The following is a 68,846-nucleotide window of genomic DNA, read 5'->3' on the forward strand; positions in this document are numbered from 1 at the left end:
CCATCCCCCATGGCAGCAACCTCTGACCACACGTGAAGGTGGCTAGAGCAGCCTCGCTTCCCTAAGCAGATTTGGAAAATGTGGGCTCCACGGGGCACAAATGTTCCTACGTGTCCCCCAGTCCAGGCAACGCGAGGACACGGCGCGTGTGCACGGGACAAGCCCTCGGCAGCAGCGCATGTCCCCCAGGTGGGTTAACCACCGCCCAGCCTCCTGGCTCAGCAGCGCCGGTTGGGCCAAGTGTAAATGGGAGACGTGTATTTAGGTCCTTTATTACACGTGCCAGTGTGCACACACCCAGATTTCCTTTCACAGAAAAGGTCAGGAAGCCCGGCCCGGGCGGCATCAGACTTGCCGTGTGCATGTGTGCGTGCACACACGGACCCACACACGTGCACATGCATGTGCACACAGACCCACACATGCGCACACGGTCCCGTGCGTGCATGCACGCGTGTACACATAGGTGTGGACCCATGCACATATGTGTGCGTGCACGGACACACTTGCACATACACGTGTGTACATGTGGACCCACCTGCGCATGTGCCCCCACACACGTGTGCACACACACACACACACACAGGCTCAAGTTCTGCCCTCTGTCTCCAAAATGAGCCCGAGCTGGCCACGCCGGTGTGGCCTTCGGCGCACGAGCACGGGAGATGGGTGATGTCACAGGCACAGGGCCTCGCTTCCAGTCACCCAGTGGCAGCGGGCTTCCAGTCACCCGCTGAGTGCTCGGGACTACCAGACGGGCACACGCCAGTCCATCTGATCAAGGGGACAGCAGGTGTCAGATCCTGTGCAGGGCAGAGGCGGGAGGGGCCCGGGTAAAACGAGCCGCACCCTAACACCCGTCAGGCTCAGGGCCTGTTACCACCCCTCTCGCACCACACCTGCTCCCAGCGCCCGCTCAGGTCTCTGGACGGGAGGCAGGGGCCCACCTGGGGTCGGGAGGCGGCCGGGACGCAGCGCCAGCCCGGCCTTCCTCCGGGGACACAGGCCGCCAGGCTGCTGACGCGCACCCCCTCCGCCAACGACTCCGCTCCATCCAGGTGGCGGCTGGCCGCGGGAAGGCCACCTGGCAGCCGGGCCTGGACCTGGGGAGGGGAGCGTGCCCCGGCCCCGGGAGGCCGCCCCGCCTCTGTCCTCCCAGCCTGTGGAGGCTGGCGCGGTTCTCCTGCCCCGGTGCTCCAACCCCAAGCTGGCCGCTGAGGCTGGGGCCGGGGCCACGCACCTGCCGTCACGTGCTGCCTGCTCACGGCCTCTCAACGCACCGATGGCACAGCCCCGAGGGCAGGGTGCTGTCCCTCAGAAGCACGCTTTTCCAGGACCCGCCACGGCATGACCTGTAAACCTCCGCCCCATCGGGAAGGCCGCGCAAAGCCCGGAAGTCTCTCCAGCCCCAGACGTGGAGCTTGGGTCCGGGCCGAGGGGGCGGCTGGGTCAAGTCCCCACCCTGCCCTATCTCACCCGCCGCCTTCTGAGCCCTAACGGGTGACCCGCGCTGCGGGAGCCCCGGCTGCCCCTGGGGACGGCGGGTCAGTGACCCGCGTGACCTCTGCTGGAAAGGGACAGGACGCTCAGCTCGTTCTTGGGAGGCAGGGCCAGGAACATTCAGAATCTGCATCCTGGCTTCTCGGGACGGCCCAGCCGCCTCTGGGGCTCCGTAGGCCCCGCAGGGACCGGGCGTCCACGTGCTGCTGCGACTCCAGACTTGGAGCCCTGCGGTGAACGCATCGTGTGAGGGGTGGGCAGGGGTCACCCACCGGCCAGGTCTGTCGTGGGGTGACAGCTGGGCCCACACCTCACAGAGAGGCCTCCGGGATCGTGAGCAGCAGGGGCGGCGGAACGGTCTAGAGGAAGCTGGGGCCGGTGCCGTGACAGGTGACCGTGACCTTGGGTCAAAGGCTCCCAGAAGGCTGTGCACCTGGTCTGGCTGTCCACTGGGGGGGGGGGGGGGGCTCCGTGCAGAGGGAACTGGAAGGGTCTCTCCCACACGCGGGAACAGCCAACATCTTCCTTCCAGAGTGGATGGGTGGGGGCCGCCCCCCGAGCCACCTGCAGACGGGGTGGCCATGCCTTGACTTCTGCCTCCTGACACTAAGACAGAAGGAGTCTGGACCCATCATAGCGGGCACGAGAAGCAGGTCCTCCTACTCCCTCCAGGCTTCTCCTTACGGCTGGCGGGTGAACCCATAGGAGGAGGGTCTCGGTCAACAGGGCGGTGGCGGGGCCTCCAGCGCACAAAAGGGCGGGGGCCAGGGACTGTGGACCAAGCCCTGCCACGTGGATGCATCCGTGCCGTGTAGACAGAGCCCACGTGGACAGGCCGTGCTGTGTAGATGGAGCCCTGGGCGGACAAGCCGTGCCGTGTGGATGAACCCCCGTGGACGAGCCGTGCCGTGTGGATGAGCCCCCCGTGGACGAGCCGTGCCATGTGGATGAGCCCCCGTGGACGAGCCGTGCCGTGTGGATGAGCCCCCCGTGGACGGGCCGTGCTGTGTAGACAGAGCCCCGGGTGGACAAGCCGTGCCATGTGGATGAGCCCCACGTGCAGAGCCACACCTCTGGGTGTCTACACCACAAACTCTTCTGGGAGCTGGTCCTCCCTGCACAGGACCAGGGAGAGGCATTTCGAGGACCTCACTCCGCGGGGTCCCAGTGGTGCATGGTCCAGGCCGTGGCAGTGCGGATCTGCCTCTGGGATCTGCAGGGGACAGTGTGAGTGCGTCTGCCTTCCCGCCCTGCCTCCTCGTCCTTGTCCACCCCTCCAATTCTGTCCTGCCTGCCCTGTCCTCCCTGCACCCTGCTGGCCCACTGTCAGCACAGCCTGGACAGGAGGGGACTCCCAATCCCTTGTGCCCGCTGCGGGCGCGAGCCCCTTGGGCAGGGGTGGGGCACAGGCAGTGGCCCCTCTGTCCTCAGCCAGGGCAGCTCAGGGAGGGAGTGGCTCCTTCTGCGTGGGCCCTCCCTCTCCTCTCCTGTCCTGAGGAGGCTCCTACAGGAAGGGCTTGGGTCCCCCTCTGGGGACCTGACATGGAGCCCACACCCGTCCCGAGGGGACTGGGGGCTACGTGACAATTGGGGTGGGAACAGCCCTGAGCTGTTTTCTTGCTTTGAACTCATCAGACCTGGTTACTATTTGATAGATCTTAGGAAGATCCAGAAGCATCCACAGAAGTCAAGAACAGCCTCCCCCATTTCACGTGTGAGGAAGCTTGTCCAGTGCCCAGGCTCTGAGGCAGCTGCCCCGGGTCCCGTCCAGGTCAGGGCCCAGCTAGGGGCCACCACGCTGAACTACCACAGCCATGCAGGGAGGAAGCTGGGGCCGGTGCCGTGACAAGTGACCGAGACCTTGCGTCAAAGCAGCAGACGGCCACGCGGGACCCCTGCATCCAGGCCAATCATCGCCTTTTGTGGGCACGTCCCGTCCATCATCTCTGGGCCCAGCCAGCCACCTGCCCAGGGCACTGTGGCGTCTGCCCCATCCCTGGGTCTAGTCCGTCCCTCCCTGGGAGTCACGTCACAGCCTGCTATTCTCTCTGTCCAGGGCACCACCCCCAGGTCAGCTCTGAGCCAGGAGGGGAGCCCCCAGACTACCCCGGAACCACTGCCCTCTGCCCCTCCTCCTACCCCTGGGGGCCTGGAGCGGCCCCTCAAGCCCTCACCACCCAGGGAGGGTGGACTCCGCCATCCAGCGAGCACCCAGCCAGGAAGGTGGGGTCCCTGGGGAGCCAGCGCCCCCTCCCACCGCCTTGTTCCCCCAGAAGCCTCCCCTCCCCGCCCCCACTGCCTCACTGAGGTCCGGGGCTCTCTAACTGGAGGCCTGCGGTGGGCCTGGGCGGGCCAGGAAAACAGGTGCAGGAGCCCAACATGGACCCACCTGGGGACATACCTGGTGCAGGGCCTCCGAGCTGCGGCCCCACGTCCTGATCGGCCCGACCTGCGCGGCCACCAAGGGCTCCTTGCAAGAGGCTGTGGGAAGGGCGGGGGATGTGAACCGGGCCAGAGACAAGCTCTTACCTCTGTGGAAGGATGACTCCTCCCCTGGGGGGCCCTGGCCCTGACTCCTCCCCTGGGGGGCCCTCACTCTGACTCCTCCCCTGGGGGGGCCCTGACTCTGACTCCTCCCCTGGGGGGTCCTCGCTCTGACTCCTCCCCTGGGGGGTCCTCGCTCTGACTCCTCCCCTGGGGGGGCCCTCACTCTGACTCCTCCCCTGGGGGGGCCCTGACTCTCACTCCTCCCCTGGGGGGGACCTCACTCTGACTCTTCCCCTGGGGGGACCCTCACTCTGACTCCTTCCCTGGGGGGGCCCTGACTCTGACTCCTCCCCTGGGGGGGTCCTCACTCTGACTCTTCCCCTGGGGGGACCCTGCACTCTGACTCCTCCGCTGGGGGGACCCTCACTCTGACTCCTCCCCTGGGGGGGGGTCCTCACTCTGACTCCTCCTCTGGGGGGGCCCTGACTCTGACTCCTCCCCTGGGGGGGCCCTGACTCTGACTCCTCCTCTGGGGGGACCCTGACTCTGACTCCTCCCCTGGGGGGGCCCTGACTCTGACTCCTCCCCTGGGGGGGCCCTGACTCTGACTCCTCCCCTGGGGGGGCCCTGACTCTGACTCCTCCCCTGGGGGGGTCCTCACTCTGACTCTTCCCCTGGAGGACCCTCACTCTGACTCCTCCCCTGGGGGGGGTCCTCACTCTGACTCCTCCCCTGGGGGGCCCTGACTCTGACTCCTCCCCTGGGGGGTCCTCGCTCTGACTCCTCCCCTGGGGGGCCCTCACTCTGACTCTTCCCCTGGGGGGCCCTCCCCTGGGGGGCCCTGACTCTCACTCCTCCCCTGGGGGGGTCCTCACTCTGACTCCTCCCCTGTGGGGTCCTCACTCTCACTCCTCCCTTGGGGGGGGGCCTTCACTCTGACTCCTCCCTTGGGGGGACCCTCACTCTGACTCCTCCTCTGGGGGCCCTCGCTCTGACTTTAGACCCGGAGCTTTCCTGCACCCCGTCATCCAGTGGCCTTGATCTGCAGCGTAGGGAAGAGGTTTTCTGCAGTCACACACCTGGTCACGCGTGTTCCCTACTGAGGTGTCTGAACCCCCTGGAATGTGGGAGGCTGTCCGTGGGCCTCCTCGCTCAGGGGGTCCTTGGCTGAGGGATGGGGAAACCGGGGAAGGGTCCCAGCCCTCCCCACCCACGGGCTTGCCCCGCCCCATCCTTCCTCAGTGGCATTTGTCCAGGCACAACAGGCCCTTACGGGGCAAACCGCGGATCAGCAGTGTTGTTCACACTGGACTGCAGACCGCAAGCCTGGACACAAACACAGACAGCAAACCAGACGCTAGGTGTCCACAGGTGACTCCAGGGGACCCTGGGTGGTCGTGGGTGGCTGGGACCTGCAGCTGGTCCCCACAATTGCCCATCACGTCCACCGCCCAGAGTGCTGCAGACGGTCAGGGGACAGTGGAGCCAGTGGGACCTTCCCTGGGTGACAAGGCAGGGCCCCACACCCCTGGACGCCGCAGAGGCATCCCTGGGGACCCCGGGTCCTAGATCTCCTGGAAACCTCTTGTCTTGTGAAGCTAGAGAGGAACGTGGCTGAAACACTCCCTGATGGCCGGACGACGGACGACGGGCACCAGTCAGGTCGGGCTCCCTGAAAGTCCTGAGGGCCCCTCGTGACCCGCTGCAGAGACGGCCGAAGGACCCCCACCCCAGAGCACACCCGCAGGGAGGACCCCATCACGCGGTCTCTGACCCCAGGCCCTAAGGCCGCCTCGTGGTGCTGGGGGGTCAGGCCACACTGGGGAACTGAGGGGCCACATGGGAGTCATGGGCCCGTGCACCCGGCCCCGCTGGGGGGTCAGTGCCTGTCACCCCAGCCCCACAACACTGGCCCTGCTGGGGGCTGGCCGGGCACACACTCACCGTCTCCCCGGTCCTGGGCCTCCCCCTCGCGCCCGCCTCCGCGGCCACCGTCTGTGCCATGGCTCCTCTGGCTGGTGCTGGGGCTGCAGGGTGGCGCCTCCCCACGCACGGCCTTGGTGCCCCAGGGCTCGTCCACCGACACCCCCCAGGGCTCTGCGGGCCCAGCGTCTGCCTCGATGCCTCGCAAGCGGGGGCTACTGCCGCTGTCAGCCAAGCCAAGGGACGGGTGCTCCGGGAGCTGCCGGCCACCACCCCCGCTGCGGGGGGAGCCCGGGGAGCCCTTGTCACCCGGGTCTCGGTCCAGGTCCAGCGTGTCGCTGACGTAGGACTCCCGGTAGTGCTGCTTCTCTGTGTGGGGACAGGAGGCACAGCGGGGAAGAGCGGGCTCGGAGGGGACACAGGTGCAGTCTCACATGCCTGGAGCCACAGGGTCCCAGCGGTGGCCCCGGGATCCTGCCCACGCCCCCGGCTGGCGCTGAGGCCCAGGGGACGCAGTGTGAGGGGAGGGAGGTGCCACCCAGGGATCAGGGCCCTGTGTACCCGTGGCATTTGTCACCCACAGCCAGTAAGCTCCAGATACGTGCCTTTGTAATGGTTCCCCGGGGCTGTCCCACCGTCCCCAGTGTCAGGGACCCCAAGCAGCCCCCGCACGCGAGCGGACATGCTCACAAGCGCACGGGCACGCGCGCACGCTCATGTGTGCATGGCCAGGGAGCCCAGGAGTCCCCCAGCCCCTCAGCCTTCCTGCCACACCTAGAGAATTCCTTCCCAGAATTCAAACTGTCCCCAGGCCCCGTCCTCAGAATCGGCCTCCTCCCCGCTTCCAGAGGACACAGGAGCCAAGAGGCCGCGCCCCCCAGTGGGAAAAATGAAAGGTGCCCAGAAGCAGCCCGGGCGGCCCCCCGGTGCCCGGCCGCGGCCGGGGCACACCTTCCGCCTCCTCCAGCTGCTGCAGCCTCCGCAGGGTGGGTCGCAGCGTGAGCCGCAGCAGGTGGGTGGCGCTGAACAGCCGCAGCAGGTGGCCGGAGCGCGAGGCGCAGCCCGTGTAATACACCAGCTTCCGCGCCGACGGCGGCCCGTCCGGCTGGATCTCCAGCCTTTTCCCCTGAACGAGGAAGAGGCAAGATGTAATCTTACAAGAAAACCACGTGACAGCAAGCGTGTTAAACACGGGCCGTGACCCCAGATAGGAAGCCGCCCTCGATAGGAAGCACAGCACCCCGCGCTCAGGCACGAGAGGGCGGCCCCGGAACATCGCGGACGGCTGGACACTCCCCTCAGCCCCCCGACGGCCGCGTGCGGGGCAGCAGTCCCAGGACGGGACGCCAGGCCTCAGTCTCGCCGTCCGGAGGAAAGGTCCACGGCAAGTCTGCGTCCAGGGCCCTCCCCGTCCTGCGCCTCAGCCCCGAGGGCCGGGCGGGGCCCAGGGAGGCCTCCCGAGGCCAGGACCAAGGAACGGGGGCATCTGGAGGCTGCAGCGGTGAGTTTCCGTGACCTGATCCTCATCCCCCTTGTTTGCTCCACATCAGAACACCAGGCCACCGGCGGCAAACGTGCCCTGCGGCCAGGTCAACAGGGTCAAGCCCCAGACGCTCCTGGGTGCCGGGTCTCAGGCTGTGCCTGCTCCCCATGGAGGATGAAGCCCTCTCACCTCGATCCCACCAGACACGCACCAGAAACACCAGCTTCCCGATGTGGGACCAGGGGAAGTCATAGAGCAGCTTGGGAGCGTGGTCCGCCTCCTGCAAAGCCGCAGAGAGGTGCTCAGGACAGCCGGCCAGAGGATAGACCCAGTGCAAAGGTTCAAGGGGAAGGGTGCGGGGGGGAGGGCGGTGGACGAGGAGGGGTGAGGAGGTCGGGGGGGAGGGGAGGGGAGGGGAGGAAGAACAGGAGGGGAGAGGACAGACTGGGAGGGGAGGGGAGGAGGGGAGGAGGAGGAGGGAGGGGGAGGGTGGTGGACGGGGAGGGGTGAGGAGGTTGGGGGAGCGGAGGGGAGGGGAAGGGAGGGGAGGCGGGGAGAAGGAGGAGGGAGGGGGGAGCAGGTGGCCACTCCAGGGGCTCTTCCCCGGCACCTGATAGACTTGCATTCCCTTGAGGGTCAGTCCCAGGACGATGGTAGGCCTGTCCTCCTTCTTATCCTGAAAGGACGCCAACTTCAGCGAGGCGACAGCCTGTGCCCGGGGTGGGGGTGGGCCTGCCAGGGATGAGCAGGGTCCCGCTTCCCCTCTGATGCCGGAAGCCTGTCAGCCACCTCCCTGCCTCCCTCACCCCCTCAGACTTTCATGTCCCCAGATATCTGAGCTCCTTAAGCCCCGCTCACGGGCCCGGGCCCGGGCCGGCCAGCCGAGGGGACGCCGTCCGCCCGCCCTGTGCTGGGGTCGGCGTCCTGGCTGCCCCGGGCTCTGCTCCTCCGGGCCCCTCGGGCAGAGGATCTCCGAGGCGGCCCGGACTCCCAGTTCCGCCGGGGCTTGACCCTGTTGACCTTGTACAGCCTGAAGAAGTGGACGGGCACGTCCTCGAGCCGGCAGGCCTCCCTGATGAAGCGCAGCACTGCCTCCTTGGGGTCGAGGCCCCGCTGCTCACGGTGCACGGCGGGCGCGTGCCTGAGGATGTAGGCGCTGCCCCTCTTGGCAATGATCTGGGGAAGAGGCCGCGGGCCCGTGAGGCCCTTCCCGCTCTCCCTCCGCCCCTGCGGCCCCTCACCCGGCCCTCCCCTCTCGGGGACTCCGCACGGGGCCCGGGGGGGGCAGAGAAAGGGCTCCGCCGGGCTCCCCCGGGCTCCGCAGCCTTACCCACTGCGGAAAGTAGGCTTCCGGCTCGAAGTACCTCCCCACGTGGACCAGCTCCCGGTGGTTGCCCAGGTCGGCCTGCAGCCCGTAGGCGGCCAGCAGGAAGTAGGCCTCCTCGCGGTGGGTGCACTCGGACCTCAGCACACGCTCCTTCAGGTGGCAGTAGTACAGGTGCCTGGCCGTCTTGTCCCTGGAAGGCGTGGGTGGCCTTGGTAAGAGGCCAGATCTGGCCCTGCCGGATGGTCCTGACACAGCCTGTGTCCTCCTGCTGCCCCCGGCCCTTCCAGAACCTTCCACACAGCCACCCAACCCCCACTCTCCAGAACCCTCCACACAACCACCCCACCCCCACTCTCCAGAACCTTCCACACAACCACCCAACCCCCACTCTCCAGAACCCTCCACACAACCACCCAACCCCCACTCTCCAGAACCCTCCACACAACCACCCAACCCCCACTCTCCAGAACCCTCCACACAACCACCCAACCCCCACTCTCTAGACCCCTCCATACAACCACCCAACCCCCACTCCCTAGAACCCTCCACACAACCTCCCAACCCCCACTCTCTAGACCCCTCCATACAACCACCCAACCCCCACTCTCTAGAACCCTCCACACAACCACCCAATCCCCACTCTCTAAAACCCCCCACACAACCACCCAACCCCCACTCGCTAGAACCTTCCATACAACCACCCAACCCCACTCTCCAGAACCCTCCACACAACCACCCAACCCCCACTCTCCAGAACCCTCCACACAACCACCCAACCCCCACTCTCCAGAACCCTCCACACAACCACCCAACCCCCAGTCTCTAGAACCCCCCACCCAACCCCCACTCTCCAGAACCTTCCCCACAACCACCCACCCCCACTCCTGCCCTCCTGCAGGCTGCAGGTGCAGGGACTACCGTGTCCCCAGCACACTGACCGCACGCGCCTCCCGCGCCTGGGCTCACCCGGTGGGCTTTCACGGGCCCAGAGAATTCCTCTGACATCACGGAGTTACCTTATGACCCTGCCGTCCTCCACGTAGTACTGCACCCTGAGGAAGCTCACGAAGGGCGCGCGGGGCCTCCCACCCTGCAGGGGAAGCGCAGCGAGAAGACGCGGGCCGGACGGAAAGCGCCCAGGAGCCGGCAGCGGGACGGTGTCCACGGCCAGCGCCCCACAGGTGTCACACCGGCTCCCGCGAACGCCCAGGTGGCGACGGCCGGGCACTTTCCTGATTTCTGTGATGCCGTGACTTCTCAGAAGGAGACCCCCGGGCGTGCTGTCTGCAGCGCTCAAGGGCGCCCCGCGCCCCCCCCCCCCCTCCGCCAGCGGCAGCTCTGGGGCACCTCGGGCAGCCCCGCGGGTGGGCCGGCGTGTCCCTGCACCAGACACGCGCATGGCCGCCCTCGGTCCCGGGGACGGTCACTTACTTTGTGCACTTGCCGCTTCCAGTCCTTGGGGAAGTACTTGCTGATCTTCTGCTCCAAATCCATGAACATGAACTCGTTGTCTAAGAGGACAGGCAGGGCCTTAGCGCCACAGGGACCCTCAAGGGGTCAGCTTGTCCCGCACCAGCAGGGAGGAAGCCTAGGGCTGCCTCAGGCCGTCAGGGGCGCAGGAGAGGGGGCACTTTGGGGCTGTCCCCCGCTAACAAGAGCACAGTGGTCTCGATGCAGACGGCCTGAACTCAGGCAGAGGGCTGGCCGTGACGGAATGGACACCTTCTTTCTCCCCCCACCCCCTGTTCATCCGCACATCTTGGGGAAACGGTGCTCTATACGGATAACCCTGAAGCCCCCAATTAGAGATGAGGCCCCCCCCCTACCCCGAGCCACGAGAGCTGCCTGCAGGTGGTACCATCCACTTCCTCCCTCGGGCACACAGGTGACCAGGCACCCCCACCTGAGGCCACGCCCTTCGGAGCCCTGCGGGCGGCACTGTCTCCGGCTCTCCTGCTCTCCCCCAGACCCTCCACAGAGCCCGGGGGTCTGCAGAAACCAGGAGCTGGGAGGTCGCGGAGGCAACCCCAGGGCAGAAGACCAGGCTGGGTGGCTCCCCACCTCCTTCTGCCAGCACACCCCACTCTTGGCTTTCATCCATTAGAGCTCCAGGAAGGGTTTCTTCTGGACCCAGCGCTCTGCTCCTGGACAAGTGCTTCCAGAACCCCGGACACAATCGGCTCCCGGACAGCAGAATCCGAGGAACAGACCTAGCCCGGGGTTCTGTGCACTGTTTTCTCCAGAAAGAACAAGAGTAGACCAGGATTCTGCTCGCCCCTCTCTCCCAGAGAAGGCCAAGTGCGTGTGTGCACGTGTGTGAGTGTATGTGCGTGTGCATACAGTGTGCAGAGTGTGCGTGTGTGTGAGTATATGTGTGTGGGCACATGCGTGAGTATGTGTGTGTGCATGTGCACGGACTTGTGCACGTGTGTGAATGTGAGTGTGTACACGTGTACATGGAGTGTGTGCACATGTGCGAGTATATGTACGTGTGCGTGCGTACATGTGTATGTGAAACATGTACACATGCGTGGGTATGTGTATGGAGTGTGTGCACGTGTGTATGTGTGTGCATATGTATGCAAATGTGTGGAGTGTGCATGTGAGTATATGTGTGTGAGTGCACTGAGTATGTGAGCATGCACGGTGTGTATTTAAGTGTGTATGAGTGTGTGTGTTTGTATATGTGTGTGCATGCCTTGTATACTTGTGAGTGTGCGAGCCTGAGTGTGTACACATGTGAGTGTGCTCAGAGCCGCGTGCACTCGCCCAGATGACCTGGGTGCACATGAGAACACTCGTGTCCCCGTGGCCCTGAGGACCCCCCCGCTCCCCAGCCTTCCCAGAAGAGGCTGGTGCCCCGGGCGGCGGGTCCCCTGGGTGGGGTCGGGCAAGGCTGACTTACCTCTGACCACGCTGAGGCCAAAGAAGTGGGCTTCTTTGATGCTGGTCACATCGCACACCCGCTGGAAGAGCTCACGACAGGTGGCCCGCACCTGCAAGACGCGGGTGGAGGCTCAGGGCCCCTGAAAGGGGTGGGCGTCCAGTGGGAGCGTGAGGACCACCGCGGCTTGCCACCCAGGGCCCTCGGGGACCGCCCGAGCTGAAGACTAGGTCCCCCCCGCGCCCAGCAGGGCAGAAGCCTGCTCTCCGGGTCCGGGCCGGTGCGGGGGGCTGTCCAAGGACGGGTGTGGGATTCTCCGCGCGCCCCGGGCCATCCTCGGCCTTTCTCCTCCCCGCGACCAACCTCACCCGGGCCACTCCTGAAAGCGGGCCTGGGGTGTGGGCACCCCGGAAACGGGCGCGCCCGTCGCGCCTGGGGACTGGCTTCTTGGGACCCAGAGGGGCTAAGGGGGTTTCCAGGGTCCCTGGCCCCGCCCGGTGAGCCCCGAGGTCTCGGTCTCGGTCTCCGTCTCCGCAGGCCGGACTGTGAGGTCTGAGCCTTGTGTCTTCAGGGCCCCGGCGCCCTGCCTCCCGCAGCGGCCTTCCCGCCTCTGCCTCCCCAGAGGGCCCCGGGGCGGAGGCCCCACCTGCCTCAGGGAGCACCGCCCCGCCCCCCAGCTCCCACTCTCGGGGTGGGGAGCCGCCTCGATTCCTGCCTACACGGAGCCTCCTTCTGTCTACGCAGGTAAGGGCCGCCTCTCCGGCAACATCCGTCGTCCAAGTTGGGCTATCCAAATGACACTTCGTTTCACCTGGAAACGGAGCCGTCTTGACATCAGACATCCAGCAAGTTCGCCTTTCCGACTTCTTTCCACTCTGTTGATTGGACCCCGGACCCCGGAAAGGGCCGGTTCTGGAGCAGCTGACGGTGCTGCCCGGGGCCTGGACCCCCCTCGCGTCTCGGCTTCCGGCCGCTCCTCCGTCCCCCGCGCTTCCCCGGCTGGAGGGAGGCGCCACACGCTCTACGTGCCCTCGTGGCCAAGCCGCGTCTCTGGTGTCCTCTGGGTGGAAAATCCTGGTTCGAGGCGGGCAGCCCAGGCTCACGGCCCTCGGAGGGAGAGGACACGTCCTCGTACGGACGGTGCGGGCCGGAGCTGGGCGGGCCTGTGTGCGCGGCACGGCACCCGCGGGCTCGCGCAGCCTCTGTGGTTTCTGGAAGTGTCTCTACGCCGTCTCAAGTCAGATGACGAGTCTCCACTTTTTCGCGGCGAGCTGCCGTGCCGCTGGTTTCGTCCTCATCCACTTCGTGTGGCAGCAGATGTGGACTGAGCTCTGCCGTGGCGGCAACGCGGCCGTAACCTTCTAACACCTGGATGTTCAGACAGGTGGGGGCCACACACGGGGCCGCCCCCACGGCTCACGCGGTGGGCACACCCTGAAAGTAAGCTGGCGGGGTGTGGGTGCCAAGCTGCGCGGACGGCCTCGGTCACCCCGTCACCGGCTGAGACTTGAGACCTCAGCCGGCGGGTTTCACTCTTCGCTCGCTCCTCCTCCTGCTAAAACCCTACAGCGAAGCCGAGGAAACAGGTGAAAGCCGCGGTCCGGGTTCCGTGTGTCGGGGCCACAGCCCAGGCCCGCCCCACCCGCCTCTCCCCACCCAAGTCCTCCTACTGCCCCTCCTGGGGCCTGAGGCGTCTCGAAGGAGGCAGGGACCCCCGGAAGACCTTCTGATCAGCTCCAGCTTCTCCCCACCAGACGGGTAAACCGAGGCTTGGAGAGATTCTGTCGTTAACGCCAACTGGCATTGACTTAAACACGGAAGCGTGTCCCTGAGCAGGTAATTCCCGGGGGACTTGAACTACGCCATCGCCAGCCAGCCAGCCGTCCTGCCTGTAAGAGCATTCCACCCCCCCACCCCCGACCCCGACCAGTCCTCGGAGGTACAGCCCCTCTCCGCCAGCCAGTCCCACCTGGTGCCACATTTTCATGGACACACTTCCCCTCAAAATGCAAACCCCCTCTCTGGGGCTGGCTAACTTTCCAGGGGTTTTCCTGCCCCTCTCAACCCACCCAGAATGCGAAAGGGGACGGACAAAGGGGACGGACGTTCCTGCTCCGATGTCCCTCAGTGTCCCCAGGAAGGACATGCTGGCTGTGTCCACCAGGGACCCTCCGCTCAAGGGTTAAGTGGTACGGTGTGCGTAAGCCCCCGGCGGGTGCTCCGCGTGGGGGCTTCTAGTACAGAACGGGGAGGGGCGGAGGCAGCTGAGGGCAGAGGGTGACAGTAACCTGGACACCAGAGGCCGCCTCGACTAGGGGAACTTATCACCTCACTTTTCACCTAGTTGGTAAAAACTGGAGAGGACCACCATTCCCCAACCGGACCTGACCTGTCCTGCTAACGCCCCACCAGCGAGGGCCGAGAGAGCAGCGCCCGTCAGAGCCCGGGAGGCTCCAAGGCACCAGCGTGGCACCGCGACGGGCCCACCCCTGTGTCCGCCCAGCGGGCCCCCACTCATGTTTGCTCCACGACTGTCCCCACGACCCCAACGGCTGATGCGCAGCGACGGAGACCGGCACCCCTGGCCCGCCCCGCCTCTTGTCGCTTCGAGAAGCCCCGTGGAATCTGGACCCTGATCTCCTGATTCTCCCACTGAGGGACGGGGCCTTGCCAGGGAGGGAGGACAGAGCAGGAGTGAGTCTGCGGGGAGACCAGACGGTGGCTGACACTTCTGTGACCGCGGGACGCCACGAAAACCACCCCCTGGGGACCGCCCTCCGTGGGGTGACCGGTCCGGGCAGGGACAGCTTGGTGAGGGGGCCATGACTGCACAGGGCCGTGTGGGTCCTCCGGAAGGAGGTAGCCTCCTGGTTATCCGTCTGGCTCTTAAACGACCGGACCCTCTGATGGGGTCTGTGGAAGAGCCACCAGCTCTGTAACAAGCACTTCTGAACTCACGCCTTTGCTCGACGGCAGCCCCCAGAGATGCCCCAGCGCGTCTTTGTGTTTGAGACGGAAGTCCCGTGGTCTCGGGGCGCCCCCGGCTGGCGGGTGGCACCAGGTCAGGGTCCGGGGCCTCCGTGGGCCACACTGTCCACAAGTGCTACCAGCCGCGCGTGGGCGTTGGGAACAAACTGCTGAACCGACGGGCTGTGTAACCAGCCTTCCTCGGGGAAGGGGCCCGAGTAGGGGGTGGGTAGAGGCGAGCCGCGGCCCCGGGGGGACTGGCGCTCAGAGGGGAGGCAGGCAGCCCCGCGGCGCCTCCCCGGGACTCCCCGGGGGCAGGTGGACAGCGGGCCTCGCGGAGTGGCGGGGGTCCCTGGGGGAGGGTGTGGACTTCGAGGAAGAAGGGCTCAGGAGCGTCATCGCCCTGAAGACGAGGCCAGTCGGGGCCTCGGAGATTTCTATGGAAGCCGGGGCCACCCCAGGAGCTGAAAGTGGCCAGTGGAGATCAAAGGGGAGAAGGGCCCAGAGGACTCGACCGAAACCGAGGAGACGCCTGAACTGTGCGCGTGTTTCAAACGCCGCGAAGCTTTGGCATTTGGATGGAATGTGCCACAAAATGCCACTTCTGGTCCACAGCATCCCTTTGTTGGGAGACGGGACCTGTGGCAGTGTCTCTGCCCACCTCCACGATCACCCCACCCCTGCTCACCCCTGCGGTCGCCCCACCCCCTACCCTTCCCCGCACTTGCCCCCGCAGTCACCCCTTCCCCCTCGCTCACCCCCACAACCAGCCGCAGCTGCTCCCGCGTGGGCAGCAGCACCAGGACGTCCCTGGGTTCCGTGGTCATCCCGCCGTCTTAGGGGCTCTGGTGGCTGCACGCAGGCTCTCAGGAGGACCCGGCCCCCTCCAGGGCCTCCTGCGGGGAAGGACTGGTCAGGGGCGCGGCCGGCCGGGGAGGGGCTGAGCTTCCGAGCGCCTGGGAGCCAACCAGGTGTCACCGCCACCTGTGGGGCCCTCCCCAGCCACCTGGCCACGGGTGGGGAACGTAACAGCCCAGACTCACCCGGATTCAGGTTTTCTGGGGACCGGGCACCTTGCTAACTCCTGGCTGGGAAATGAGTGGAAGCCGAGCGGGGCCAGAAATCCAGCCGGTGGCTGGGCCGGGACAAGGTCCAGGCTCATAAATAGCTGTGCAGGTAGATTGGAATGCAAATAAACAGTGTCAGGCGGGCCCGCCCTCCCCTCCCCGGCCTCCAGCTGCCTCCCCTCCCCCAGGGACCACCTCACAGCTCCCCGAGGCCCCAGCCAACACGGCCCCCTCCTTTCCAGGGACCAGAAGAGATGTCTCGTAAAAGCCCACGACAACACGAAAGCCAGGAGGAGGATCGCTGCGCAGGTTCCTGGAGGAGCCGGAGGGAGAGAGAGCGCAGAGCCCGCCGAGCCCCCCGAGCCCAGAAAGGCACCTCGGGGATCGGGGTTGGGGGATAGGGCACATGCCCAGGTCCCCTGTGGCCCCTCCTGCGGAGGGGAATGATCACTGTTCCCTAAACAGATCCCACTCGTCCCCTTTAGCAGCAGACGCTGGTGTTAGTTCTGTGCCGGCTCCTGGCCCAGGGTCGCCTGCCCCAAGGTGAGTGACACCTGTTACAGGTGAGGGCGGGGAAGCCGCTGCCTGTAAACCCTGCCCTTGTGGGAAGACCCGGCTGGGCTCAGGCTGGGATCAAAGTCTCCAGGTGCCCTTGCTCTGCAGGCTCGGCCAGCAGGAGGCGCTGCTGTTACTGGGGCGGCCAGGGGTCCCGGGAACGCGGTTCCTGCTGCCCCATCTGCCCTCGCCCTATAGGTGCTGGTGGTCTGGGCCCCTTCGCCCAGGCTGGGGCCCTGGGGGCTCCGTGCGAATCTGAGCGGCCGCTGCCCGAGCTCTCTCCAGAGCGGATGCAAAGCTATTCATCATCGGACACACGTATGTCCTTTCAGGGGGCAAGTTAACAATTTTAATTAAAAAAATTTTTTTAATGTTTATTTATTTATTTTCGAGAGACAGAATGAGACCGGACACGAGGGAGGGAGGGGCACAGAGAGGGAGACAGAATCGGAAGCAGGCTCCAGGCTGCGACCTGTCAGCACAGAGCCCGACTCGGGGCTCGAACCCAGGGACCGGGAGACGGTGAGCTGAGCCGAAGTCAGACACTCAGCCGGCTGAGCCACCCGGGCGCCCCGCAATTTGACAACGTTTAAAAGGCCAATAGCCCCGTGAACAGACGGTGGATTTCGTGATATTCCCTGCCTTCCGGTGGCCTGCGACCCCCTGCCTGCCTGACGGTCACGAGGGCCGCGTGGCGACGAAGGACGCTGGAGCCGCTCCTTTCCAGGAGCGTCGGGGCGCACGACAGGACGCCGCAAAGCTCACACGTGCACGCGTGCACACACGGCCCGGGCAGGAGCAGGCCGGGGACGCGGAGGCGGCGGGGGGGGGGGGGGGGGGGTGCTGAGAGCCCGTGTCAGCTTCCCGCGCAGCGGGCGCTCAGAGCCGTGGCGCACGGGCCTCAGCTTCCTCCCCCGTGCAATGAGGGTGCCGGTGCCCCCGCCTGTTGTGAGGGGGGCTGGCCACGTTTTACGGGACATTTGGCAGATGCGCTTCAAACACCCCTAGTGAGGAAAAAAAAGGAGAGGAAAAGCAGCCCGTGTCCCTGCCGAAAGACGTGACTACGGGGTTCTCACCGAGATGGAAAGGCCCCGCCCCCGCCCACCCGCCTCCCACGGCTCCCGGTGGAGGCTGCGTGACGTCATCAAGGCGTGGGAGGTCATTTCCTGGATACGCTGCTGGGCCCTCAGCCCCCTCCCACTGTCCCCCCGCTGTCCTCCTTTGGAAAACACGTGTGGCAAGTCCCCACACTAAACCCGCCTCTAAACACTTAACTGTCTCCTGGACACTCACATGGTGGGGGGGGGGGGAGGGGTGCGGGGAGCGCAGGGGAGGAGGCAGCTCCCCTCCACCCTGGCCCCTCCCTCCTGGCGGCCCTGCGGGCCCCTCGCAGGCCGCACTCGGCGTCGGTCTCTGCCCAGGTCTCCTCGTGCTGGAGACTGGCTTCCGTCCTCCGGCACAAGGGGGGTCCGCTGACCATGTTCCGAAAACGAAGCTCCGGAAAGGTGAGTCCATCCAGTAGGTGCTTCGCAAGCGGAGCGGGAACACCGTTCAGCGATGCCAGGGAACGGGGTGCTGGTGTGTGGGCGTCAAGCATACTCTGCTGCCCGGAGGCCGCGCTTTATGGGGCTCCGCGAACAGGCAGCACCCACGGAGCGGCCAGTAGGCCCGCGGCCGCCCGGGCGGGAGCTCCGCACACGGGCACGCGGTCTCCCTCCCGTGCGATGGGGACGCCGCACGCCTAGGTGGTGGCGGTGGCACAGCTCTGGGATCTAGTGACACGCGTTACCTCGTTTGCTTCAAACGAATGCACTTTCTGGTATTCAGGTCATAGCCCAGTAAACTATCGACGTACATAACAGGTTCTAAAGTCCCAGCAGACCCACCGATCACTCGACAGAGGGCAGGAGTGCACGCGCCGCCACGGCCGTGACCCCTCCCGGCAGGCACGTCGCGGGCACACGCGGGGGGAATGCACGGCCTCGGTGGCGGAGGACCCTGGGCTGCCGGCACCCTGCACACCTGGCCACACCGGCCGCCCTTTCCCACGCCTCCCCGGGCCCCTTACTGGGCTGGTTTGCTTATGGTCATGACGAGCCACGTGACGGCTGAGCACTGAGTTCAGAGGTCACACCGCTGAGTTAGGGGCTGGCCACCCCTCACCTGTGCCCCACCGCCCGGCTCGCGCGTGCTCTGTGTCACCCGCAGAGCGTCACCCTGCCCCCGTGGGGGTCCTCACAGCTCCTGTGGGCCCGGGACGGCCTCGCTTGCTCATTTTATGAGTAGGGAAACAGAAACACAGAAAGCAAAGAGGCTTGTCCAGAGCCCCGGCTACCGCACTGCTAGGGCCCAGAGCTGCTGAGACCTTTCTGGAACCACGTGGAAGGTACTCGTGGTTAACAACTCTGGAACGGGGAGGTCAGCACTTTGGAAAGCACAGGACATCTGCAGGGCGTGGGGGCAGGGTGGGCGGGGGCTCCTGGTCCCCAAAAGGGCAGGGAAGAGCCGGCCAAGGAAAGGAAAAGGCAGCTGGGAGGCTCCGCGTGACCACACAGGGCTGTGTTTTGCTTGCTGCCTGGTCAGGACCCTTGACCTCAATTAAAACCTGCAGCCCAGCAGCCGGGCGCGTGGGAGGCCGGTGTGGCCAGAGCGGGCCCTTCTTTCCACGGATGTGCCTGCTGCCTCGCCCCTCCCCCTCCCCCGACCTCTGTGCGGGTTCCCGGGCCATGTGCTTCTGGGACGCCGCACAGTCTTGGACAGACCCCCGCGTGATTTCACGCGCTCCTCCCGTGCCGAGCAGCAAGCACTGCCCCCCCATCCTGCAGGGGACACGGGCCCCTGGGCTCCACCGTCCACCCACGGGCCCCGAGCCACACAAAGTCACAGCGCGCCTCGGGGCACAACTGTACGGGGACACGACGGTGACAGTAGAGGGAAGGAAGGGGGCCCGGGGACCTCAGGAGCCAGAGGCGGGTGGGGGATCCACGCGGCAGGACCCGGGCTGTGAACGTCACACCCACAGGAGCACGGGGCCCTCTGGCCCTGGGGAGGGACCTCACCGAGCACCAGACACCATGGCCCGCGTGCCCAGGCTTATGCCATCGTGTCCTTCCAGGAGACGGCGCAGGGCAGGCCCAGCTGGCAGCTCACAGCCTCCCCGGGGCCCTGCCTGCCGCTCCCTGCCCGGCCCCGGGGGGCACACGGGAAAACCGCCAGGCTGCCTGGGTCACCCCCTGGAATGTGCCAGCTGGGGACAGGGGTCCTGGACCACCTGCCCACTCACGGGACACTGCCTTTCAGCGGTCACGTGTCTGTCAGAAAAGAGGTGACACAAAGACTGTGACGTAAATCATTTCTCAACGACCCACGCCTTTTGCGTAAATTCTCCTGCGAGAGTTTTCTTCCGGGAAATGAAGCACAGTGAGCGAGTGTTCAACCCACCCCGCTGAACTGAAGTGACCTGACAGAGGCACGTCTGGGACGCAGGCCCGGGGCCACAAGGGACCCGTCAGCTGCAAGGGGCTGGCTCTGGCCGTCAGGCTCGAACACGGGCCACACCGGGAGCCTAGCGCGGGGAGCGCCACCAGGCGGGAGCAGGCCCTGAAGGGCCGTGCGCTTGCTCCCAGGCCCTCCTTTCTCCTGGGAGACGGGAGGAGGCCCTCCCAGCCTGCAGGGCCAACAACTCATTGGTCACAACACCACGCTTTAGTTTCAAGGCTCCCAGAGCTGGGGTCTCCCCAGCTCGGCCCTGAACCTCAGGTGAAGCACGAGGGCAGGGGACGCCCAGCCGCGATGGAAGTTCTGCTCAGGCGTCACGTGCAGACAGGAACGTGGCGGGTCACACTCGCTGGGGCCGGAGGAGCGTGTCGGGAGCACGGGGAGCATGGGGAACACGGGGGCAGGCGTGCAGGAGAGGAGGTCACTTCTCCGTCTGGGTGGGGCTGGTGCGTGCCATGTGCTTGTGCGTCGTGAGTGTGAAAACACCTGTGACTACCTGTGAAAGGGCCAACGGGAGTAAAGTCACAGCAGGACAGTGAGCGGGGACGGCGGTGCCGGGCAGCCCCGGGCATCCGTGGGGCTGCCCCACAAACAGATCGCCACCCCTGACCCCGTCCAGCAAGACAACTATAGCGATGGGGCGTCTGGGGCGTCCCGGCCGTCCCCGGGCAAACAGCCCCCCAGTCCAGCTCCTCAGCGACCCCGTCGTCCCCCTGGTAAGCAGTGGCCCTCAGCTCAAGGTTGCCTTGCCCTTTGGGTCACGGCCACGCAGACTCTTGTAGAGACAACAGAACCCTGTCCAGGCACAGGGCCACACACGGAGGCTGAGGGGGGCGCCCGGAGGTCAGACCGCCCCCTCCCTGTCTGAGGGGGGAGCGGGCCTCAGGGACATGGCGGAGGGCGTCACTGTTCAGGCAGGCCGTGGCAGGGGGGTGGGGGGCGGGAGGGCAGGGGGTGAAGCCCACGGATTGGACTCGGATGGCCCGGGAGGGCTCGGGGATAGCGGATGGCGAGGAAGGAAGGAGCCGCTGGAGACGCGCGATGGCCTGGTCCTCTTTGCCGCACCTGCCTCCGGGCGGACGGCCCGTCCAGGGCCTCCCGTGGGTCTGCTGCCCACACACAGCCCCGGACCCTGAGGTGCCTCTGACCTTCCCGGAACACCCCACGCTCCCAGCACGTGTCCCGGTGGGGCCTAGTCGTGGGTGGCTTTAAACAGCACTTGCGATGACTAGATGTAAAATGTGCAACAATTATGAGAGAGGCCTCCTGGCCATTAGGGTGCTCCGTGGGGTCCCAGGCCTCCCACCCCCAATCACCCCAATCCTGCCCCCAGACTTGCCCTGACCACACAGGAGCCCCCGCCCCGTCCTTCCCTGGCCCCCTCCCCATCTGCCCCCCATCCTTCCCTGGGCCCTCCCATCTATCCCTCCCCCACTCTGTCCTTCCCTGGCCCCTCCCATCTGTCCCCCCCATGTCCTTCCCTGTCTCCTCCCATCTGTCCCCCCCCCGTCCTTCCCTGGCCCCTCCCATCTGTCCCCCCCATGTCCTTCCCTGTCCCCTCCCCATCTGTCCCCCCGTCCTTCCCTGGCCCTCTCCCATCTGCCCTCCATCCTTCCCTGGGCCCTGCCATCTATCCCTCCCCCCCTCCATCCTTCCCTGTCCCCTCCCATCTGTCCCCCCCATGTCCTTCCCTGTCCCCTCCCATCTTGCCCCCTGTCCTTCCCTGTCCCCTCCCATCTGTCCCCGTCCTTCCCTGCCCCTGCCCCATCACCCCCCCTTCATCTTCCTGAAGCTCCCTCCCCCACTCATAGGCCCGTGTGAAGTCCCATCATTTAAGGGGGTGAAGCAAGACATCTTCCTTGTTCCACCCCACCCCTCCATTTCTGGGAGGGGAGTCCCTGTAGACTATGACAAGGGGAGTCCCTTGTCATCCTCTGGGCCCTCCCACCCAGAAAACCCAGAACTGGGGGCCACTGAGGTTAGGAGCGCAGTGTTTGGTGTGTGCCCGAACCTGCCCCCCCACAGGACAGCAGGGCTCCCTCACTTCGGGGCCCCTCGGGGGAGCTGGCTGGAGCCACACCAAGGGCCCCCTCACCCTGGACAGGTGGCAAGCTAGGGCCAGGCCATCGTCACTGCCGGGAACACGAGATAAGAGCGGGAGGCTCACAGGCTGGCCCCCACCCCCCTCACCGAAGGCTGCTCCTCACTCCTGGGGGGGCACCTGGTGGGGCAGCAGAGGTGCCCTGGGGTCACCCCAGTCCAGCCCTGACACTCGAGCCCCAGGGCTGGGGAGGAAAGAGCGCTGGAAGGGCAGGTGGGGGAGGCGGACCGCCTGGCAGAGGCCCAGCCAGCCTTTCGGGCTCTCTGGGCCCAGACTCCCCAGGAGCTGACGGCGCATTCTTAGAATTCTCCCCCGTCCGCCTCCTCCTTGCGCACAAACGCTGACCCTGAACCCCGCCACAGCTACTAACAGGAGTTAAAGGTTGGCTGTGACCTGGAGGGGAGGGCAGGAGGCCTGGGAGGGCTGTGTGGACAGACAGACACACGGGCAGACGGAGCCTCTGGGCCCCGAGCTCCCCCCACCGCTCACCGCAGCGACAGGAGCGCCTGCCTTACGTGCCGGAGACACGTCAGTTACCCGAACAGCGTGTGACCCGCTTGTCTGTGTGTCTGTCTCCAGCTGGCTTCCACCCCTCAGAGGCCTGGCTGCCAGCTGCCTTCTCAGAGGTCATGCCCTTGCGGGGAACCTGGTGACTCAGGGTCACCAGGGTCTGGGGTCCTATCTTCAGCACGGTCCCCATCACCGTGCCAGGCGATGGCCAAAGCAGACCGGCTTTTAACGTGCTTTACTGTTGCTGTGAAAGCCTTCCCGCCCTCACCAGGCCAGACCCCCGCCTCCCCCAGGGCCCCAGAACACCTTGCAGGCAGGGGAGAATCGCGTGTAGACTGGGCCCTGGGCCGTGGAATCTGCGAAAGCAGGACTCCGCCTCTAGAGGACGCGGGAGGAGCCCACGGAGCCTGGAAAGCGCACACGGGCCCCGCCGGGCAGCCCTGGCCAGCGAGCCCCCCCCCAGGCCACTCCGACACTTGGCTGGGCCACTCCTTCATTTATTCAGGGGACGGCTGCCGAGGGTCCCTGCTGAGCTGCCAGGCGCTGCCGGTCACTGAGGAACAAAAACAGCTCCCCCCCCCCCCCCCCCCAGCAACGACGTTCCGCCCTTGGCGTCTGCTCAGGACAGAAACCTTGGGACCCCCTCCTCCGTCATCTCCCCCAAGTCTGGGTGGTAGCCAACCCCGATGGCTCTCCCTCCCAGACACGCCCCCACCTATCTGACCGCATTCCCGCCTCCACCACCTGCTCACACCTCTCTCACCTCCAGCCCGGACTGTGGCAATGGCTCCCAAAGTCCCCCCCTCCAGACTCGCCCCCATACTCAACACCGCAGCCTCCAGAATCTTGCTAAACAGGGGGCAGATCCCTACATTCCTGCCCCCAGTCCAAAAATGGCTTCCACCTCCCTCAAAGGAGAAGCCAGAGCCTCGAAAGTTACCGTGGCCTTTGAGCCCCTCCAAGGGCTGGCCTATTGGCTCTCTGGCCTCCCTGCCTGCCTCAGAGCTCAAGGTCACTGTCGTCACACGTGATCCCCTGCCTCTGAAGTCAAGGTCACGGTCGTCACACAGGCTCCCCTGCCTCTGAAGTCAAGGTCACGGTCGTCACACAGGCTCCCCTGCCTCTGAAGTCAAGGTCACGGTCGTCACACAGGCGCTCCTGCCTCTGAGGTCAAGGTCACAGGCGTCACACATGATCCCCTGCCTCTGAAGTCAAGGTCACAGTCATCACATAGGCTCCCCTGCCTCAGAGCTCAAGGCCACGGTCATCACACAGGCTCCACTGCCTCTGAAGTCAAGGTCACTGTCGTCACACATGATCCCCTGCCTCTGGAGTCAAGGTCACGGTCGTCACACAATCTCCCCTGCCTCTGAAGTCAAGGTCACAGTCGTCACACAGGGGCCCCTGCCTCAGAGCTCAAGGTCACCGTTGTCACACATGCTCCCCGGCCTCTGAAGTCAAGGTCACGGTCATCATACAGGCACCCCTGCCTCTGAAGTCAAGGTCACGTTCGTCACACAGGCTCCCCTGCCTCTGAAGTCAAGGTCACGGTTGTCACACAGGCGCCCCTACCTCTGAGCTCAAGGTCACAGTCGTCACACAGGCCCCCTGCCTCTGAAGTCGAGGTCACGGTTGTCACACAGCCACCCCTGCCTCAGAGCTCAAGGTCACGGTCGTTACACAGGCTCCCCTGCCTCAGAGCTCAAGGTCACGGTCGTCACACAGGCTCCCCTGCCTCTGAAGTCAAGGTCACAGTCGTCACACATGATCCCCTGCCTCTGAAGTCAAGGTCACGGTCGTGACACAGGCTCCCCTGCCTCAGAGCTCAAGGTCACGGTCGTCACACATGATCCCCTCCCTCTGAGGTCAAGGTCACAGTCATTACACAGGTGCCCCTGCCTCAGAGCTCAAGGTCACGGTCGTCACACAGGCTCCCCTGCCTCAGAGCTCAAGGTCACGGTCGTCATACAGGCACCCCTGCCTCTGAAGTCAAGGTCACTGTTGTCACACATGATCCCCTGCCTCTGAAGTCAAAGTCACGGTCGTGACACAGGCCCTCCTGCCTCTGAAGTCAAGGTCACGGTCCTCACACAGGCGCCCCTGCCTCAGAGCTCAAGGCCACAGTCATCACACAGGCTCCCCTGCCTCTGAAGTCAAGGTCACAGTTGTCACACAGGCTCCCCTGCCTCAGAGCTCAAGGTCACGGTCGTCACACATGCTCTCCCCCTTCTCCCAGCCTGTCAACTGCAATGAACCAACACATTTCACGTTACACTTGACTATGTCCAGCGTCAAATGGAAATGTCAGAGTAGACCACACGAGGTTCCTTCCTAATTTATGTTGTTTTACGAGGTTGCTCAGCTTTTCTGGACCAACTCCGAGGCTTTCACTTGGTCCCGGTGGTGGAAGTTCCCAGAACTGGGAATCGAGACACAGTCACAGTCTGTGTACAGAACGTCTGACAAGGCTCGTGGGTCTTTGCCATGCGCAAAGCATGGGGTCTAGAGGCGAAAGCGTCTCTGGAGGCTCCGTGGACTGAGCACTTGTTTGGAGTAAAGTAAATGCCATCTGAACCTTCATGATGAGATTCTGTCCACAGCCACCAGAAGAGCTGCTCTTTGTGACGACCCGGAGCTTTCTGTGACCTCTTAGGAAGCTGAATTCGGGTGCAGATCAGTCCGAACTAAAGAGGCAAACAAACCCGTTTTGTCGGAGGGCGAAATGAAAAGGGCTTTGGCCTCCCTGTGTCCCCTGTTCCCTTCGTCAGGCACGGTGCTGTGCAGTCATGCTAAACAGGGGTCCTCAGCTGCTGGTGTTCCGTCGGGACACTCCTAAGACATGTCTGTGCTGCACAGGTGACCGTGTCCCCACCCCTGTCACTAGCGGGTGGCCTTGGGGAGTTAGCTCCCCCAGACTAGCAGCCCTTGAACCCCTCTCCCCTCTCAGCTATGGTTTAACCACCCAGGAGCCTGGCCAACGCCTGACACTGAACCTCACATTTTATTCAAGTGTATTTTATATTTATGCTTTAACTCTCCCAAATCTCTCACATACACAACCCCATAACACAAAAAGGCCGGTATTGTGTCCATTTTACATTTGGAGGAAACCAAAGCCCAACAGGGTAAGGGAATTGCCCAGGAACACATGGGTCAGCAAGGCGAGAAGCAAACTGGGCTGCCCTGTGCTTCCGTCCTGCCCCCACACCCCCCCTCCACGGTGCCAGGTGCGCCCCTTGGTCAGGCCGGGGACCTCCCAGCCCTGACCCCCAGGCCGGGTCCTGCATTCTCAGGGGCCTCTGGACCAGAGCTCCCCTGGGTGCTTCCCAGGGCGCAGCTCTGGTTTCTCCCAGCACTGGACATCTTCCGGGGACATCTTCAGGTGGCACAGAAGCCACCTGAAAGCCTGGACTCGGGTCCAGAGACGACGCACACGCATCCTCTTTCTCCAGGAACTCAAAGGAAGAGCGGTGTCAGCGAACCCTCAGAGCTCAGAGAGGGCAGTCTGTGAAGGTGCACGTGGGAGCTGGTGGGGAGGGCCTGGGAGAGTATGGGGAGCACCTCTCACTGGGGGTCACCTGGCCCGAGCCCGGGGCACAGTCACGGGGAGGAGGGAAAGTGCCGGAGCTGGGCGGCTGCAGGGGGCAGGCCGGCCTTGGGGCCCTGGGCTGCGGCCAGGAGGGGTGAGCCGCCTTCAAGGCCCCTAGACCGTGTTGAGCAATGCCTGACAGAGCTTCCGCAGCCTGGGAAGAAAACTCTATAATACGTCCCCTCGGTCAGGTGACAGAGCGGCGGTGGGCGTGGGTGCCGCTTCCGTCCAGCCCGGGGCCCAGATTCTGCCGAGGGGGGTGCCCGCTGTCGGGTCACACCCTCTGCCGGAGGGCGGGCACCGGGACTCTGCATCCAGACTCCCTCACAAAAGCACACTTGAGTGCCACCCTGGGGGCACTTAAGTCCCCCAGAGCAGTGACCCTGCCGTGCCCAGGGTGGGTGGGGGAGGGGAACAGCCCCCGAGAGTGGGGTTCCTCCCACAGGTAGGACCCCCGAAGGGTCTCAGGTACTGTTTGGTTTGTACCTATGTGTGGGCCAGACTATTTGTTTCTAATGTTTTTTAATGTTTATTTTATTTATTTTGAGAGAGAGAGAGAGAGAGAGAGGGAGCAGGGCAGGAGCAGGGACAGAGGGAGAGTGTGTGGGCAGGGCAGGGGCAGGGAGGGAGAGAGAGAGAATCCCAAGCAGGCTCTGCCCCATCAGCACAGAGCCAGACGCGGGTGTGCGTGGGTCTCTTCAGAGCGTGACTCAGGCTCCTCGGGCAGGTGCCCAGGGCCCAGCCGCTCAGCAGACACGCGACAGGCCACATGGGGCACCGTCCTTGGCGCACGGGCCCCGCCACGGCCCCGCCTCCCCTCTGCACACACCTGTGCGTCCTGCCAGCAGCCTGACTCACTCACGTGGCATATGCTCCACGGACACGTGTGCCAAGACCTTGCTTCAGGGTCAATAGTGCCTTCCTCACCGCCCCCCCAGCCTCTTCCGGGGGCCCCACGTCAGTCCCAGCCACGAAGGCAGGTGAGGGGGACCCACAAGAGCGGCGCGCGTCCCCAGGTGGCCCCGAGCCACGCAGCAGGCACAGGGCGGGCAGGGCCCGGCTCCTGGAAGCAGACAGTCGGCCTCCTTCCCGCGGGCGAGGCGTGGGCACACCTCCCGCGGTTACCGTTGGGGTCGTGCTCGCCTGGCCCCAAGGGCAGGATCTGGCGCCCTGGGTACCGTGGACGGAACTCAGGGAACGACCCCCTCGGGGACCACTGGGCTTCTTGTCAACATTGTAGCCGTGCCCAGGAGTGGGGGCCGTGTCCTGGGGGCCAGCCCTCACCCAACCCCTCCGCCCACGGTGCCTCCAGAGCTCCCAGAGGAGGGGGGCTCCCCCGGGGGGGTGCCGGCCAGGTGCCATCAGCAGGACGGTGAGAGCCCCGGGTCCCGCAGGCAGCTGGAGGAGCACAGGCCGGAATTAAGGAGCCGACACCCCTACGGCACCGGGCCGGTGCCGGCAGAGTCGGCCGTGCTCACTAGAAGGTCGGTGCTGTGGTCGTGATGGCTACACACACCAGCCTCCCGGCCAGGGCGCCCCGAACCCACCCGTGCAGGCCGCAGTGTGCAGACGCAGGCTCGCGGGGCTGGGGGAGGTGCGGGGGGAAGGCTGGAAGGGCCCCTGGCAGCCCAGGCCCGCCCTGCCGCCCCGGTCACCTGCCCCTGGGCTGGGTGCCCACGGTCGCAGCCCACGTTCTACATACAAGATGCGGCAAGAGCTAAGGCCAGGTGGCCACAGCACCTTTGTGGTGACAACCACACTAATCATCAGGTGTCAGGTGTCGTCTGACGCGCTCCAGGCCTGCGGTCCTGCCCACGGAGAGCGGACGTTCCACTCGTTTTGGAATCGGAAAGGAAACTTCCCGTCAAGCTCAGAGGGTGCAGTCTGAGCCTTAGGCTGCGCTTGGAACAGAACTGAAGCAAGTGATTCAGGGCCGGAAAGCTCTTTGGGGCGCAATCTTCTTAAGAATCCTGAGCCCCAGAACCAAACGTGACACCCCCACAAGCCACTCGCTAAACAGAGGCAGCACCTGTACCACGGCAGACAAATCCGTGTTGTACCAACACCCCCACCCGGCTCCTGAGCCCCCCTGCGCCCTCTGAAACCTCGGGCGGGAATTAAGTCACGGAGCCCTCCCGTCTCCCCTCCACCGTTCGCAGGAGCACCAGCCACATCAGGTTGCAAAGGGAAACTTCTGGGGGCGGGAAGACCCGGGTCCCCCGCCAGCCGCCTCCGTCTGTTCAGGCACCTTTGAGCCCAGCTGTCTTCAAACAAGCCCGGAAAACCCAAATACAGGCCACGCGGGGGTCGAGCGCGCGGCGCGGAGACTAAAGGGGCCGCGCAGCCCGGGTGTCCCTGCACCTGCCTCGGGGTCCACGAGGCAAGGGGGGACGGTGGGGAGGGTAAGAGGCGGGGGGGGGGGGAGAGGGTCGGGGGGAGAGGCAGGGTAGGGGACGAAGGCGCCGCAGAGTTGGGACCCCGACCCCACCTCTAAGTCAGAAGCCACCGAAGGGACGACCGTGGGCCCGCGGGAGGGTCCCGAGTCCTCAGCTTGACTTCGGGGCGCGAACTCCGAGCGACGGCGGCGGCGAGGTGACAGTCCGCGGCCGGGTGCCCGTGTCCCCCAGCGGCTCGGCCGTGGGCGGGGTCACGGGGGGCGGGGACAGACGCGCTCACCTGCGGGGGTCGCGGTCTCAGTCCGGGTTGGGCTCATGGTTCCGGGTCGGGGTCGGGGTCGGGGTCGGGGTCGGGGTCGGGGTCCAGGTCAGGATCCTGGTGCAGCGGCGTGAACGCGGCCGCCGCTTTTCGCGGTCTGAATGGAGCCAGCCCCGCGGGCGGCGGTTGGGGGCGAGCGGAGGCGGCGCGTCCTGGCTGCGGTGGGCGGGGGCTTCCGTCCCTCCCGCCCCTGCACGCGTCCTCTCCCCTTCCCTCCCCGCCCCTCCCGACCCTGCACGCGTCCTCCCCCCTCCCCTCCCTGACCCGCCCCGTCCCCACTTCCGACCCCGCTCTATCCCTCCCCCGTGCCCTCCCCATCCCTCCGGGGTCCCACCCCACCCTTCCCGGCCCCTCTCAGCCCTTACCTCTCCAGGCCCGCCCCTCGGTTCTCCCCTACCGGCCCCGCCCCTCCTCTCCCTGGCCCCTCCTCTCCTTGGCCCGCCTCTCTTCGCCCCCTTGACCCTGTCCTCTCACTACACTGCCCTGCCCCCGCCTCGGCCCCTCCCATCCCGGCCCCGCCCCGTCCTCTCCCCATCCCTCCGGGGTCCCATCCCGCCCTTCCCGGCCCCGGCCTGCCCCCTTCCCCCGCCGTCTTCTCCCCTCCCGGACCGGCCCCTCCCCTCCCTGGCCCGCTTCTCTTCAACCCCCTCGACCCCGCCCTCTCGCTACCCTGCCCTGCCCCCCGCCTCGGCCCCGCCCTCTCCCCCTCCCCTCCCCTTTCCGCTTCGCCCCTCCCAAGCCATCCCGTCCCCGCCCCTAACTCTCCCCTCCTCTTTCGGCCTCTCCCCGCCGCGCTCCGCCCCCATCCTATCCCCTCCTGGTCCTCTTCCACTCCTCCACTCCTCCCTTCCCTACCTTACCCGGGCCCCTACCTGCCCTCCCGTCCTATTCCCGCTCCGCCCCGCCCGGCCCCCGCTTGGTCCCCACTGCGAGCTAGAGGGGAGGGCGCGGCTCTCGGCTTCCGGAGTTGTGCGCCCCAGGGTTGTGCGCCCGGGGGTCGCAGCAGACCGAAGTGGTACCGACCCAGGGTCGCGTTGTTCAGTGAGCGCTCCATCCCGGGTTGCAGTCACGGATTGCCTCTTCCCAGGGCTAAAGTTTCGGGGGCTTGCAGCACCACCGGGGGTCGTCCCGGGCGCGGAGGGTGAGAGCGCGGCCTCGGAGAAGCCCCTGGAGCCGGCGCACTCCCGCCGCTGGGCGCGAGCCGAACCCCACTTGCCAGGGCTCCGAGTCCCCCACTCCCGGGACTCACGGCCTGGACAGCAGGCGCTGCGCAGACAGCGGGGACCCCCAGAGGGACAGTCTGCGCGGGAGGGGCGGGCCAAGGCCGGTGAGTTATGCGGGGTGCTGGGCACAGGCCCCACTGCCGTGGGCACGAAAATTGCAGTCGTGGGGCCCCGAGGACGGCTGGCCCCGAGGAAGCGCTGAGATTGTTCTCGGAGACAAAGGCAGACCCCGGCCGTGGGAGGGGCTGGAGTGAGGTCGGGAAGGTTGAAGGTCACCATGGATCAACACCTGGGGCTGACCTGGGGCCTCTCTGGCCTGGTGACTTTCCCTCAGAAACCTTTAGGAGTCAGGGCTGATGGGCCCAAACCCTGGAACAGCTAGAACACACACACACACACACACACACACACACACACACACACACACCCAGGCCTGCAGTGGGGAGGAGCTCGGGTGCAGCTCGCTCTAGCCACAGCTGGGCTGCCCCGCGCATCCCTGCAAGGGCACTGGCAAGGTCACCGGAGGCAGTGGCTCCAGGCTCCAGCCTCCCCTCTTTCTCCTTATTCCCACCTGCCCCCACACCTGTCCCTTCCCAGCTTGTTTTTCTCCAGACGGGCGTCATCCTCTAGTACTCCAGGGGCGTTGTTCGATGTGCTATGACCCCCCTATCCACCCCGGCCCGTTAGAGTGTAAGCCCCTCCACGGCTGGGATTCTTGTCTTTCGTTTACTGCTGAAATCCCACCACCCAGAATAGTGTTCATGAGTAAGTTCACATGTCAGAGCCACACTCGAAAGTAGCCACTCAGGCAAAGCCTTTTCCAACTCCAGTGAGTCACCCTCCTCTGGACACTGAACATCGGCTCAAACCTCCATTATTCGTTTGCAGCGTGAATTCTGTGTCTCCCCCCATTCAACCACGAGAGCCTAACAGTTGCACACCGGCTGTCTTTAACGATGCCCGCCATCCAGAATGTTCGCCGTTACGTAGAATTCTGCAGTGCAGAAACCAGCCCTCCCATCTCACAGAGGAGGACACTGAGGCAGAGAGGATCCAATCGCCCGGGGAAGGTGGCACGGCTAAACAAGCAGAGGACAGTCCTCCCTGTTCCGTCGTGTCCCGCGGTCTGCATTTGCCGTTTGCTGTTGACTCCACACCTAGTGAGCAAGTCTCACTAGTCAGCAGGCAGAAACTTGTTGAATAAGCGAATATATTAGCAAGCCACTTTGAATTGTACCATCGAACTGCTATACCTCTCAAAACCGTCCATCAAGTCACGTGATCAGCCCGGAGTGAAAATTGGCAGAGGAAGTATCCAGTCTCTGCTGACTCAGCACATGGATTCTGGAGCCTGACTTTTGAGGCTTTGTCACCTTCTTGCTGTGTGACCGTCGGTGTCCTGACTCACTGCCTTTGTTTCTCTATCTGTAAAATGGGGTTAATAATAGTATTTCCTTATAGGGGTGTCTGAGGACTCATTGAGCAAATATTTATAAGCCATTCAGAAAGTGCTTGACACAGGAAGGGCTATGCCAGCTTTAGCCTTTCGACTTTTTTCTACACGGCAAGACAGTATGTAGGTACAATTGAACAATGTCAAACAGGTGCAAATCACCAGGCACCTCACTCTACAGAAAGGAGCTCCTGTTGGTCTTAATTTACCTCCCCTTTCGATTCCCTTTTAGCTACAAGGGTGACCAAGCAAGGATCCACTTAAATGAAGATGGTCCGTGCCACCCGTGAGCTCCCTCGAGAAGCACAAATGGCTGGCAAAGGCCTTGGTGCTGGGGAGGTTATCACAGACCAGCACGTTCCAGAAACTTCAAGAAAGGCTGTGGTCCAGGTGTCATGATGCCTTGAGGGTATGTGTTGTCCAGTCGTGGGTGGTGTGTGTGTGGTTTTGTGTGGTTGTGTGTGTGTGGTTATGTGTGTGTGTGTGGTTGTGTGTGTGTGCAGTTGTGTGTGTGGTTATGTGTGTGTATGCGTGTGTGTGGTTGTGTGTGGTTGTCTGTGTGTGTGTGATTGTGTGTGTGTGCTTGTGTGTGCGTGCATTTGTGTGTGTGGCTGTGTGTGTGTGCGCGCAGTTGTGTGTGTGTGGTTGTATGTGTGTGTGCAGTTGTGTGTGTGGCTGTGTGTGTGGCTGTGTGTGTGTGGTTGTGTGTGTGTGCATGTGTGTGGTTGTGTGTGTGTGGTTGTATGTGGGTGTGTGTGCAGTTGTGTGTACATGTATGGTTGTGTGTGTGCATGTGTGTGGTTGTGGTTATGTGTGTGTCGTTGTGTGTGCATGTGTGTGGTTGTGTGTGCTTGTGAGCGGTTGTGTGTGTGTTTGTGTGTGTGTGTATGTGTGTGGTTGTATGTGTGTGCAGTTGTGTGTGTGTGAGTGTGTGCGTGTGTGTGGTTGTATGTGTGTGTGTGCAGTTGTGTGTGTGATTGTGTGGGTGTGTGGTTGTGTGTGTGCAATTGTGTGTGGCTGTGTGTGTGGTTGTATGTGGGTGTGTGTGCGTGTGTGTGGTTGTGTGTGGGTGTATGTGTGTGTGTGTGTGGTTGTGTGTGTGGTTATGTGTGTGTGGTTGTGTGTGGCTGTGTGTGTGCATGTGTGTGGTTGTGTGTGTGTGGTTGTGTGTGGGTGTGTGTGCAGTTGTGTGGTTGTGTGTGTGTGTGTGGGTGTGTGTGTGGTTGTGTGTCTGTGTGCATGTGTGTGGTTGTGTGTGTGTGTGTGTGTGTGTGGTTGTGTGTGTGCGTGTGGTTATGTGTGTGTGGTTGTGTGTGTGGGTGTGTGTGCATGTGTCTGTGCATGTGTGGTTATGTGTGTGGTTGTGTGTGTGTGCGCGCGGGTGTGTGTGGTTTTGTGTGTGTGTCGTGTGTGGGTGTGTGTGCGGTTGTGTGTGTGTGGTTGTGTGTGTGTGTGTGCATGTGTGTGTGGTTATGTGTGTGTGGTTGTGTGTGTGGTTTTGTGTGTGTGTCGTGTGTGGGTGTGTGTGCGGTTGTGTGTGTGTGTGTGCATGTGTGTGTGGTTGTGTGTGTGGTTTTGTGTGTGTGTGGTTGTGTATGTGTGTGTGTATGTGCATGTGTGTGTGCATGTGTGTGGTTGTGTGTGTGTGGTTGTGTGTGTGTGTGGTTATGTGTGTGTGGTTGTATGGTTATGTGTGTGTGGTTGTGTGAGTGTGGTTGTATGTGGGTGTGTGTGCGTGTGTGTGGTTGTGTGTGTGGGTGTGTGCATGTGTCTGTGCATGTGTGGTTATGTGTGTGGTTGTGTGTGTGTGTGTGTGTGTGCGCGGGTGTGTGTGTGGTTGTGTATGTGCAGGTGTGTGTGGTTTTGTGTGTGTGTCGTGTGTGGGTGTGTGTGCGGTTGTGTGTGTGTGGTTGTGTGTGTGCATGTGTGTGTGGTTGTGTATGTGTGTGTGTATGTGCATGTGTGTGTGCATGTGTGTGTGCATGTGTGTGGTTATGTGTGTGTGTGGTGTGTGTGTGTGTGTGTGTGTGTGGTTGTGTGTGTGTGGTTGAATTGTGTGTGTGTGGTTGTATGTGGGTGTGTGTGCGTGTGTGTGGTTGTGTGTGTGTGTGTGGTTGTGTGTGGTTATGTGTGTGTGGTTGTGTGTGGCTGTGTGTGTGCGGTTGTATGTGGGTGTGTGTGCAGTTGTGTGGTTGTGTGTGTGCGGGTGTGTGTGTGGTTGTGTGTCTGTGTGTGTGGTTGTGTGTGTGGGTGTGTGTGTATGTGTCTGTGCATGTGTGTGGGTGTGGGTGTGTGTGTGTGCGGGTGTGTGTGTGGTTGTGTATGTGCGGGTGTGTGTGGTTTTGTGTGTGTCGTGTGTGGGTGTGTGTGCAGTTGTGTGTGTGTGGTTGTGTGTGTGTGTGCATGTGTGTGTGGTTGTGTGTGTGTGGTTGTGTGTGTGTGGTTGTGTATGTGCGTGTGTGTGCATGTGTGTGGTTATGTGTGTGTGTGCAGGCGTGTGTGTGTGGTTGTGTGTGTGTGGTTGTGTGTGTGTGGTTGTGTGGTTATGTGTGTGTGGTTGTGTGTGTGTGGTTGTGTGGTTATGTGTGTGTGGTTGTGTGTGTGTGGTTGTGTGAGTGTGGTTGTGTGTGTGTGGGTGTTTGTGTGTGTGTGGTTGTGTGAGTGTGGTTGTGTGTGTGTGTGTGGTTGTGTGTGGGTGGTTGTGTGTGTGTGGGTGTTTGTGTGTGTGTGGTCGTGTGTGTGTGGTTGTGTGTGTGGGGGTGTTTGTGTGTGTGTGGTTGTATGTGTGTGGTTGTGTGAGTGTGGTTGAATTGTGTGTGTGTGTATGTGTGTGGGTGTGTGTATGGTTGTGTGTGTGCAGTTGTATTGTGTGTGTGTGTTTGTGTGAGTGTGGTTGTATTGTGTGTGTGTATGTGGGTGGGTGGGTGTGGTTGTGTGGGTGTGGGTGTGGTTGTGTGTGTGCGTGTGGTTATATGTGTGTGCGTGTGTGTGTGTGGTTGTGTGTGTGGGTGTGTGTGTGCGTGTGTGCGTGTGGTTATGTGTGTATGTGGGTGTGTGTGGTTGTATGTGGTTGGGTGTGTGTGGTTGTGTGTGTGCGTGTGGTTATGTGTGTGGTTGTGTGTGTGGGGGTGTGTGTGTGGTTGTGTGTGTGTGTGGGTATGTGTGTGGTTGTGTATGTGCATGTGTATGTGCGTGTGTGTGTGTGCGGGCGTGTGTGTGTGCGTGTGTGTGTGGTTGTGTGTGTTTGTGCGGGCGTGTGTGTGTGGTTGTGTATGTGCGTGTGTGTGCATGTGTGTGTGGTTGTGTGTGTGTGTGGGGGCGTGTGTGGTTGTGTGTACGTGTGTGTGGTTGTGTGTGTGCAGGTGTGTGTGTGGTTTTGTGTGTGTGTCATTGTGTGTGGTTGTATGTGGGTGTGGGTGCAGTTGTGTGTGTGTGTGGTTGTGTGTGTGCATGTGGTTATGTGTGTGGTTGTGTGTGTGGTTGTGTGTGTGCATGTGGTTATGTGTGTGGTTGTGTGTGTGGTTATGTGTCTGTGGTTGTGTGTGCGTGCGTGTGGTTGTGTATGTGCGTGTGTGTGCGGGCGTGTGTGTGTGGTTGTGTGTGGGTGTGTATGTGCGTGTGTGTGCATGTGTGTGTGTGGTTGTGTGTGTGTGTGTGTGTGTGGTTGTGTGGGTTTGTGCGGGCGTGTGTGTGTGTGGTTGTGTGTGTGCGGGTGCGTGTGCACGCGCGCGCGCGTGTGGTTGTTGATCAGCCTGTAGGAGAGTGTTGCCCACGTCCGGTTCCCCATCCTCCCTGACTGGAGTCCCCAGCTCGCCATCTGGGCCGCCGCCCTCTTACCATTGGTGCCGATGCCCGGGAGGCCCTGATCTCGCAGTTTCCTGCGTCCTGTCCCCGGTAGAGGTGGGGCTGCAGGCGTTCAGTCCTCCAGGTGTCCGGCCAAGCAGTGGCGGGTGGCGGTGGCAGTGGCGGTCACACCGTGTTCTCCAGAAAGACGAGGTGACGGCCTTTCACGACGCCTGTGAATGGGACCTTGTTGAGAAACAGGGTCTTCGCCGATGTGCCGAGTGAAGAGGAGGTCATGCTGGGGTAGGGCGGGCCCCAGTCAGTATGACTGGTGTCCTTACACGGGGAGAGGAGACACGGAGACAGACAGGGAGGAGAAGGTCATGTGACAGTGGAGGCAGCGAGCGGGGTGGCCCGTCCACAAGGCAGGCCAAGGGTCACCGATGCCAGCAGAGCTATGACAAAGCACGAAAGGACCCTCTTCCAGAGGCTTCGGCGGGAGTAGGGCCCTGCCAACATGTGATGTCGGCCTGCGGGTCACTAGGACGGTGAGAGAAGAGATTTTGTTGCTTGAGGCCCCAGCTGGGCTCCTTTGTTCCGGGGGCCCCGGGAGGCTCGCGTGGGCACCATCCGGGCTGTGGCTACGGCGTGTGGCCCCGGCACCCTGGCTGAGGGGGCCGCAGATGCGGGCAGAGGAGCAGGATTTGGGGGCGTGAAGGCCTCGGGCCTCAGCTGCTCGACAGCTCCCGGCTTCCTGGGGTTTTTGCAAAGTGAGGCAGAGGAGGAGCCAGGTCTCCCATCTTCTGGGTTTATTGTGTTGGAGGTGGACCCGGGGAACATGCGGTTAGGGCTCAAGCGACGAGGAGGGGGTAGGTACGGTTTCGAGCAACCCTATGGACAGCTTCCTGGCCTTTAAGTGATCGTTCCGGGAGCCCCTCGGCCTTTCGTGTGGAAGGCATCTGTGCGGCCAGGTGCCCTCTGCCGGTTTCCCGGGGCCGCTGGAAGGAAGGGCCACACGCCGGGTGGCTTAAAACCGCAAGAGTTTATTCTCCCACAGTCCTGGAGGCCGAAAGTCCACCATCAGGGTGGGGGGACAAGGCCATGTTCCCTCCGGAGGAGGGTCCTGCCTGCCGCTCCCCGCCGGGGCCTTGCAACGATGCTGGGCGTCCCTGGGCTTGTAGACGCCCCACTCTGATCTCTTCTGTCCTCACAGGGCCGTGTTCTCTGTGCCTCCCTCTTTTCCCCCTCTTACAAGGACACCAGTCGTATTGGGCCAGGGCCCACCCGCTGCGGCGCGACCTCATCATCACTAATTATATCTGCAACCACCCTCTTTCCAACTAACGGCACATGCGGAGGTCCTGGGGGTTCGGACGTGAACAAGGCTCTATTCGGAGAAGGGACACTATTGGACCCCTAACCTACGCCCGAAGCAACCGCCATCCCTCCTCTAATTCTGCTTCTCGTGACCACGGACTGTTGTCGCCAGGACAAGAGCACCGGGGAACGCAAGAAGAGCTGCTTCCCCAGGGTTTTGGCTTCGTCTCTCTTTTCAGGCCCAAAGTGGGAGTTGGCAACCGTAGTACCAGGACCTGGGTGCGGTGGTTTCTTCTAGAAGAATTGGCGGTATTTTCTAGGAACAGATCTAGCCTCTGGCCCCGCTGAGCTGGGAGATGATCTGGGAGAGCTCCTTCCCGCCCGGGAGGCGCCTCCAGGCTGCCCGCTACGCTAGTGACGGGGGATCTCGCTCGGCCGGCCGCTCGGAAATGCAGTGACAGTATTGGCGCCATCAGACGGCAGCACGGGCTGCCACGTCACCTTGAGTCGGGTTCCGTTCTCTTTTACCTTTTCCTTGTCTCCACTGCTGGTCTGGCGGTTATCACTGCTTGTGAATCGGTCTCTCTCCTGTCGCCCCTTCGTTTCCGTTCTCCCATCTGCCTCGGCAGGGACAGGGCCCACGGGGGGTGTGCGAATCAGTGAGCTCACTGTGTGCAAACGGCCCAGATGTTCTCAGGTAAGTACAATGAATCACCGAGATCGTCTTGGTCCATCTCTTAATTCTTGGCCGTGATTGGACGGCTGAGTTTATCAGTGACTTTGCGGCAGAACAGAAATCGTTATACTTCGCAGAACAGGAGGCGCCAGCGGAAGAGAGGCCAGAATGATCCGTAGGAGGATTTCGAGCCCCTCCCACTCACATGCCGCGTCGGACTGGGGATTCGTGACCCCGATCACATTATCTCCCGAGCGCCCACTGTTTGCTCCCTGTGGCCCAGCAAAAGGGGACACACGCCCTGAGCCCAGAGCGCACACCCTCACGGGGAGAGTCGGCAGGAAATAAACTGCCACGTGCACTTTGGGTTATGCCGGTGCGAGACAAACTGCAGACTCCCAGACGGAAGGGAACTGGGGGAACATACTTGGGTTTGCTGTGGAAAGTGGAATTTTCCCTCGGACCGTAAACGAATTCACCGCCTTAGTTAATGCGCGTGAATCCCGCAGGCTGTTCTGTTAGAGGACCTGGAACCCCGCCGGCCCTGACCCGCCCGCATCCGCCCCAGGACCCCAGGCACCTGCGGATGCCCCTGGAGCCGCAGTGCCAGGGCAGAAGGGAGGAGCGGAGGCCACCGGGGCCGCGGGGACAGCTGGGGGCAGACGGGTGCGGGTGGAGTTCGGGGCCGACTTCAGGATGCATTATTGTGAAGGTACTCGTGACACATCCCAGAACTCAGAGGCAGCTCACGAGGCTGGAGATCCCGGACCTCACTGAGGACACAGATCGCACGACCTGTGCAAAGCTGCACTGTCTCACTCACTGTTAAGTGTGTGTGCTCAGTACTGAACTAGCACAGTGTTCCCAGTCAAATTAGTGCCACGGCAAACGGAAACACGAAGTCAAAATCATATCCGTACCCCCACGTTCACTGCAGCATCATTTACAATAACCGAGGTGTGGGAACAGCCTCGGTGTCCACTGATGGGCGAGTGGATAAAGAAGTGGGGTGTGTGTGCGTGTGCGTGTGTGTGCATGTGCGTACAATGGGATGTCACTCAGCCATAAAAGAAAAATCTTGCCATCTGCAACAACATGGACGGACCCCAAGGGCGTTACGCTAAGGGAAGTAAGTCAGACAGGAGAAGAGACCACGTAATCTCACCTACATGTGGAGTCTGAAAGAGACAAACCAAAACAAAACCAAGAGACACAGACACGGGGAGCAGGTCGGTGATTGCCAGGCGGGGGTGAGGGGTGGGACAGACGGGTGACGGGGCGGAGGAGGGCGAGAGGTACAGACTTCCAGCTATAGAATAAATAAGTCAGGAGGATAGGATGTACAGTCGTGACGACTCCAGTTAGGAACGCCGGGCTGATAGAAGTTGCTAGGAGCCAAAGTCTTGAAAGTCCTCCTCAGGAGACAAAAACGAACAGTGTGGAGACGGACGGTGACTAGCCTTTGTGGTCCTCAGGGCACAGATATCGATTCCTTACGTTACACACCAATTCCACCGCGATAACAGCAATAAAATTAATGTCATCGAGAAATTATGCAGAAACCAGATTTTGCTGCACACGGTGCCCTGAAAAGTCACCGAAGGAGTAGGAAATGATTTTACGAAAAAGCAAACACCTACTTTTACAAAAGAACGTGTTATTAATGTTAAAGCTGGTAAAGTCTCTTGACCTTTGACGCCAAGTTTGCCAACGAAGAGGATCCTAAGAAAAGAAAAACGGAAACTCATTGTAACTGCACACTGTCTATTTGGCCCATCTTTAAAACACAAGAAAATTTCAAAGTCAGTTTCTTTTCTAGGTTAGAAGTAACAGTCATTTTGAAAGAAAGTTCTAAAACACTGAAAGAATCGTACGGGGTTTGCACTTTAACAGATGACTTCTGGAGTCTGAATCAGAAGAATCGACATCCGGCCTCCAGGCAACACTGTCCACATTGAGTCCTCTGTGCGCATCATAAGGAGGCTCCCCGTATGAAAGTCTAAAAACCTGCGGGTAGTTTTCTAAAATCGAACATGACTCCCATCGAAGCACTGTGACGTATCTGTCAGCAGTAATTTATCGGGCACGTTTCTAAATAATTTTGAATTTCTCAGGACATGGACAACTACGCCAGTGTCATTCGTGGAAGCTGAGGCTTCTCAAAATTTATTAAAAACCACTTAGTGGGGCGCGTGGGTGCCTCCGTCCGTTAAGCATCCGACTTCGGCGTCGGTCACGATCTCACGGTTCTTGAGATCGAGCCCCACGTTGGGCTCTGCGCTGACAGCGTGAAGCCTGCTTGGGATGCTTTGTCTCCCTCTCTCTCTGCCCCTTTCTCTCTCCTCAAAAATAATGAATAAATAAATAAATACATACACTACTTGTTATCTATACTATCACAAAAAAGACCATCAAATCAAATGACCTGTTGTAGAATAGAATGTTCCTGAAGCAAGTAAGTAATGGCAATCATTTAAAGAATTTTGTCTCAACGGAAGGACATATTTTTTTTAATGTTTTTATTTATTTTTGACACAGAGAGAGAGAGACAGAGCATGAGTGGGGGAGGGGCAGAGAGAGAGGGAGACACAGAATTTGAAGCAGGCTCCAGGCTCTGAGCTGTCGGCACAGAGCCCGACGCGGGGCTCGAACTCACGGACTGAGAGATCATGACCTGAGCCGCAGCTGGACGTGCAACCGACTGAGCCACCCAGGCGCCCTGAAAGGACGTATTTTTATAAGAGAGTATTATTTATATCCTAGTGACTTAAACTTTCCAACTAGTGTGATTAAAAATGCAAATTTTCTATTATTTCATGTACAATAATTGAGTTTGCACTTTCTTTATACAGAATGACCTTGTGTTTCAGTAGTTACTGAGAATAGAATATTACTATAAACAAGGTTTATTTCAGGCAGGCGTGGTGTCTCCCCCAATCGGATGGGAAGCCACCACAGGTGGGGCCACGCGATGGCCGTGTGAGGCCTGTGGCCTGAGCGGTGAAAGAACTCACAGAGGCAGAATAGAGGAGACAGGAGGCCACTGGATACGCTGCAAGGGAGCAGTGGGCAGGGACAGCAGGGGGGAGGCTGTGTGGCAGGAGGCGGGATTGGTGCTGTGCCCGCGGAGTTGAGGGGAAGGGGAGGAGGTAGGACCACTCGGGATTTTCCTCTTTTGGTGCCCGAGCCCAGGCGTAAGTGGCCCCTGTCGGCTAGGCTTCTGGCTGTTCTGAGGGGGGTGGCCCGGTGGACCTGTGTGCACCCGTCCTGGCCACCTTGCTCAGGTCCCCCTTGTTCAGGTCGGCTGCCTAAAAGCCGCTTCTACGGAAGGGTTTGCCTTCTTGAACTTCACACAGAGGTTGAGGTTAGTTGCTACCAAAATGGACAATATTATTATTATTTTTTTAATTTTTTAAAATGTATTTATTTTTGAGAGAAAGAGCACGAGTGAGTGAGGGGCGGCGAGAGAGGGAGAGGCCGGAGCCTGAAGCAGGGCTGGAGCTCACCCAACGCGGGGCTCGAACTCACAGACCGCAAGATGGTGACCTGAGCCGGTCCGGCTGAGGTCTCAGGTAACCGGCTGAGCCCCCAGGTGCCCCCAAGATGGACAATATTATAATCTAAATCCGAAATACTAAAATAGATCGACCAAGAATTTGAAATAATTATGTGAAATGTGTCTGAGAAAATAAAAGGTATTATCGATGTGAAGTGAAAAGACGAAACCATAAAGGGAACCAAGTGGCAATATGATGTATGAAAAACGATGAAGGAGCCTAAGCAAGCTGACCCCCCCCGCCCCCTCCCCCTCCCCCCTCCCCCTCCCCCCCTCCCCCCTCCCCCCCGCCCCCCTCCCCCCTCCCCCCCGCCCCCCTTCCCCCTCCCCCCCGCCCCCTCCCCCCTCCCCCCCTCCCCCTCCCCCCCCCCCCCCCCCCCCCGCCCCGTGGGATGTGTGACACTCCTCAGGCTCCTGGCCACCAAGGACAAAGGGAAGGACAGAAAACAAATGATTAAACTGATAGAGTCTCTGGTGTTTACAAACATCGTAGTAAAATCTCGAGGAAAGGGCGGTCCCATCGTGGCCTGGGGCCCAGGAACTCCCTGCGGTCTGGATGCCAGTGCTTTCCTAGAGGGAAAAACACCCTTAGCCCGACAAGAGCCAGGCCTCCAGGGATCTGTGCGGTGTGCTGGGGGTGAACCCTACTCAGCAGCCGAGGGTCCTACAGTCCAACTCAGCTCTGACACCGTCTACCTGGAGACAGAGTCGACCGCACACGGTGAGGGCTCAGTCCCCCACACAACACACACACTGCCCCCCTCCAGCTGTCACCTGTGTGGGAGACAAAGGCAAAAGAAATGGCAGATAAAACTGAATTTCCTTATACCCTGCAGCCCACTGACAAGATACTTGAGACCCGCAGAGGAAAACGTTTCGCGTTTCTTGTTTCTCCGGGAACTCCCTTTGTCTTCATGTTAGTGCTTTGCTAGAGGGAAAAACCACCTTAGCAAGTGTCTACTTTAGCAGATGAAAGTCCTTCTGGGGACCTCCCTAGTCTTTACCTCCCCCAGCTCCCAAGTACATAACCTGTCACTCCTCGGGACCCAGTGCAGCCCTTCCTGCCCTCGGGTCCCGTCCCCGTGCGTGCTTTAATAAAACCGTCCTATTGCACGGAAGACGTCTCAAGAATCCTTTCTTGCCTTCGGCTCTGAACCCCGACTTTTCCACATCCACCTGTGCAGCAGACCGACAGACTATAAATCGGAGTTACCCTCGCCCCCCTCCTGGGTTTGATTAGTTTGCTAGAGGGCTCACAGAGCCCAGCAAACCAGTTGACTCTGGAAACTTCCTGGATCACCAGTATTTTTGGCAGGAGTACAACTTAGAATGGCCAGATGGGAGAGACACACAAAGGGCAGGTGTGGGGAAAGAGCTCAGACCTTCCGTACCTGCCCCGGGTACATTGCTGTCCCCAAATCCCTCTGTTCACGGACCCGGGAACTCTCCCAGCCCAAACTCTGGGGTGTTCATGGGGCCTTCCCTACACTGGTGTGACTGATGAAATCATTGGCCATTGGTGATTGAACCCAACCTCCAGTCCCCTCCCCTCCCCGGAGGTCAGCGGGTGGGACCGAAAGTTCCAACCCCTAATCCTGTGACTATTCCCCTGGCAACCTGCCCCCTCCTTTAGGGGCTTTCCAAAAGTCACTGCATGAGCACAACAAAAGATCCTTTGGTCACTCTCAGCACTTAGGAAATTCCAAGAGTTTCAAGAGCTTCAAGCCGGAAATGGAGACAAAGACCAAATGTGTCTGTTTCTGTTTATTTATTAGTGGAAACGTACAAGACAGATTAATAGAGCCATTAATAGATGGAGACAACCCTCAGGAGTCTGCAGGAAAAAGGAAGAAACAAAAAGTGTACAAGAGGGGCACCTGGTGGCTCAGTCAGTTCAGTGTCCGACTTCGGCTCAGGTCATGATCTCACGGTTTGTGAGTTCAAGCCCCGCGTCGGGCTCTGTGCTGACAGCTCGGAGCCTGGAGCTGCTTCGGATTCTGTGTCTCCCGCTCTCTCTGCCCTTCCCCTTCTCTCTCTCAAAAAAAATAAACATTAAAAAAACTTAAAAAGTGTACAAAAAAAGTAAAGGGACACTACGGGTAAAACTGGACGAGCTGATTATAATAATCGATCAATACCCAAAAGAGCCTTAAGAACTAGAACCAGAGGAAGGAGAGCTGAGGGCAGAGCCAGAGGGCAGGAGGCATCGAGGGATGCCCCTGGGGGAGCCCCAGGCAGACAGGGCGGCATTTCCGAAGGGACTCTGCTGCAGGGCACAGCCAGGTGCCCAGGGCGTGTGGCGCCAGGCGAGGGCTCAGGCACAGGGTCCCGCGGGTCATTTCCACACCAGGCGGCCAGCCGCGGGCTCGTTTTCTCCACCCGGGGGGCCGGGGCCGGGTCAGCTTGGGGCCCTGGGCGTCTCCAGGTCTGGGAGCCTCCACAACTGAGGGACCGGGGTGCAGCTCCGGTCCCAAGGGACTGGTGTCCTATCAGGGTGTGCACAGGGGACGACCACGTGAGGACTCAGGGGTGAGACCGCCGTCTACACGCCAAGGAGAGAGGCCTCCGCAGAGACCAGCCTGCCCAGGCCTGGGTCTCAGGCCTCCAGCCTGTTGTCTGAGCCGCTGGTCTGTGGGGTTTGTCATGGTGGCCAGAGCCGACTGGCTGTGTCCTGTCTGAGGCACTTGGCCACTGTAGAGAGTCACCAACATGTCCACGCTGCTCAGACCCGTCCACTCCTGCGAGAGAATTATTTACCCAAGGAAACACTTGAGGAGAAGCTTTAAGAAAGGACGCGTGCATGGATGTAAATTTAAGAAAAATAAAAAGTAAAGTTAAATCAAAAAAAAAAAAAAAAAAAAAAAAGAAAGGACATGCGCGCCCCAGGGCTGGGTCACAGCAGCATCGTCCCAAGAGCAAGGCGTGGGGACAGCCGAAGTTCCCACTGGGGACCCAGGGATCAAGGAGCCGTGGCATCTGACGCGGCGGGATAGCTGTGGCCGCACGGACGGACCCGAGCATGTCATGGGGAGTGAGCGAGGTCAGACAGAGAGGGACAGCGCCGCGTGATGTCACCGTGGAATCTCAGAAATCAAACCGGACGGAGTCCCTCAGGCGCTGCAGCAGACACGTCTTCCCAAGACAGCTGCCGAATCCCACCCCGGAGCCGGCGGCCTGGTGGGGGTCCCTCCCCGTCCCTCCCCATCCGGGCTCTTCGCTCGGGAGGCCGTGCGGAGGGCACCAGGCCCCAGGGGACAAGGGAGGGGGCCACGTTGGGCATCCAGCCCCTCTGCCCCCGTGAGCCAGCCCCGAGCGGAGACCGGGGAGGAGGGCACCCCCAGAACTGGAGACACTCGGTGCCTTGCAGCCTCGCCCTCCCTTCCGGGCTGCAGGAGATGAGCCAGAACAGGCGGGAAGCCCGCTCATCCAACAGCCTGTGGGGCTCAGAACACGTCCGCGTCCAGATCGAGCCCTCGCGCACGGGGTCTGGTGCCTGGCTCTCGGATCTCCCTCTGCAGGCGGTAAGCCTGGGCTCACACCGCCAGCACGTGTGAGACCGCGACCTTGCCGGACACTGTGCCTGCAACCGCGACACGAGGTCGTGGCCACTCCGAGGGCCCCGTCCGTCCCCTACGGCACAAGTCAAAGGTCAGCTGTCGGGGTGGGGGTGGCCCGCGGGCAGCGGGTAAGTCAGAACTGGGTGCCACGTGGAAACACTGCGCTGGGGGTCCACGCACGTGACGTCAGAGAGGACAGCTCGTCTCATCACCCCGTGGCGTGGCCTGTGTGGGTTCCGCTTCGCCGTCTGCTCTCCGGTCCCCTGCTCGGCCTTCCTCCTGTCTTACGGCATCGCGGGTGGGGGTGGGCTACAGCCAGGTGCCTGGCGTGACCGGCCTCTGCCCGGGCTGCGTGGCGAGCCTGTGAACGCCGGCCATAGGCACGCTGTCCTGTGTGTCAGCCTGTCCCGCAAGTGCTGATGGTGTCGCATCCTGTTTCCCGTGGGACTGGGGAAGGGAGGGCGGAGGTCATTCTGAACCACGTGCAGAAGCCACACTGTGCTCCAAAGGGCAGAGGTCACCTTATGAGTAAGCGTGTGGGGCCACAACTTTCCTGCTGTCCCTCCACAACCAAGTGTATCAGGTCTTTAAACCACAGACTGTGATGAGTAACACAGAAAACACCCAACACGTAAGAGCGTCCGAGGGCAGAACATGAAACTGAGATGCATTTTGTTGTTGGTGTTGAACAGGGTCAACCGTCAGTTGGAACGAAGACAGACTGAGAGTCTGAGAGAGAATGACTGGAAATAAAATACAGATCGCGTCTGACAAAACATCAGATCAACAAGGCAAAGTGTATTTTTCATGTAGGGTTAAAAATGTATGTTTTTAAAAAACCAACTCTTGGGGCGCCTGGGTGGCTCAGTCGGTTAAGTGTCTGACTTCGGCTCAGGTCATGATCTCACGGTCCCTGAGTTCGAGCCGCATGTCGGGCTCTGTGCTGACAGCTCAGAGCCTGGAGCCTGTTTCGGATTCTGTGTCTCCCTCTCTCTCTGCCCCTCCCCCACTCACGCTCTGTCTCTCTCTCTCTCGAAAATAAATAAACGTTAAAAAAAATTTAAAAAACCAACTCTTCCTTTCGGAATTACGGGACTTTAATTCAAGCTTGAATTATATCAGGTTGGAAACAACTATGTTCTAAATAGCCTGTTACACTAACAAATTTTATTTTAGTTTTGTAAATTACCAAGACCCACCTAGCTGGGTGGTTTGTGGCGCCCTCTGGTGGCAGCCTATGGAACTACCTGAGGGTTTGTTTTTTCAACTTCTCTCTGGGGTCAAGGTCCATGTGCTGAGAGCGGTTATCCTTTTCTCCATAATTCATTCTTGGGCCATTTCCTGCTGGGCAGAAGCATTCTCTTGGCCGTCCATGCTCACATCCTCTCGCGCAGAATGCCTGAACCAAGAGGAAGGAAAATGGCTTTGAAAAGAAACGAGCTACACCGAGTCGACATGCCGAGACTCCGCAGCCTTGAGACACCCGTGTCCCTTCGAGGTGTCCAGCGTCTCGGGGCTCATCCCAGCGCCCCTGATTCCTTTCCTACCCTGCAAGGTGAGTATTCTGCTATCTCCATTTTCCCGTTTCCATACTCACATCGCTGTCACATCAGTTTCTGCTTTAAATTGCACTGCACGTTGAATAGGTATCTGTAGGTTAGCTTAGTGCTAAGACCGCACCTCCACATCCGTTTTAACGGGCTTCAACAGTCACCTCTAACTTTCTCAGGCCTGATGATGTGCGCACCACTCTACAGCCTTGCCATTTTGCAGGCGAGGCTTGGTGTCTGCCCAGGAATGTCCGTCCCCATCAGAAGCCCGCCTGAGCAGATCCAGGTGTGTGCTAGCTTGATCCACCCGGTGCGAAGTCAAGAAGATTGTCTCCCCGGTTCGAGTGGCCCCTCAGGTGCACCCACCCTACTGGCTTTACTTGAGATGGCAGGATAAACACCCCTCTGCGTGGGAGCCGGCTGTCTGTCGGGGCTGTTTCTCACCAACAATGCTCAGTGTTCAGAAAGTCACAAGCGCCCTCTGAGGGAGCTCTTTGCTTTCTTTACCAAGCTTATCGCTGCAGCTGCACATTCCGGCTGATAGCTCTGCTTCTCGGTCCAGACGTTTTCTCCTAGTACTTCCTTTTTTTGCAAAAGCTCAGTAATGTCCTCGTGTCTGTGGACAGTTAGTTCACCCAGTAGCAGAGGGTCCTGTGGTAGCCACCAGCTTCCACTTCCAAACTGCATCACCACCCTCTTTGCCTTCACTATCATCACCATCACCACCACCACCATCACCATCATCACCATCATCCCCACCATCACCACCATCACCACCACCACCATCACCACCATCACCATCACCATCATCACCACCATCACCATCACCATCATCACCACCACCATCACCATCACCACCATCACCACCACCACCACCACCATCATCACCATCATCCCCACCATCACCACCATCACCACCACCACCATCACCATCACCATCACCATCATCACCACCATCACCATCACCATCATCACCACCATCACCATCACCACCATCACCACCACCACCATCACCACCACCACCATCATCCCCACCATCACCACCATCACCATCACCACCATCACCATCACCATCATCACCACCATCACCATCACCACCATCACCACCACCACCATCACCATCATCACCATCATCCCCACCATCACCACCATCACCATCACCACCATCACCATCACCATCATCACCACCATCACCATCACCATCATCACCACCATCACCATCATCACCATCACCACCATCACCATCACCGCCATCATCACCACCATCACCATCTCCATCATCACCACCATCACCTTCACCATCATCACCATCATCACCATCATCCCCACCATCACCACCATCACCATCACCATCATCACCACCATCACCATCACCACCATCACCACCATCACCATCATCACCACCATCACCATCACCACCATCATCACCACCATCACCAACACCACCATCACCATCATCATCATCACATTATCATCGTCACCACTGACGCGTAAACTATCTAAGGCCAAAATGCTACTGAGTGGCGGAGTGTGGATTTAAACCCTGACAATGACTCCAGAGTGTACGTTCTTCCTCAGTGCTCTCTGTTGTACTAACTTTATCTGTCTCTGTTTCTTCATCTATAAAATGGGGTCAATAACAATACCTTCGTAACGAAGGTTCTGTGCAAATAAAATGGTGTGATGCATATATGTGGCGCCTAATATGCACCCAGTAAATGTTAGTTTGTGGACCACAGTGATGTGTTTGCTAAATTCTCTATGACACAGTGTGCTGTTACTCAATAAATAACTTAGCTTCCGTTCCCAGTGACTGTGGCCACAGATGGCCATCATCGTGGTGGGGTGCCCCAGTGACTTCGATGCAATGGACCTGAGCTGCCAGGGAATGTGTCCCCCTCACCTTCCAAAGGCAACTGGATGCTGGCACGTGCAGTTTCCCTTTTGTCTTCTGGCCCCAGACTGGCTTTCCCTCCCAGGGTCCTTTGTCCTGCCGTCTGTGGATGTTCACAGCCGTGATACAACCAGGCACGGGGAACTCTGTTTCGAAGCGCTCAGCATGCTCACTGTGTTTTCACTCCAAAGTCTTCACAGAGCCCGATAATTAGCCCCTGGGTAAATGTCTGCACTAGGGGGTGCTGGAGGGGGAGGTGGTGAGGGGCTTACTTGGAAGCCCGCAGCCGCCCTGGCTCTTCCGGCCGTGCTGGGGTCACCCGGTTCCTTGCTGGGAACTTTCCAGTGGCGACCTCACACCGGGCAGAGAGCCCCCCCACGGGGCTCCGTCCCTGCTGCCTGCCTTCGCTCATCCTCCTGACCGCTAGGGGGCATCCGTCGGGTGCCAGGCGCCTGCGCAATGGGGAAACGAAGCCCATCCAGGCACGGTCCTCGTCCCTAGTGAAAGCGAGTCTCGTCAGCAGGGAGGCGGGCTCCAGGGCTCTGAGCGTCCCCCGGGAGATAGCACGGCGATGGGCCAGTAACGGCAGCTGCACTGAGCCCCCGAGGTACCAGCTCGTGAGCTGTGTGCTCCCCGTGCACATCTTGCGCACCATCAGTATGCAAGATGCGTTCCGGGGAAGACGCTTTTCTAAGTCGTCTCCGGTTTGTCTCCACACACCTTTCGCCCCGACGGCTGTGGTCTGAAGGTTTGTGTCCCCGTCAAGTGGGTACGTTGAAACCTAACCCCCCATGTGCGTATTAGGAGGCGGGGCCTTTGGGAGGAGGTTAAGGTGGGGCGGAGCCCTCGAGGCGGGGACCAGCGCCCCCACGGGCCAGGCGGTTTCACACCTCGGTTTGCTGAGGTCGTTCCTTCCTCTACTGCTCCTGTGAGTAAGGAAGTCCTAAACGGCCTTCGAAGCCCGGTTCAAACAACATGTCTTCTACAAGCCCCGCTGCCACCCTTCTCCACGCCGGTGTGATTAGGGCACCCTGGCCCTGGGCCCACACGCCGTCTTCAAACTGCTTTATTCACTGCCTGTGTTTCGCTGGCCTAAGTCCTCCGAGGTCAGTGAGTAGGTCTTATTGATTTGTCTGTGTTTCCTGGAAGCTTGCACTACGCCCCGCTCACAACAGATGCTGTAACCCCCTCACGAAAGACCTTTATTTCACAGACGGAGGCATTCAAACGGGAAGGAGACTTAAGTGAGTGGCCACTAAGCCCCCTTGTGTTCTGGGCAGAGAGAGAAGAAGAATCCGGGTCCCCCCCGCCGCCTGGTGCAGAGCACTGTTCTCTGTTTCCTCGCGGGAGCAAAAGCAGCTGAGGCCGGACCCCGTGAGGCAGGAGCTCCTGGAGGCCGCTGACGGGGCTCTGCCCCCGGCCCACATTCGGGGCCACCACGCTGCCTGGCACCTGTCCCCCGTCCCCAGCCAGCCCCACACGGACTTCCCTGATGTCTCCCTCATGGCTGCCCATCCTGGTCTGTGCTTAGTGTCACCGGCCTGTCGAAGGTGGGTCCTCTCCGTATCCCGGACCACTGCATCCTGTCTCCTTCTAGAACTTTCTGCACTTTGAGTCACCTGTTAGTTCGCTGTGTCTCTCTTCCTCCGGGCTACCTCTACAGTGACAGGGACCAGGGCGTTTTGTCCACTGCTGTAACTCCATCACTGAAGACTGCCTGGCATACAGTAGGTGCCCAATAAAGATACGGAGAGTGAACCGAATGGTCCAGGATTCCTTAGGCCTGGGACCTGGGCAGTTGGTGACCTTTCCCCTTTCCCTGCACGAGCGCAAACTTGTTCTGTGTCTTCCTCGGAGTTTCTCCTTGAAGCACGGGCTCGGCCTAGGTCCGCACTGGATTCTGAGCTCCCCCAGCACTTGCCTCCCAGGCCTGGACTTTCCCCCAGAAGCAGGCGTGCTGTGTGCAAGGCGGAGCTCGCGCCCGCTTTCAGGTCGTGGCGTTCTTCCCGGGCTCTGACTTGCGTGCCTGGCACCCCCCCCCGGCTTGCTTTCCAAGCAGGAGCTCCAGGGCTCGGGCCCAGGAAGCAGCTGCAAGGTTGGCTGAGCCTCCGTGGTGTCTCCAGCTGCCTGGGGACGAGTGACCACGGGCCGGCCACACACCTGGTGCAGGGAGGACGGGGCTGCCGTGTGTGACATCAGATGTGTCTCCTCGTCCCCGTCCACTCACTGTTGTCCTCCTGTGGCTCTTTGGTGCTCCCTGGTGTCGTGGGCTTCTGGAACGTTCCAGACCATGGTCAAGAAGGCTTTGGGTAGCATTAGCGAGGGACCACTTTCCAAATTGATACTGAGAATAACTAAGGAGAAGCTACTTGAGAGAAATTGATGGAAACATATTAAACACAAACACCTGATGTGAAAGATGATGGGGGAGGAGACGGGTGAAAGGAAGAAATCCTGAAAATAGCTCCTCCCTCCTCCCTCCCTCCTCCCTCCTTCCTTCCCCCTGCTCCTCTCCCTCCCCACCTTTCTTCCCTCCCTCCTTCCTCCTCCCTCCCTCATCCCTCCCCCCTGCTTCCTCCCTCCCTCCTCCCTCCCTCCCTTCTCCATCCGCCCTCCTTCCTCCCTCTCTTCTCTCTCCCTCCTCCCCACCTTTCTTCCCTTCCCCTTCCCTCCCTCCTCCCTCCCTCCCTCCCTCCACCCTCTCTCCCTCTCACCTCTCCGTCCTCCCCCTTTCCTCCCTCCCTGCCCCCTCCCTTTGTACACTGGGGTCAGAACATAAACTCTGGGCCCTTGTGAGGTGGTGAGTTCTTACAGGTCACTTGGAGGATGTTACGACTTGGCTCTTCATAGAAGGGGCATCTGTTTACACCCCACCAACAACGTGGAAGAATCCTGAACATGGGAAGTTTCCCTCAGGGCGTCTGGGTGGCTCAGTCGGTCAAGTGTCTGACTCTCAATTTCAGCTCAGATCATAATCTCCTGGTTCGTGGCTTCGAGCCCCACATTGGGCTCTGCACTGACTTGGGATTTTTTCTCTCCCTCTCTCTCTGCTCCTCTCCTGCTCTCTCTCTCTTGCCTCTCAAAATAAATAAACTCAAAAAATACTAGAAAAAAGAAGAAGGCTCTCTCCTCCTTCATGATTTAGCATTTCTTGTTGCGAGCGAGTAACTCCTGGCAAGGCTACCGCGATTCTGTGCCCCTGGTTTGTGAGGACGGATCCCTGGCCCTTGAGAAGGGTGTCTGACGTCCCTGGAGAGGGAGGCTTCCGTGGGAGGCTAAGTCCTACCCCCTGCACAGCCGTCCCTAGGGCCTGAGCACCTTCCCTGGCCACCACAAGGGCCTCGGGAGTCCTGTGGTCCCTGGGGCGAGCGCCCCCTACAGACCCAGACTCCTGAGTCGGGGAACCCAGGCCCCCCTTTCCTGGTCGCGGGGGTGGGGGGCGGCCCCAGGGACTGTCCGGCCAACACCTGCGGACTGCTTCCCGGGAAGGTGCTGCTGGGCGCTCGGTGACCATGAGGGCGGAAGGGGGAGGGGGTGCTGGGGGCCCAGTTCTGGAAGGTCCCGCGGGCACAGAAGGTGCCCCGTGCCCTTTCCAGACGGTAACACCAGGGCCCAGAGAAGGTTTCACAGATGCTCGTTTTCAAGCCCATTTGGAAAGAATGAAGGTCCTGTTTTCTAGTGATGGTCTCAGATGAGTGACGGCAAGGGTTAGGGCATTTTGTTTAAGTGTGTGACATACAGGGTGCATGCCGGTGTCATCCAGGGTCCTTCACCCTCGGTGACCTGGCTGTGACTGTCACGGTGCCTCCCGGGTCTGGTCGGGAGGGCTGTGTCCAGGCGCCCTCGGGCTCCGGGGAGGCCCCCCCGCTCCGGCCCAGGAGTTGCTTTAGTTGGGTAGAATGTTCTGGAGATGGGCACCGGGGACGCCCTCTGTGGGGTCCCTCCCCATTCGCGCCACGATCACACCTTTCACTCAGTCCTTCCCGGAAGACTCCACCACCTCTAGGCTCTTCCTTCACGTGTGGAACCTTCTGCTTGTACCCACACGTGGGCAACCTGCCCACAAGCCTGCTGAGTTGGTCTGCAGACCTGGGGCACTGCTGACGTTTCTGGTCCTACACCCCCTCTCCCCCCAAATGGCCCCCTTCACTGTGTGTGTCCCCGAAAGGGGTGGCTTGGTCCAGCCTTTTTTTGGAGGAGGGGGAGGGGGGGAGGGGCAGGAGGAAGGGTGAAGAAGGAGGAGGGGAGGGGAGGGGGGAGGAAGAGGAGGGGGGAAAGAGAAGGAGAAGGAGGAGGGAAAGGAGGGAAGCGGAGGGGAGGGGGAGGAGGGGGGGGAGGAGCGGGAGGAGAGGGGAGGGGGAGCTGCTGACTGGCACCCCAGATGGAGGGCACTCCCTAGCCCTCTCTGCTGTCAAGCCCCTGGCCTGGGGCAGCGGTACCTTCGTCAGAACCCCTGATGGGTCCCCAGACCACCCCAGCCTGGGGGGACCCCTGTGTCCTCAGACCCTCCCCCAACCACCCTGTCTCATGGCAGGCTGTTCCCGCCAGCCTCTCACAGAGGGGACCCCACTTCCGCAGCAAATAGCAAACCCGGCTGGTTCACCACCAGTGTGTCTGGTCTTTGGCTGAAGGACAAGGACGGACCACGGGTCGCACTTGCTTTCACATCTCGTGCCTCTTTCCGTCTAGATCTGTTACCCCCACCCCTTTCTCTTTCCGCGGCAGGCATGTGTGGAAAGACCCATCAGTTGTCCCGGGGAAGGTCCCACATTCCAGATTCTTCCACTCGCTCCCTTTTTGTCACTGGGGGCATTCCTCTGTCCCCCCTCCCGTTTCCGGGGCTCAGCTCTGTGGACCCTGGATGAGGGCACTTCCCAGAGGGGCTGGGCTCCTTCCTGGCAGCAGGGGGGATGCCGCCCTCCTGGCCGAGTGACCAGGGGACCCTCCAGGGCAGGGCTCCGTGTCATCCGTGGGCCATCTGCCGATAAAGTGACTTTTTCAAAAATCAAGCTCCAGTTTTCTATGCCTGTCGTTCCTTCCACATGATCTGCTGGAATTCATTTTCAAAAACGAATCATCAGTTAGAGTCAGACACTCCCGACTAGGGTTGCCCCGAAGTATAGATTGTTCACGAAAGGCAGGAAAGTCACTTAATTCTTACTCCTTTCAATTTTCTGGGAAGCTCTTATCCACCTACTTATTACATCTGGTGCTAATCGTCCACCTTCCCTTGCTGGGACGTAGGCTCCCCAAGTGCAGGGTCCGCGGTGTGGCGCCCAGAGCCCAGGACATAGGCGGCACCTGTGTCGCCCGAGGGAAGACTAGCCTGTCCTGGAGGCCGGTGGGCACAGCCAGGGTCCCACATGCCGTCCCCCCCTTTCAGGCACAGAGCACCCCCGTAACCTGGGACATGGCGGGAACTTTGCGGTGGCTGCAGGGAAGGGCCTGGGCACCGGCTGGGGCCCGGCCGTGGGCGGTTTCGCTGAGTTGCCCAGGAATGGCGGTGGGGACACAGAGCTGGGCCTCGGCGGCCGGATTGTGTGTTTTCCTTGCCCCAACATGGCCACCAAGTGGCTCTCAGATATTTTTTGGGGAAATGCAAGAATGAAAACTCAACGGCAGACTCCTGTCTAATTTAAACTTCAAACATGACTTGAAGTTGCTGTTTGGAGATGAGAAGAGAGGGAATGTTCCAGGATGTGGCCTCCCTCGAGGCGTGACCGGTACCTTCCGTTTGCTGGCTGGATGGCTCAGCTCGTGGCCGTCCCCATAAACTATCCTAAGCCCTCCAATTAATCAGGGTGCTTGGATTAAACAGAGCGGTCAAGCAGAGGCCCGGAAACAATCTGATAATATCGTGATAGCTTTGAAGATGAAGCGAAGATATCCAAGGAGGTCAACCTAATGCCTCCCTCCCGGGATGTAGATACACAGAATCTGATGCCCACCGAGAACCGTTTGGCATCTTTTGGGGGACCCTTGGGGGGGTGGCTTCACTAATCGCTCCTCCCTGGTGATCCGGAGAGCAGAGCGAGGGCTCTGGCAGACGTTGTCCCTCCGGGAACGTGGGGCAGCAGAAAGCGCAAAGCTCTCCAGGAGCCGCGGGACGGTCGTCCCCGGGAGCTGCCCGCCTGTCTAGGCAGGCTGGACAAACGCTGTGCCGACCACGTGCACCGGTTTTTTTTTCCTCTGCGTATTTTCTGCCCAAGGCTCACGTAGACGGAGGGGGTCAGACTTCCCACGTGTTGCTTGGGGCATCTGGGGCCCGTCCTGCCGCCCAGCCGCGCAGAGACGCGGGCCAGTGTTCGCGGAGGGCCTCCTGCGGACAAGGTGAGGGAGGGAAGGACGGGCGTGCCACAGGAGTCTAGAGTGGAGCGGAAGGCGAGAGAAACGTAGACGAAATAGGTGACAGGCGACCGATAGACACAGAAATGCCAGAAACGGGTTCACGCGGTGGCTGCCTTTCAGCCCAGGCACGAGCGCCCGGTTTCTTTCCAGATCTCAAGGATCGCTCGATTTTGCAGCAGAACACGGTCTGGAGGCCTTTCTAGCGCAGGGGTCCCCTGCGTGCTCCGTGAGCCGCACACGAGTGGGGGCCGCACGCGGACCCTGGGCTCCAGGCTGATCTGGAGTCTGACTCTCCTGTGGCCGCGGTGACGTTCCCGCAAAGCCAGCGGCTGGCGCGAGGCACATATAGTGGCTTGTTTAGACCGGCGACGGGACTGTAAGCCTGTCGCGCTGGAAGGGCCGGGGAGGTGGGAGCCGACGGGCCAGGGAGAGGACGGGCACGAGATCTCAAATCTCCTCCCGGTGCAGGACTGTCGTGCTCATCCTGGTGACCAGCAGCAGGGGTAAACGCCTGTGTATGTGGTTGGGGCGCGCCCTGCGGGCTTCCTCCCTTCCAACAAGCGCTTCCAAAATGCGCTAGTTGGGCCAACCTGGAAACATCGTTATTCTGTGGTGCACACACCTGCAGGCAATGCGCACTGTCGCAGGATTAAATTTCACACAAGCGGAAAGCCCGTTTCGGCCGCTTCCAAAATTTACTTTTTAATGTGTATTTATTTTTGAGAGAGAAAGAGACAGAGCGTGAGCGGGGGAGGGGCAGAGAGAGGGAGACACAGAATTGGAAGCAGGCTCCAGGCTCCGAGCTGTCGGCACACAGCCCGACGCGGGGCTCGAACTCACGGACCGCGAGATCATGACCTGAGCCGAAGTCGGACGCTTAACCGACTGAGCCCCCCAGGCGCCCGCAGCCGTTTCTAGATGTGTGTGACCCTGGGTAAACCTCGGTTCCTTTATGTCTGCGTCCTCATCTGTAGAATGAAGACACTCTAGGTGGTCACGGCGGTCCTCAGTGTCGTTAGAGGTGGAGACGAGACAGCGCGTGTCCACTGGTTGGCAGAGTGCTCACTAAACGGTTGCCACCACCCTCCCTGTCACCCTTGTCCTTGTCACCCTCCTGCCACCCCCACAGACGCCGTCTCAGGTGTGGGTGGAGGGCTTGCCGGGAGTGTTGTAAATCAGTCCATACTTCTATGATGATGTCTCCATCGGTGACAAGGCTTATCCAAACATCAATTTTCTCACCAGTATTTTCACTTCCACCGGCATCCCTGGGTCCTTTGACGTGGTGTCACGTTAAATTACGGGGCTGCAAAACGTATCCGAGCTCTGGGCCAGGGTCTCCTGACCCATCTCGAGGCTGTTGGCAGAATTTCTACCATGGCGCCTGGCACACGGTCGTTTTCCAAAAACAAAGGGTGCTTATTATTTCTGTCTATAGTGAAAGGTTCTCTATAGAACCTATAGAAAAGGTTTGCTTTTGCTCTTTTGGGTTTTGCCTGTGTCTCCAGCAGGTGGCATTCTGAGCCTGTTGCTAACGCGGGGTTAGGGGGAGCGGAGTTCCTGAGGGGTCTGCGGGGTGTGGGGTGTGTGGAGTCAGGCCCCCTCCAGGAGGGTGAGTCCTGTAATGTGATCGATCGTCCCGGGATGGTTTGAAGGTGGGATTTTCCTTCACCAGGAGGATAGAATTATTCACCGGGTTTTCAGAGTTACTTATAAGGGAACATCTGTAATGATGTGAAATCTGTAGCTTTGGCTTTTTAAGTTTGTTTTTTAACGTTTATTTAGCTTTGAGAGAGAGAGAGAGAGACAGAGTGTGAGCCAGGGAGGGGCAGAGAGAGGGCGAGACGCAGAATCCGAAGCGGGCTCCGGGCCCCAAGCCGTCAGCACAGAGCCCGACGCGGGGCTCGAACCCACGAACCGTGATATCATGACCTGAGCCGAAGTCGGAGGCTCCACCGACTGAGCCACCCAGGCGCCCCTGGCCCTGTGATTTCTATCCCACTTTCTCTACTATCACACGGGGGCCTGTGGAAACTAACGCACACAGAATAATTAGCACGGTGTCCGGCCGACTGCAAAGAACGACAATGGCAGCTATTTCTAAAGTCCCTTCTCAGGGCGACACTCAGGTTCGGACAGATGGGCAGGGGGCTACGTTCTTCTCTGCAGATGGAGAAGTGGAGGCAGGGAGCGCGGCCTCTCTCCTGCCCTGTTTCTTTGGCGAGAGGTGCAGGGCAAACCGGGACGCAGGCGAGTAGTGACTGGGACCCTTGGTTTGGGGTCTGGACCATGAGGCTTCGTTTCACACGAACGACCCGGCCACCGTCTCTCTCTGGCCCCAGCCACCAACGTCGCAGGAACCTGCGAAGCCTCGTGTGGTCCCACCTGGGACAGACCTAAGGTGTCAGAAGGGGCCAAGTGCTAATCCTGATAAACATCCATCCTGCCCCCCTGGCCCCCGACCCCGGGTGTAGAGGGAGGGGAGCAGGCTTTCCCATTCCCACTGGGTCCCACGACCTCACAGCTCAACCATGGGTCAGAGCAATGACTTTCATCCTGGGACCGGAGGACTTAGGTAGGAAGCCTGTGGTCCCACCGTCGCCGGGGGTGGGGGGCGTGTGCGGGGGACCCTGTGGTCTGTGTGCAACAGGCACCACACACGTGCTACGCGTAAGGAAATGTTTACAGTGGGGGTCTCGCTGTAAGGATGGTGACCCCGTGGGCAACAGAGGGCGGGGAATAAACAGAACAAAGGAAGCCACGTGCGTCCATGGGGGTGAGGAGATGAGTGGGGAAAACCCCAAAGGGAGGGGAAGGCTTGGGGTGTGGGCGAGGGTGGGGAAGGAACTGGGGAAGGCCTGGATAGAGGTGGTTGCCCCTGAACCGGGTGTGGAGAGATGAGGGTAAGTCCCTCAGAGAATGAGGTGGAGGAAATCATGGCCAGCCCTGCAGAGTCTCCTGGGTCCAGCAAAGAGACAATGCGGGACTGGATGAGGTGGCAGGCAGGCTGCAGCCACGCTGTGACCAGCAGATGTACTATGCTTATACGTTCGATGCGTTCAATGTCCAGATGTCCCAGCCAGGTGCGTGGTGAGCCACTGGAGCACGTGACAGGTGTGTCACCATTAACCTTGAAGAACAATTCTGGGGACTTCATCCTCTGTGTCAATGTCTACGCTGTGGGTCTATGTGGATTAGATGAATTCAAGAAAAATATCCATCAAGAGTCCTGAGTTTTACTTTCTTTTTCTTTTTTAATGTTTATTTCTGAGACACAGAGAGACAGAGCATGAGTGGGGGAGGGGCAGAGAGAGAGGGAGACACAGAATCGGAAGCAGGCTCCAGGCTCCGAGCTGTCGGCCCAGAGCCCGACGCGGGGCTCGAACCCACAAAGCGAGAGATGATGACCTGAGCTGAGGTCGGCCGCTCAACTGACTGAGCCACCCAGGCGTCTCTCGGTTTTTACTTTCAAATTTGCTACTAACTTGAGGTATAAACTCTGAAGTCATTGCCGTGTTAAGTCTCATTTCCTAACTGTCGCCTGGTGGTTCTGGGGGAGAAATGGTCTATTCGAACTTGAGTTATTGGAGGTGCAGACGTTCTGTTCCAGGGTGGCCAGCGGAAGGTGAGGGTCTGATTCCGCGACCCCAGTGTGGCGCGCACCAGGTGGGATGTAGGATTAAGGCTGATCCCAGAGGAAGGGTTAACAGGGGGCCGTTTTTGTTACAGGGCCAGTGTCTCACAAAGGAAAACGACCGCTTGCTGAGACACGCCCTTGCCATTATTGAAAACTTCACTCTCCCAACGGACTTTCCTTGAGCTTTGGGGAGCCCGGGTCGTCTTGTCCGGTCTTTCCCATCCGCCCTTCCAGGGCGGAGCCCGTTAGCACTGCTGGCTGATCCTCCGCTTCGGGCTGTGTGAGCTCCGGTCCCCTCCAGCCGGTCCCCTTGGTGCAGGACAGCGGGCATCTCGGCATGACTCACGTTCTCAGCGCGTCTCCTAAATCCGACTTTCTGTCCGCAGCTTTCCCATCAGTCAGCTAATCTCTCCTTGGTGCCCTTGTGCTGATTGCCGGTTAGCAAATCACAGCGTGGGGTGGGGCTCCTCCGGCTTCCCTCACAGGAGGGTCGCCCCCCCGCCCCCACGTCCTGGTCCTCTGGTCCCCCGGCCTTGCCTGCAGGACAGGGCAGCCGAGGGCGTCCTGGGAGAACATCCCGTGTTCCCGGGGGGGCCTGGGGGCCTTTCTCCTATCACCCTTTCTGTGCATCCAGGGTTTCCCAGATTCCATTCAAGGTGTGTCCCTATTTCCCTCTCCGTCTGTGACAGAAAGGCACGCAAAACCTAAGACTGCCAACAATGTCACACATTGTAATGATCTAGAATCAAAAGGTGAAGGAGCCTGGGTGAGCCTGGAAAGGGAGGGCTTGAGTCCCAAATTGACAGGGCCCCTCCCCCGGGCACTCTTCAGTTTCGTTACAGTTCTCTAAAGCCCGTGAGCGTAACGTGGCTTCCGTAGGGGGGCGGGCACCCCCACCCCACCCCTGTAAACCGCAAAGACATCTGGAACCTGCGAACTCATTTGTACCGACTGAGTCATCCTGCTGAGGGAGCAGCCTGGCAGCCGGGGCGGGGGGGGGGAGCGAGCGGTCCCGGAGCCGGGGCCCGGGACCTGGGGCGGGTCGCCAGCTGATGCCAGAGGATCTAGGGGCGGATGAAAGGAGGCACCGCGTCTGCGGCTAAGGCAACAGACACCCCTCCTGCAGAATCCGGGGGTGGTGCCCGACGTCGGGCCAGAGAGGAAAGCGGCCGCCCGGCCACGTCCCGGCCCCTCCGAAGGGGACAGCTTTGCCCTCTGGAAACAAGAAACAAGAAATCGGCCTCCACGCGGGACAGAGTCCGCTGCCTGGCCAGACGCAGAGGGATTCGGTCATGGCCTCGCCTTTGCTTCTCAGGAACCCAGCAGTTTTCCACAGAGGCGCTAATCCCCTCGCGCCGCGGCCCGAGCCTCCTGGTGGCCAAGGGCGTCGCTGGAAAGGGGCCCGTGCTGTGTTCACCGCACGACCGCCAGCAGATTAAGTGCCGTGAGCCGCAGGAGGCGTCAGTCTCCCCTCTGTGCCACCCGCGTTCGAAGCCTCTGCCCTCGGGAGCAGCGAGGTGTGGGGTGCGCTCACGTCACACCGGAGCCGGGGGGGCCCCTGTGCGTGGGTCCCCTGGCCTTGGAGGGGGGCCCCATCCCGGGCGGTGCCGCGGGAGGGAGGCCGCGTCTGTGCTCTGAAGGAGGAAGTGTCTCAGCTGTACACGTTCACACCAGAGGCCAGGTTCACCTTGAGAACCGGGAACTTTCACCGGGGAAATGGGAGCACGGGCTCACGCTGACCGCCCCCCCGCACCCCCTCCTTTGGGCTCCCCCTGAGCGCTCGGTGTGAACCGTAGAGCTGGTGGGAAGACCGACCTTGAGCTCTGTACAGACAGACAGACGGATGGACCCAGCCCACCGCTCCCCTGCCCCTAAAGGCGGGCGCGTCGTTTGACCAGGGGTCTGCCTGACAACGAACGCCACCCCTGCTTTCCAGTGAAGCCGGCCAGGCTGGCGGGAGAGCAGGGGTGAGCCTCTCCCTTCCCCTCCGGCCGCCTGACCTGTAGGCACCAGGGAGGAGGTGCGCGGGGAGAGGGGCTCTGGGGTCCCCAGGATCTGGGGAACAGCACTTGCTCCTGGGCCGTGAGGGTGGAGGCCTGCTCCCCGGGCATCGGCTGGGCCACCTGGGCGCGAGGCCGGTCTCGTCCGCTTTATAACTGTGACCGCGTGACTGACGGCGTCCCCGTGTGGAACGCCCGGGGTACTGGCGCGTCCTCAGCTCGCGGTCAGCGCTGCGCTTGTCATTCCGGGCCGCGTGCGCGTGGCTGGGACCCTTCTCCTGTCTTCCCGTGTCGCCTTTCTGATTTTATTGGCACCTCTCCTCTACGCGGAGGGCATCTGGGGAAAGTAGGGTGATCTGGAAGGCCGGTTATCCCTCAGGCCCCAGACGGCTTTGGTCACCGGGGCGAGCCCATCACACGGTCGTCCTGAGACCTGCCGGAGCCGGGCTTGGGGGGGGAGGGGGGCACGGCTATTTCCTGTTTCCTCACGTAAAGCGCGATGCCAGTTGCCCTGGGAATGCAAGCACTCCTGCCACTTAGAGATTTTTTGTTTCATTTAAGACTCACTTAGGCACATGGTGTCCCTGTTGGCCTTGTGAATACATAGCAAGGGAACCGCAAGGGAGCTAAGTAGAGGGTTTTCCTGGACCGTGGTCGTAGCCCACGTCTCTATCCTCAGCCGTGGGTGACTGGTGGCCCAGCGGCCTGGGTCCGGTTGGGACTGAGGGGTCCCCGGGGAGCAGGACTCTCGGTGCGAACTCGGGGCCGTCTGGAGCCAGGAGCGGTCTCCTCCAGCCTCGCCCTCTGTGCCCCGAGGGCGGGGATGACGGGCCCTTCTCCAGGCGCCCCCCTGTCTTCAGAGTTTGCTTCCAGGTCCCCCACCCGTTTCTCCGGTGCTCCTCTGGCATCTCCTTGGTCCTCCCAGAGGGTGGGCCCTCAACGTTTCCAGACTGGCAGCAGGACTTACATTGGCACTCAGCTGAGCCTTCTGGGGATTACTGGAAGGGCCTGAGGGCTGGCGGTTGTCTGGTCACAGAGAGCCAGGAAGGACACCTGCTCACCTTACTCATAGCTTCGGACGCAGAGCTGAACGCCCGGTGTTAAGCCCTGGGCGTGGGCCTCACCCTGGGGGGCTGGCAGCTGGCCCACGGCTGTCTCCTCGTCCCCATCTGCGGGAGGCTCCTGTCCCTGGGCTTGGCCGTGAAGTTCCTTCCCCTGCGGGCTGAGCCCCCCTCTCACCTGCGGGGTCGGTGCGCCCCCAAGTTCACTCATGAGGAGGCAGAGGTCCCAGGGTGGAGGCTCTGGTCTCTGTCCCCTGCTCCCCACCTGGGTCCTGCTCGCGCCCATCTGAGACATTCCCATAACCCCCTGACTTGTGGGGCGACAGGGAGATGGCCTGTTTCCGGGCTGCTCAGTGCCCCCTCGCCCGGTCTTGGCCGTGCTGTGACAACTGTGCCCACACCCTGACTTTAGGAAAGGTGGGTTCATATCTCTTTCCATCCAGCCCTGCCTTGGGTATTTGTTAGGGCCTCACTGCGGACGCTGTTAAGCCAGCGGGTACTTGGACAGTGGTGACGGGTTATTTTTATTTTCGAAGGTCTCTGAGCCTCATCACCCCATCTCCTCCCCAGCTTCTGATGTTCCATCCGTGTTATTAAAATGTCCGTGATTTGTCACGCCGTGCCGAGCCCAAGAATACCGCCCCCTCTGCCACTCGCGAGGGGCTCCTAATTACAGCGGCTGCCCTCCCTCCCTCCCTCCTTCCCTCCGTGCGGGGCGCTGACATTTATAAATCAACGCGGTGACCTTTCCAGTGGAGGCGGTAACCTGTGCTATGACCTCTGTGGCATTTTAACCCGTTAGAGATAACTTCTAACACTTTATTTAAAAAAAAAAAAAGATTTTTTTTTTAACGTTTCTTTATTTATTTCGAGAGAGAGAGAGGAGAGGGGCAGAGAGAGAGGGGGAGAGAGAGAGAATCCCAAGCAGGACCCTCACTGGCGGCACAGAGCCCGAGGTGGGGCTCGAATTCACAAACCGTGAGATCCTGACCTGAGCTGAAATCAAGACTCGGGCGCTTAGCCCGAGGGGGCTCTGGAATGCTCTAGGAGGCTCTGCAATGCTCTGGAACACTCTGGGCTCTCTGGAATGCTCTGGGGGGTTCTGGAACACTCTGGGGGCTCTGGAATACTCTGGGGCGTTCTGGAATACTCTGGAGGTTCTGGAACACTCTGGGGGTTCTGGAATACTCTGGGGGTTCTGGAATGATCTGGGGGTTCTGGAACACTCTGGGGGGGCTCTGGAATGCTCTGGGGGGTTCTGGAATACTCTGGGGGTTCTGGAATGATCTGGGGGTTCTGGAACACTCTGGGGGGGGGCTCTGGAAAGCTCTGGAATGCTCTGGGGGGCTCTGGAATGCTCTGGGGGGTTCTGGAATGCTCTGGGGGCTCTGGAAAGCTCTGGGGGGTTCTGGAACACTCTGGGGGCTCTGGAATGCTTTGGGGCCTCTGGAATTCTCTGGGGGTTCTGGAATGCTCTGGGGGGCTCTGGAATACTCTGGGGGTTCTGGAACACTCTGGGCGTTCTGGAATACTTTGGAGGCTCCGGAATTCTCTGGGGGGCTCTGGAATACTCCTGGTGTGTCCCTGCACTCAGATTCGAGTGGGGGCTGTGTGTGAGCCCCGGGGCTCCTCTCCCCGGTATGTCAGCTATGGGCAGACGCGGGCTTCTCGGTCCCCAGTTATGTCAGGAGCACTCACTGGCCTGAGTGGGTCATGGATGTTTGGATAGCCTAACACGTATCCAAGGTCATGGGTCATGAGCCAACCTGATCAGGTCCTGTCATCAGCACTTTTCAGACTGGTACCGCCCGTATTGAGGGCCCGTTCAGATGCAGGGTCATTTTTGGTTGGCACACTGCACGTCACCACGGTCATTTAATGGGTATGGATTCTGGATGCTAAATGCTACGAACTGAATGAGTCCTCCCCGAACCCCTTCGTTGAAGCCCTAACGTCCAGTGTGATGGCTTCAGGAGGTGGGCCTGTGGGAGGCGGAGCCTCGTGAGTGGAATTCGTGTCCTTACAGAGGCGGCCCAGAGCGCTTCCTCACCCGCATCACGTGGGGACGCGGGGAGAAGATGCCTGTCTGGGAACCGGGAGGTAGGGCCTCACCAGAGCCTGAGTCTGTAAGAGCCTCGATCTCGACCCCCGGCCCCCAGACTGTGAGAAACAGCTCTCTGCTGTTTGCAAGCCTGCGAGTGTTCCTGACATAACCGGGGCCAGAGCGGCCCCAACACTGACTTCCTGCAGCGAGTAGGACGGTCCCACATCATGAACAGTGTCCCGCCCGCGCCTCTGCAGGTCCCCATCGAGAAGCCGTGTGGGATGTGTGAGAAGAAGCCACTTTTCACTGCTACACACGGAAGCGGTCGACCTCCCTGCCCCGCCACAGTCCGTGGGCCGTCCACCCGTCCACGGGGTGGGGGAACACGAGCTGTCCCTGGAGCTCCTGGGAGGGAGGGACGCTCACCGCCCTTCTCACAGTTGCTCCAAATCTTATTTGCAAAATGTGGATGTGATCACGGCACCCTGCAGTGTTCAGTTCTTTCTGGAACGAATCTGTGGTGTCATGACTGAAGATCTGTGCAAGATCCTGTGCAAGGTTTTGAATCCAATTCCTAGACTGAGCGAGGTTGGGTGAGTGCCCAGGCCGGGGCGTTTCCAGGTCGATCTGCGTCCGTTTCCGTCCTGTCCAGCAAGAGGAGAGATTCCGGCATACAGGCCGGTGCTGGTTCTTTAACCCACACAGAGAGTAAGAGTGGTTGTTTCTTCAGCTTGGGCGTAGCAGGTGTTTCTGTGACTTCTTGTTTCAGAAATGCCAGCTCCGATGCACATTTGGTTATTCTCCAAGCTTGGGTCTCTGTTTGGGTCTCTGTTTTCCAGAAGAACAAAGGAGCACGGGGATATCAAGTGGCACATTGCAGTCACAGAGGGGTGAGTGGGTTGACCTTGGGTCAAGCGAGAGTTCACCCAGTGGAGTCCTTTTTCTTTCTTTTTTTTTTTAACTTTTAAAAATTTAATGTTTATTTTGAGAGAGAGAGAGAGAGAGAGAGAGCGTCAGAGCGTGAGTGGGGGAGGGTCAGAGACCAAGGGAGGCATGGAATCCGAAGCAGGCTCCAGGCCCCGAGCCGTCAGCACAGAGCCCGACGTGGGGCTTGAACCCACGAACCGCGAGATCATGACCTGAGCCAAAGTCGGACGCTCAACCGACTGAGCCCCCCAGGCGCCCAGAGTCCTTTTTCTTTGAAGCATGATTTACATCAACCAATACTTACTGACTTGGGGTCTTAGGTTCGACACAGAAGAGGGAAGAAGGGTCACTAACACCCGAGCTCGGGGACTCACCGGGAGGAGGACGTCTGTGTGAAAGCCCAGCCCACGGTGCAGACGTTCCCGAGAAACAGAGTGTGGTCTGGAGCAAGGGGAGGGTTCTGCGGGCCGTCGTGGGGGTCGGGAAAGGCTAAGTCATGGAAAAGCGGCTTTCTCCTCCCCCGAAGCACCGGCACTTTGGAACTGCTTGTAAAAGTGTCTGGCGAGCAGATTCTCACTGGCGTGTTTTCAGGGTCTGGGCTGGTCCCCTGTCAGCTCGAGACTTCCCGGGTCCAGGCTGCTGTCGTGGCTGCACAAACAGCTTCCGAGGGGAACGTAGCCACTGAGCCGCTCCACGCGCGCCCGTCGCGGGTCACACGATCCTTCACGCTGCCGCCTTTCAGCCACTCGTTGAGTGAAAAGTCATTTCCGTGCGGCTTCTTGGAAACCCAAGCTGTGCTATTTTCCAGCTACTTCTCTGCTAACCGTGTAAAAAGGTTACAAAGGTAATCAAAACAGCCAATCTTAAGGGTTGAGAATGTGACTGGACCCGGTCCTCTTCCTGCTAAGGGATCTGGAATCATTTCAGCCTCTCGAGGGACCCACGGGGCCATCTCTGCAAGGCGGCTGCTGGCCGGGATCCGGGCAAGCCCCTGAGAAGCCCTGAGTGGCTGTGCTGGGCTCAGTGAACGCTTCCACCCCAGGGTCACTGACCCCAAGGTCCTCAATTCCAGGCGTGTTTGCCTCTTGTCATCAATATCCCTTCGTTTATGTGAAAAGCTCTGCCGTCTGTGCTCGGAGACGGGAAACACAGCTGTCTGGGTTGCACGTGCGGCCTGGGTGTGACACACAGGCTCTCTCCTTGGTTTGCTTGGAGGGTGCAAAGCGCACCTGCCTTCCATCCCACTGGGAAGGGCGTGGCCGAGATGATTCGGTGACATTCGGACTTTCACGAAATATTTTGAGATTGCTTTCTGAAGTATTATTAGTCTTATTCATGGGAAAAACTAGCAATCAAAATTAAATTAAATCGTAAATCGTTTGATAAATAAAAATGGACCAGTTAAAAAAATATTTATTTATTCTGAGAGACAGATATATATATATATATATATATATATATATACCCACACACACATACACACACACACACACACACAGAGTGGGAGAGTAGGGGAGGGGCAGAGAGAGAGGCAGAGAGAGAATCCCAAGCAAGGTCCATGCTGTCAGCACAGAGCTCGACACGGGGCTCAATCCCAGGAACCATGAGATCATGACCTGAGCCCAAATCGAGAGTCGGATGCTTAACTGACTGAGCCACCCAGGTGCCCCCAAAATGGACCAATTTTAATCAAGGCACGTAGCTTTTCTTTAACAAAGTACTTGAATTTTGTCTGTTCAGCCGTGTTTGTATGACTTTTCTTTTTATACCTTTTGCTGATTGTCCTAACTCCACAGAATATTATCACCAGGGGGACAACACTGGAAAACGGATGGTGATGGCAAAAATAATACCGATAACGTTCACCGAGTACTTGCCAACCACCCAGCGTCCTTCCAAGTAAGAACTTAGGTCCTCACGACGTGGTACTGTTGTAATCCCCACTTACAGATGTAGAAACTGAGGCACAGAGAACGCACCCGGCAGGTGACAGGAGCCAGGCAGCGAGGGTCCAGGGACACACTCCAGCTGCTACGTTACCATGAGAGAAGTCCTCACAAAGCCAACATCCCACGGGGCCGGGGGCTGTGTCTGCCCCTCGGTGTTTGCTCCTAGGGCCCAGCACAGTGCCTGGCACAGAACAGGGATTTCAGTGATGGGCTGCAGGAGGGCACGTTTGCACAGCACGTATTATACGGTTCTTTCGAGTCTGGAGAAACATGGACAAAAATGTAACTTGGAAGATTAATTGGAGGGTGTGTTTCGGTGGCCGAGGCAGCAATGAAGCAACTTTGTCTTATGGATGCTGGACGGGACTTAGCATTTGGAGGATTTGGTCTTATTTTCTCAGACCTAAGAGAGAGTAACTATGCTCGGGTCTTTCTCTCCCCACAGCCAGTTGGCTCCATAACCTTGCCTACGGATGGCGTCAATGGTTCTGTGTCAATGTGATCTCTTGTCTGGGTTAGTGAGGAGGTGCTGATTCCCAGGACTCTTCTGTCTCCCTCGAAGCTCTAGAATCCGTCGGTCAATAGCCATAAAATAACCTTCTGGGGTCCTGACTGGGGCTGCACCGAATCCAGAGGTCAAACGGGGAAGAACTGATATCTTGACAACACTGAGTGTTCCCCTCCATGAACATGGGACGTCTCTCCATTTATTTAGATAGTAGTTGATTTCTTTCATTAGGGTTATGTTTTTCTTATACGTATTTTGTGAATGGTGTACCTAAGTTGCTTTTTTCCCCCCCTTTGGATGCAATGTAGATATTGCGTTTCTATTTTCCGATTACACTTGTTCTTTGCTGGAAGCATTGACTTTCTACCAATTATTTTTGCACCCTAACCCACTGTCAGATTTGCCAACAAGGCCATCAGCATAGCAGTGCCTAATTAAAAGGTGGATTGCAAAAGACAAGAGGGTGTGACTTCAGCGAGTGCTGAAGGATGGAGGGAGCCTACCTCCCTGATGTCACCAGGACCACGCGACTGTTACTTCGCTTTTCTTTCATGCAGGATGTTTTACTTCTGTCTTCATGCGAAGTCCTCTTGCCGCCCCTGTGGGAATGGCCTGGCCTTGACATCATCTGGCCCTGAGAACTGACCTTACACTTGAAGCCCTCTCCTCCTCCCTGGGTGGGGTGCATACCCCACCACACGTCATTTTTGGAAGGAAAAACTTCAAATATGATTCTCAACACTTGGCAGACTCACAATGTATTCATACGGTGGACAAGCAGGGTCACACTCTCGGGGTTTTTGCTTGGTGAGAGAACGGTGTCAGCGTTTCTATGCCCCCAGGGTGTTGGAATGTTCTGGACAAGCTGTGGCGGTTTCCAGAAAAGGAAAAGATAGGAAAGGGAAGGAAAGAGAAAGGAAGGGAAGGGGAGGGAAGGGAAGGGAAGGGAAGGGAAGGGAAGGGAAAGGAAGGGAAGGAAAAGAAAGGGAAGGGAAGGGAAAGGAAGGAAAGGAAAGGGAAGAAAAGAGAAGAAAAGGAAAGGAAAGGAAAGGAAAGGGAAGGGAAGAGAAGGAAAGGGAAGGGAAGGGAAGGGAAGGGAAGGAAAGGGAAGGAAAGGAAAGGAAAGGAAAGGGAAGGAAAGAGAAGGGAAGGGAAGGGGAGGGAAGGGAAGGGAAGGGAAGGGAAAGGAAGGAAAGGAAAGGGAAGAAAAGAGAAGGAAAGGAAAGGAAAGGAAAGGGAAGAGAAGAGAAGGAAAGGAAAGGGAAGGGAAGGGAAGGGAAGGGAAGGGAAGGAAAGGGAAGGAAAGGGAAGGAAAGGAAAGGGAAGAAAAGAGAAGAAAAGGAAAGGAAAGGGAAGAGAAGAGAAGGAAAGGAAAGGGAAGGGAAGGGAAGGAAAGGGAAGGAAAGGAAAGGAAAGGGAAGGGAAGGGAAGGAAAGAGAAGGGAAGGGAAAGGAAGGGAAGGGAAGGAAAAGGAAGGGAAGGGAAGGGAAGGGAAAGGAAGGAAAGGAAAGGGAAGAAAAGAGAAGGAAAGGAAAGGAAAGGAAAGGAAAGGAAAGGAAATTTAGACATTAAGAAATGTTTAAGGTACTTGAATAAAAGTGATTTGAATTTAGTTTAGTGTTATTTAATTGTGGGATGCTGTAATCGTGTGGCTCAAATCTTTCCTTTCTGTTTTCGAACCTCAGCGAACAGCGAACCAAATCTTCCCGTAAGTGTGTGGGAGGAGGAGTGTGGGCAAGTGTGGGTCCCCACTCTTTCCCAGCTAACGGCTCTGGCCTCTAGGCTCCCCGGGCCTTATTTTTCCCCCTGTCACGTGAGGGGGCAGGAGGTGACAGGGGAAGGCGACATGGTCCATGATCCCTGCCAGCGGGAACGCTTTGTAATCCTGTCCTCCTCATACCGAGCGCCGCCACGAGCCCAAAGGGTGCCTTCGTGTGATCAGAAGGGGGGACGCTTCCTCCAGATGTTCCGCTCATCTGACGAAAGACTGTTGGTTGATGGGAGGTCGGGCTGGGGGAGTTTCAAGCTGCACCACAGGTCCAGGATGCTCGGCTTCCCCGCGGATTCCTTCCCCGCTCTCAGAGTCCCCGACTGTCAGCAGACCTGCGTCTCACCGAGGAAAGCCCGCTCCCGGCAAAACCCCCTACGACAGCCCCCATTTCAAGTCGCTTCAATGTGCAACGCGTCTTGAGGCATTTACGTTGCGGAATGGAAAGAATTTGGTTGTTTCTCCGTGGCCCTTTCTGAAGGGTCTAGAGCCCAGTTCCAACGTCAACAGAAGCCTGACTCAAGGAAACAACTCGGTCTTTTCGGGTCGTTCTCTCTGTGAGGACACAGGGCCGCAGAGAGAGCGGCCGAGGGCCGGTAACCCCCGGACTATTTATTATGTAAGGCTGGGGGGTGCGTTGCTGGATCGCACTTCACGCAACGACTCCTGGCTCCAGATGCGTCTGTTTTCAACAAAATGGATGTGGAGTAAGTGACATCTGTCAGCCGGGGCTCGGAGGGGTGGCCCTGGGAGGCTGGACAAGTTACAGCCGCGTCTGCCCGCAGGGGTTTCGCCCACCTGTTCAGGCTACCCGGCTTCTCCTTCGAGTTCTGGCACTTTATTTATTTTGCTTTTTTTAAAGTAACCTCGACACTCAACGTGGGGCTCGAACTCATGACCCCAAGCTCAAGAGTCACACGCTCTACCGACCGAGCCAGCGGGCGCTTCTTAGGGACGGTACATTATGTCGTGAGGGTTTGCGTTTTCGT

At 60.1% G+C, this 68,846-nt stretch overlaps 1 protein-coding gene and 1 long non-coding RNA gene across 13 annotated transcripts; one reads left to right on the forward strand and one right to left on the reverse strand.

Annotated features, from left to right (window-relative positions):
- Positions 1-256: 256 nt before the first annotated feature.
- Positions 257-28,829, reverse strand: FRMD1 (FERM domain containing 1). Of its 11 annotated transcripts, none has more exons than XM_078447581.2 (14): positions 28,568-28,829; positions 15,615-15,739; positions 15,330-15,467; positions 11,626-11,716; positions 10,152-10,231; positions 9,737-9,810; positions 8,724-8,910; positions 8,414-8,569; positions 8,004-8,069; positions 7,605-7,673; positions 6,862-7,036; positions 5,932-6,279; positions 3,902-3,981; positions 257-2,713 (listed from the first exon to the last, which is right to left on the reverse strand). In XM_078447581.2, exons 3-14 carry the CDS (start codon positions 15,396-15,398, stop codon positions 2,582-2,584), a joined length of 1,527 nt encoding a protein of 508 aa, XP_078303707.2. In that variant the 5' UTR covers positions 15,399-15,467; positions 15,615-15,739; positions 28,568-28,829; the 3' UTR covers positions 257-2,581. The 11 variants fall into 11 exon arrangements, 9 of the variants coding, with proteins under 9 accessions (XP_078303707.2, XP_078303705.2, XP_078303708.2 ...); XM_078447579.2 differs by having other exon boundaries at positions 8,405-8,569; positions 8,724-8,952; XR_013555856.2 differs by lacking the exons at positions 11,626-11,716; positions 15,330-15,467; positions 15,615-15,739; positions 28,568-28,829 and adding an exon at positions 10,782-11,609 and having other exon boundaries at positions 257-2,356; positions 2,389-2,713; positions 8,405-8,569; positions 8,724-8,952.
- On the forward strand, positions 25,368-38,943 carry LOC132667857 (uncharacterized). Of its 2 annotated transcripts, none has more exons than XR_009605412.3 (3): positions 25,368-28,068; positions 31,515-31,691; positions 36,279-38,943. It is a non-coding gene; the product is annotated as an uncharacterized LOC132667857 (long non-coding RNA). The 2 variants fall into 2 exon arrangements; XR_013555858.2 differs by lacking the exon at positions 25,368-28,068 and adding an exon at positions 29,358-29,933.
- The last annotated feature ends 29,903 nt before the right edge of the window (positions 38,944-68,846 follow it).

This window comes from Panthera onca, chromosome B2, assembly GCF_046562875.1.
Source record: "Panthera onca isolate mPanOnc1 chromosome B2, mPanOnc1 haplotype 2, whole genome shotgun sequence".
NCBI classification, from domain to species: Eukaryota; Metazoa; Chordata; class Mammalia; order Carnivora; family Felidae; genus Panthera; species Panthera onca.

Excerpts from the sequence above, each read along its gene's own strand:
- FRMD1 (XM_078447572.2), bottom strand. The coding sequence starts at position 11,361 with ATGCTCACATACTCAGTGCACTCACACACATATACTCACATGCACACT. Across the intron at positions 8,570-8,723 it reads AAGCCTACTTTCCGCAGTGG|ATCATTGCCAAGAGGGGCAG; the intron begins GTAAGGCTGCGG and ends CCTCTTCCCCAG. Across the intron at positions 8,070-8,404 it reads GGCTGTACAAGGTCAACAGG|GATAAGAAGGAGGACAGGCC; the intron begins GTCAAGCCCCGG and ends GCGTCCTTTCAG.